Source organism: Setaria italica, chromosome II (assembly GCF_000263155.2).
Source record: "Setaria italica strain Yugu1 chromosome II, Setaria_italica_v2.0, whole genome shotgun sequence".
In the NCBI taxonomy this organism is placed as follows: Eukaryota; Viridiplantae; Streptophyta; class Magnoliopsida; order Poales; family Poaceae; genus Setaria; species Setaria italica.
Genome location: NC_028451.1, coordinates 7,136,154 through 7,198,929, shown reverse-complemented (window position 1 = coordinate 7,198,929; position 62,776 = coordinate 7,136,154). Strand labels below are relative to the sequence as shown.

The window sequence follows — 62,776 nt, the reverse complement described above, 5'->3', positions numbered from 1 at the left end:
TGAGGGAATAAACATCAATTAAAACAAGGGTTTTTTAGCAGCATTTACAATAAAAAAAACTACACAGACAGGGTCACGCGTAGCCTTCCCCCCCTCATGCAGTCGATGTCCCCTTGTTGCCACGGTGCCCTCAGCCTCCGCTCCCTCCACCTCTCCGCCCGCTCGACCTACGCCCTCCACCCTGCCGGTGCTCCCGCCGCCCGCAATCGTTGCTGCTCCTCGCCTCAGGCATGAGGTGAGGGGGCGAGCGAAGGGGGGAGGAGAGGGGAGGCTAGGGGGAAGGAGCTAAGGGAGAGGGTGGGGGAGGTGGAGGAGCAAGGTGAGCGGATGGATAAGGGTGAGGGAGGCGGAGGGAGTAGCGGAGGATTAATTATTAAGGCCAGCTAGCGCCTCGAGGGAAGGGAGGGAGCCAGTGCAAAGTACTTGCGCGCGGACGGAGCGGAGGAAACCCTTTAGTACTAATGTGCCTAAGGGGCTCTACCTGGTACTAAAGGGGGTCATAGGGGGCTCCTCGGGGACTATCCGTTAGGGCCAGTACTAATGCTCACATTAGTACCGGGCCAAAATGCAAGTGGTACTGAGTCTCGGGATGAATGCTCATTTTTCTAGTAGTATCAGATGCACAAGCACCGGGACCCAAAAAGATTTTAATTGCTCTCAGCCCATGTTTGCACCCTTTTCGTGCAATCACCCAGCTTGGCCTCGCGTGTGCACCGGGCAGGGCTCTCGTTGTCACATGGCCATCCAATATTGAGTGCCCTGTGCCAGTCAGTACATTAAGAAAAGTTACAACTCACCCAAAACTGACACAAACATACTGACCTACACCGAGAACATATGTGTCACCGACTTACCTTCACTGCTGAAAAAACAATTTGTAGGGGTACTCCGTTTTTCTAAGCGCGGGCAAAATTGCCACCCGCACCTACAAAATGGGGGCGGTACTGTAGCATGCGGCCCACCCCTAGAGAACCATTTGCAGGGACGGGTGATGGCATCACCTACCCCTGCAAATGGGTGGGTGACGGCAGCAAGTACGGATGGAATGAATCCGTTCGGTGAAAGGACCAACACTCACAGCACATGGCTAGTGATCTTGATGATGTACAACCTGCCAACATGGTTGTGCCAAAAGTGAAAGTATATTTTGCTATCCATCCTTATACAAGGACCAAAGTATCCTAGCATCGATATAGATGTTTTTCTTAAGCCTTTGATGCAAGAGATGGAAACTTAATGGAAGAATGGTATCAACATCATTGACGGTTTTACATGGAGGGAATTTAATCTAAGAGCCATTATTTTCATCACCATCAATTCTTACCAAGCGTTGTTTGTCTTGTCAGGACAGGTGAAAGGTAAGACAAGGATGCACGGTGTGCATTGATGACACCATATGGTCTTTCCTAAAAGGTTCTAGAAAGGTAGTTTACCTTGGGTACATACACTTCTTGGTGGAAGGACACATGTACCAAAGTAAGAAGTTCTATAATTTTTTTGGTGGCTAGCTTGACCTAGAATCTGCTCCAGAAAATTGAGATGGGCACTATGTTTTCAACATGGTCAAGACCATCTAGGTTCCTTATGGGAAGATGACAAAAGATGGGAAGAAGAGAAATAGAGATAAGCCACCCATCGATGGCGTGCCATTCAAGAAATTGTCGATCTTCTACAAGTACTTGCCATATTGGCCGGACCTTGAGGTCCGCCATGCCATCAATGGTATGCACCTGAAGAAGAATGTGTTTGGTAATACAATTGGTCTCTTCTTGGAGACATGACAAAGGATACCCTGAAGTCACGACAAGACTTGGTAGCCATGAAGATAAGAAAAGACCTTCACCCTATCGATAAGAGGAATGGAAGATATGAATTACCCCCGACTAGCTACAACTTGACACTAGATGAGAAGAAGGCAGTGTGCCAATCGTTACGGGGGATTAGAATACCAAGTCAATTCTCATCCAACATCAGGAAACTAGTCTCGATGAAAGATCTCTCGCTATCCGGCTACAGCTGTCATGCGATGCTGAAGTTGTTCCTTCCAATTGCAATTAGAGCGATCAAGCTTGTATATGTGAAGATGGCTATCACTTAGTTGTGTTACTTCTTCAACAAAATTTCTCAAAAGGTTATTAATGAAGATGAATTGAAACATCTCCAAGAATTTATTGGGGAGACTATGGTGCAGTTGGAGATGTGCTTCCCTCCGGGATTTTTCGAGGACCCTCCCGCTCTTTGTCCAGGACTTCACTTCCCTAATGACGCTATTGACTTGCCAACAGGCGATCGAATGAACGGATCAATTCCCAACATAGTAATATTGTTTCCTTCTTTGAATTAATTTTTTTACTACACATGAATAAATTCTAAATTTATGTAGCTTATAAACCCTATTAGATGGCTCAAAGATGTTGTTAAAGCTATAGGTGGTACTTGTCCTTCAGTGCAAACCGAGGTTGTTAATGAACCTCATTTTAAAAGAGTACATATCTCTTTTCAAGTACCTGTTCGAGAAACAAATTTCACCTCGATGACACCAGGAGAGGCCATCCCGATGGTTTCAATTGTCGCATGGGGTCAAATAGCACCAAATAGGGTAACTTTTGATATGACTGCCGTGGAGGCCTGCCTAGACAGCTTAAGGATCATGGGTACTTTGTGCCAGACTTGTCATATTTTTGAATAAAGCAGCTCGAGGAGGGAGAAAGCAATGTGATTGTGACTACTGAGAGGCTTTGTCAACTCAATGAACATGACATGGTATTGAACATCCTTTTATCATTCTTAACTTTAGTTATGTTACATCTTTTAACTTTCATCATATTATTATCATCTTTTAGGATCTCTTTGGTACTACCAATGCGGCAACGAATTTTCATGCGATTCTGGATCAAGTCTTGGATGTGTTTGATTTGACTTACATGGGTGGAAACCCAATATTCATCAGAGATTGGAAGTTCCATGCTCATCTCACTTACTATAGGCCATATCAGTTAACCTCTCCATTGTTCGATATTTATAGTAGTGTATGTGACCTGAAGCAAAAGAGAGTGCACCCATCCGTGCTCTAACTTATTTTGATGAAGTTCTAACTGGACAATTGGAGACCTTAACTATGCTCCATATCCAAGGAAGCGAGCCGCATTAGAATAAGATAAGTAACATGGATGTACCCCTACTCTTTTCTTATGGATTTAAAATTATTCTCTCTAAGATCTTAAGTATTGATGTACCAACTTGCACTATTGTTGAAACAGTTGGTTATATTATATTGTGGTATGGATGTACCCCTACTCTTTCCTTATTGATGTAGGAATTGGTTATATAACTTTATTGCATATCCAGTGTTCTTTGAGTGTTGGATTTGAATGGGTTGATTGAGAGCCACATTTTAAAAATTTGGCACGAAAATGGTACAAAATTTTGGCGGGAACGATATTTCCAGGGGCGGGTGATGGCGTCACCCTCCCTAGAAAGGGCTTTACAGGGGCAGGCATGTTACCCGCTCTTGCAAACAGCTATTTATAGCAGCGAAAGTTAGGAGCGGGTAGCGCGCCCGCTCCTGAAAATGTTATTTCAACCGCCCCTATAAACCGTTTTTTTTACCGTGATTTTGGCCAGAAATTACCGGAAAACAACCTCGATTAACATGCAAGTCGCCTCCATCTGGGTCTCATCTTCTCGCTGATCCAGTTAATAAAATTATTTATTTTTATCTCTCCATTTTATTTATATTCTAGCACAATACTTGTATAGATACTTTTCTTACTCGGTTGTGATAGATACCTTTTCATCTATATTCATATTTGCCGCGGCCCCTTGCAATGCACTTCCATGTGTACTGATGCGTGTTTAGCTGAAGCCTTAGTTTGAGCCATTTGTTTCATTTGAAAATAGATATGAGTATCACTTCATGCATATATGTATACAGGGAGTGAATTGTGGCGCGCATCATGAATGTATACCTTGAGTTGTCTTTTCAATGTCAACAATGACAAAATTTGGTAATTTAACATAAGGTGGTTACTTTAGGTGTTGAGTTACTTTAGATTATTTTAACATAGATGTTGACTTACTTTAGGTTATTTTTAATAAGAGAGGATGTGCATAATTCAAATTCAACATTATAGTGGTGGATAGGAGTAGTTAAGGTACAAATTAATATGGTTATCTAGATTTATTTTCATGATAACACAGGTGAATATAATTTAGATGAAGATTAGAAAGTTACTTTAGACTCTTTTTCTAATGACAGGAGGCTAGTAGTTGTACGGCTGTTCATAAACCAGGATCGGTGTTGCATACAAGGACTGGTATGTATAGGCAAGGATACAAATACAGGAATCCGTGTTCTTCAAATTTACACGTTATCAGTAATAGGTAAATCTTAATATAAACCCAAATTTCCTCAACTTTACTTTGTATCATTGGTTATTCCTATAGCTTGATTGTGTAGAAAGAATCTTTTTCTTTTTTGCCTGGATCTCTCAAATTTTTGTGTACACAGAGATCGAACTATGGAAACGTGCGTATATATGTAGGCTTCGTACCTAATTTGTTAGTCTCTAGCTACAAGAAATTAAAATAAAGAACTAAAAAAATCCTTTAATATCGTGCCCAGTATAGCCCTGTGCCTGCCACCACCGAGCCGTTCACAGTCTGCGTCGCACTTATTTGGAGATTCAATTTAAATCGAGCAGCTAGTGCACACGCTCTTAAGGCACACCATAGGTGCGCACCACAATTCACCAAGGCAGTATATGGTGGACACTGTATATATTTGTTTCTCCCCAATACCCCACTTATAAACTAACTACATTATCTGGTCTGCAATTGCTCATATGTTTTCTGCTATATTAGAACTTCCACTTGTGCACTTATTTGGAGCTCCAAGCCAGATAAAGCAGCTACTCCTCATACTCTTAGGACACATCGATCAGTGGAGGGCACCTCGACTCACCAAGGAAGTATACAATTGACATCATGCATGTGCTCTATATATTGCAACATCCACTTGTATTTCTATGCGCTTCACTTCTCAGATTGTATTCATCAGTGACTTGACATGGTCAGCAACGGTCATCATCTCCCCTATAAAAAGTCCTGGAGACATCTAGATGTGAGATTAGGCATGAGAAAAACCCTCAATCTCTCCACTATGTGTCAAGTGTCCTTGTTTTGATGAACTGCGATGTGGTGTTAAGTTGCTGGATCTCGCATATGCATTGCCAAATGCATTGCATTTTTATAGTGTTGTCAGCTACCTCATCTGTCGGATATTCAGATGCACAAGCACCAGGGCCCCAAACAGATGACACATATGTGGTGCTCTCCAGCTCTTAAGTGGGTGTTCATCTTATTTATTTCTCAAAAATATATAATCCATTAATTTTCAACCACTGTGAAAAGTAGTAAAAGGCTTATTGGTTTGTGCCCAGATGTGTACTGCCAAATTTTGGCCACATGCAGATGACTGCTAATCTGTGAGCTAGCGTATCCTGGCAAGGTTGGTTTGGGCACAAATCAGACAAGCCTTTTGACTTTGCTCACCAAGAATGTGATAAATTTGCTGCTTCAGTTATGTTAGTTTTATCTATTGTTCACTCTAATTTAAGGTGCACTTAGTTTTTCAGATGTATAATCGAGCAAGTTATGTTGTATGCTTATGTTATTCAACTTTGCTCTTCGCTTAACATTCAGATGGAGTACATATCCCCTGAGAGAAATCTGGAGGGGACTTGTGGAGGTCCTGGGCCGTTATTTGGAGACCAAGATGGCAAGATGGTAGCCTGTTGGACCACTTGGATTATCAGGGAGGAATGCCACAGCATGAGTCTCCAACACTGGATGATGGACTTTTAGTTGATCCAGCATATTTATTTGGAGATTCTCTACCCTTCATGAATGATCAAATCACATGATCAAAGAGACTTGTTGTTTTAAGCTATTTAGATATAATTTATTGCTACGGAGATGGATTGTATTTAGATATAACCAGTGGCATCAGCTTAGCACATGTGGCATCAGCCGCGGCTTCTGTACTTGTCATCATGGCCAGCTGCAGCGGCTCCTGTGGCATGCAGCTCCTGTGTGGATGTGGGCCTGCGGGGCTGCGGCTCATGTGGCATGCAGATGCGGTTTAACCAATTTTGATGGGATGGGATGATTAATTCATTTTTTAGGTGGAGGTGGGATGGGTGATTAACCTTAGCTGCTGCGGGTAGTGGCGGGTGAGGGACAGGTACACCCCGTTAGCAGGCCTACGGGGCCTCGACCTTCAAGATGATACGGCGGCAGCCTCCGGCAGCGCTTGATGCATCGGTGCGTAGAAAGTGTGGCTCGTGGATCTACGTTGAGGCCAGCGGGTTGCACACAATGGATTTCTCACCATATGTACTTATCGATTATATATGGTATGATCACGTAGGCTTTGAGTGAATTGGTCAATTTTGGACAATGGTTGCTGAGATTGACTGTGCTGCACTTTATGGTCATGTAGCTACTACGATGTATACAGATGTCAGTTGAGTGAAATTTTGACATGACTTCAAGATAGGGAAGATTATGTAGCTACTCCCTCAATTTTAAAATATATGACGTCAAAAAATGACTATTTTTTGCTATTAATGATAGGGAAGATTGTGTTGGGTACTAAACAATTGTTTTTGCTACTAAGCCTTATGATCATACATATATAGTCACAGGAACAGGATGGCAGAGGGTAAGGTAGCAGGCCTCCAGCTGTGGTACTGGGCGGGAATTTTAACATACCTAAGCATTTATCTTCATGGAGACATTAACAAATTAGTAAGATGCTCTTGCTGTTTATGCACATTTTCATTGTTCAGCCTCTATGTACTCCAAAAGTTTGAGAGATTCAGGCTTGACAGAATGGAAAAGAACCCAAAAAAAGTTCTTTCTGCACAACGAAGCATAGGAATGACCAATCATAAGAAGTAAATTTGAAGAAATTTGTGTTTATACTAACATTTTACCCATAGATATTATGATCTAACTATCACGGGATGCCTGGTGCACACGCTGGGCCATAGGAGTAGGCAAAGGGTAGAATAATATATATGGGCTGATATCAAGCAAAATATATTTGGGCCGCCCTTGTGCATCTGAATATCTGATGAGAATCGAAGTTTACAACAACATTATGCATTTGGTCATATATGCACATTAATATGAAGAAAATGAAATGGTTCATCCAGAATGCTAACCACAAAGCATGAACAGCACAATGGCATGAACGGCACACTAATCAGATGACCTGGTGCTAGCTAATGTGGACAGGTCTAGTAACTGAGAAGTGTACCGCCTATAAACACAAGTGCAAGTTTTGAGCACATTATATTATTACAGATCCCGGCTTGAGCAGAAGAAACCAAAGCTTGTCTAGATGGGATGCTGGGGGAAACCAAATGGAGAGCGTGCATCATATGTTACCTTACGAGTTGAGACAGCCTCCACTAACACACCCTCGACATTCCTCGTTGATCCCCTTCGTTCATGCATAATGTTTAGAGGAACTGCCCAAATCAACTTTCACACCTGTTCCACGTGCGCGACGAAGGTGCTCTGGTCAATGGACAAGCTGGAATTGGCCTTCGGTTCCGGTGTGGCAAGGCCGATGCTGGATGCTCACCATCGCAAAATTGTGCCCTTATCGTAATGGCCAAGCGTAGGAGCAGAAGCATGTCTTCGCTCTCCCTCAAAGCCATCGCATGCCGGCCATTTTTTTAATAAATACGTAAGAAGAAAAATTAATGGATTATATATTTTTGAGAAATGAATAAGATGAACACCCACTTAAGAGCTGGAGAGCACCGCATAAGTGTCATCTGCTTGGGGCCCTGGTGCTTTTGTGCATCTGAATATCCGACAGATGAGGTAGCTGACAACAGTACACTATTAAAATGCAATGCATCTGGTAATGGGTATGATGAAAATGAAGAAGTCGTTCATCAAGATGCTGAAAACAAGCATGAACAGGAAAATTGGCATGGACAGGACAGCGCACCAGCCTCACTGCCTCATGACACATATATGATGTCAGCCAACGAGCCCCACGGCGCAGCGAGGCGCACGCTAATCCGCCACCCACGGCCAGACGGCCCCGCCGCATTGCTGCGCGCCGCCGTCCCTCCTGGCGCGAGAGGAGAGAAGACTCGAACCAGCGGGGGGCCTGCTCGGGGGCAGCCTGAGCCCCGCCGCGGCGGGATCGGAGGAGGAAGAAGGGGAGGCGGGCATGTGCGATCTGGTGGCCCGCACGGGCCGGCACCTGCAGCGCTACGAGGACGGCCGTCGCCTTGTGGCCGGGTGCGTCCGCAGGGGGAGCCCCCCTCCGCCTCCCCCTCCCCCACCCACTACCCACTCTCCTACCTCTACCTTCTGGCATCCCCACCACCAAAGAAGTGAATCATTTCTCTGCCTTCGATTCGATTCGATTCGATCTGATTGGGTTGGTTCACAATCTGTACTTGCTTGGTTGGGCAGCTATAAGGCTAGCTATGCTTGGATGGGTTCTTGGTTAGAGTAGATTGGATTGGATGCATGTGGTCTTGTTGGGCTGCGATTACCCATTGTTGTATTGCTGCTACTGTTGGGGAGTAGGGTCGGCCTCTCTGGTTGATTAATAATACTAGGTTTTCCTTAATCAATGAACAGTAGGTCTTGTGCGTGTCATCGCATTACTTTCTTGGCACCTGGCGTTGTCGACCCATTTACTGCCCGCTTACCGTTTTGCTCTTCTCCGGTTGTGATCTCATCACAAGGTAGTGTGAGTGTAGTTGACAGGGGAAGCGGGTTGGTGTATCTCTGTTTGGTTCAAAATTATGCCCGTCAAGAAAGGAATCTGCCATGAATTTTGGTTTGGTACTAGATCAACAAAGATTGTGGGCCAATTATGGGTTGTGGAGAAGAGGCTGGTGTGTTCATTGGCTTAGCATAAGCAGATGTTCCGACTTGGGGATGCTTGTTCAAGGTTCGGTCAGTTGAGCTTTAAGCTATGGCATAAGCTCATTCTTATATGTTAGAGGCCTGCTTGGTGGGCTTTGTTAGAGGTCTGTGCAGAATCGATCTCTTTCTGCTGTAAATTTTGCGAAGGAAGTTCACGCTTTTTCAGAAATAGTAGCAAAAGATATAGGTACGTTTTCTGGATTATAAGGCATAGATAGGTGTGCAAGGTGAGACCATAGAAAAGGTCCCTGTAACGTGCAGGTTATTCTTGATCCTGTGAGTACAATTACTTATATCAACAACAGAATACACAAGAAACTAGTAGAATAGCTGATATTTCTTCTTGTTGCTTCACTGCTTGTTGGCCATCTGTGGTGTGGTAAAAATGTCACTGGTGTTTACTACATAAGTGCTTCCTGTTGGTGATATGGACATTCATCGTTTCATACTTTTATGTCTTTCAAATGGCTTAAATTTAGAGTGTAAATCATTTGCAGCATTAGTTCGATGTCAACAACCTAACTGGAAAAACATCAGTTAGTTAATTCTGCTTGTACTAAATTTTTTTCTCATTTTACTCTTTGATACAAAAATATGCAGTCTACTGAGCATGTAAACAGATGTCTTAACTTTCTAGTTTCTCCTGCTATTAAGTAATCAATGGCAGCATCTCTACAGCATATAGAAAGCATCTACCAATGATTACACTGCACCAAGAATACACCTCAGGGATTTTATCCATATTTTAAAGTTTATTATATTTGCGTCTCTCTGTAATCTCAAGTCTTGTGGTTGTAGGCCCAGTTACTTTTAAGAGTGTGAATGTGGCAATGTGTTTTATTTGGCTCATACTTCTTCCTTGTATATGTAGGTGCATACCATTCAGATATAGAGACATTAAAGATGAACAAAAGAAACTTGTTGAAGTTCTCATGATCAACTCCCAGAGTGGACCAGGTCTTCTATTTCCAAAGGTACTGTGAAATATAAACTTCGCAGAGGTTCACATAATTGTCATTGTATGATGTATGGAAATATGAGTATTTTTTCTGTGATTAGTTTACGAAAATAAATCTGTTTTTTTTTCTCGTGTCATGTCCACATCGATGTATTAACTGCTACTAAGTCCATTGTGTGCTATGGCTTGTATAAGGTAGATATTAATGTGATTAACTGGATACTAAGAAAACAGGGGCCAAGGAGCAGTCACTTAGATTTACTTATTTGTCACATATATTATATAAAGCAAAGAGTTCTCCGATGCATTATCATTATAGTGCCTTTTTGGTGGTATATTTTATTGCTGCAGGGAGGATGGGAGAATGATGAAACTGTGGAAGAGGCAGCTGCACGAGAAGCTATCGAAGAAGCTGGAGTTCGAGGAGATTTAGTGGTGAGATATAGTCTTATCATAAACTTTCGTGCTAAACATGAAATATTAATTGTATCCTGGAAAAATTCCCGTCCTCTTCTAAGGCATAAATGGCAAACTGTGTTTTTTATGATATATGGCATATTCTGTTTTATGGCAATACATGCACGAGACACTTTTTGGAGTTACCAGATTTGTAGATGTCCATGTACTCTATGTCTTACCCTTATCTGGAATCTAGAACTTTGGACTTAGTCTGGAAATTTGAGATTATTCTGGTGTCTTAACTTTCAGCCTGGTGCTATGAATTCGTTGGAACTTTCTTCATAGTACAAAATTTTATTGACACTAGAGCACTAACATGCTAATTGTTAAGCGTCAATCTCTATCAAGCCTTAGGAGTTCTCTATGAATTTTTTATGGACAGCTGGAACTATTTGTCCACTTTGGTAGACTCCTCTCCCATTTGATGATGCTAGCATCCACTTGTTTTTTAGTTGGTAATTTGACACTTCATAAAACTAGGACCATTTGATGTTAAGAACTGTGCCATTTGTCTAAAAGGATAGTTTGTCCCCATCATCCATAGTTTAGCTTATTAGTGTATATACTCTTGTCTGATCCTTTGTTGTCTATGACACTAAAATAATAAAGTTATAGTGATAAATATGTACCTTTGAATGATTATATTATCATTTTGATGTGTGAAATCCGAATACTTTGATGTATAGCAGTGATAAAGGATTTAAAGTTTTGCTGCATGCATTGTAGAATGATATCTAATTTGGCTAGAGGTAGTATTGTTATTGCACTTCTGTAACCATAAATTATGGGAGTTAACTGATGGGTTAAGGTAGGATTCTTTTGTAGTTAACATAATCCAGACCTAAGCCATGCTTGCTACCATCTCCTGTGGTCTTCTACTATATCAGCATTTATTTTTCTCATAATTGCATCTGGTTACGTTACTTCCATATGTTTGGTGCTATTGATAGTTTGGTACTATAAAAGAATGCAAGTATTTATACAAGAACACACTGCATCTAATAAAACATGAATAATATCAAATAAAAGTATGTAGTGGATGCATTTATTTGGCATTTACCAACTTTTGTGCAGAAATGCAAGCAGGTTAAAGATTTAAATTTTGCAATTGTAAGGCCACCCTTGTTCATTTACATGTCTGCATCCTAGCAAATCGAGGCAAACTTTGTGTCTGCATATATATAAATGGACTTTGTTCAGTTGTTCTGTTTGACTTTTTACACTGTGCCATATTTTTATGTTCTTTCTAAACAGCTCTTATTTGCTTCCGAATGTCCTGCCAGCACATTTTCTGATCGTGCTACTTGTTCTGTGCATAAGAAACTGTTGGGCTTCTACGATTTCAAGAGCAAGCAACCTGAAGGTATGTGCAGAGCTGCTGTCTTTGCACTGCACGTGAAGGAAGAGCTGGCCTCCTGGCCTGAACAGAGTACCCGGCAGAGGAGTTGGCTCACGGTACCTGAGGCGGCAGAGCGGAGTCGTCACCCATGGATGCAAGAAGCCCTTGTGACAGGCTTCTCTGCCTGGCTTGAGAACTGGAGCAACGGTGGTGGCTGTGTGGACCGAAGCGAAAGATGACGACACCTGAAGCATCAGGAGGCATCTGCTATTTCCTTTTCCCTTTTTACCTTTGCTTGGGTTAAACTTCCATAACCTGACGTAACTGAGGGCTCCCTGATGCTCGGTAGTTTGTTGGTTCACCCACAATTTCAGGACACATTATAGTGTGTGTGTCGTCAGCCGACCCGAGGATTGTTGGAATTGTAAGTTGCTGATTCTCGCGGTCACCAGCTATTTAAGTCTTACACCAAATGTTGTGTTGCACCTTATATGGAAGCGCGTTTGTAATTGCAACATTGAAAGTCAGGAATTGTCTTGTTGATCAATCTGTTTCTTTGATCTGGGGGCATTGCTCTTCTGTACTCTCCCAGAGTGCGGATGTATTTTGCTGGAAGCGCATGCGGAATTGATTGAGCTGTAAAATTAAATCAAAAAAAGGGGATGGGTTTATTTTCAGAAGTCTCTATTAAATTTTGATTAAAAAAGATGTGTTAATTTTGTTTATGAGCTGGAAATTTTATTATTTAAAAAAAAGAAAAGAAAAATGGTGTAAGAGCTCAGTCGTCTGTACACTAATCAGACGGATATGATGGACCCAACCAATCACAGGAGCACTGAGCATGTCATCGCTCTGCAGTCTGCACTGAACTGGGTCAGTGTGTATCTTTGTGGCACTAGCCCTGTTGTTGTAGCATTCAAAATAGCAGATTTGTTGTATCAAAAGTTCATGTTTTTTTGTGGATAATTCAGAAGGTTTGGGATCACAAGATGAAATTAAGATGTTAGAGCAATGCAAAACTTTGATTGTGACCCATCGGTTTTGGGCAACACGGAAACTCATCTCTGGAAATTTTGACCCAAGAAGAAGAATAAAAAAGAAGAGCTCAGATTTGAGCAAATAAGGAAGAGAACGCTGTGAATTGTGCTAGTAAAGCTGCTAGTAAATTTCGACCCAAGAAAAAAAAATTTAGAAAAAAGAAGAGCTCAGATGTGCGTCTTGTCGTCTGTGAGATCAGACGGCTGTGATGGACCCAACCAATCACGGGAGCACAGAATTCTGTCATCGCTCTGGGGTGAGAGAGGCTCGAACTCTCGACCTCAGGATCACTCGCTTTCAGCTATGAGACCTACGCGCTAGCCAACTGCGCCACCACCCCGTTGTTGTCCGAAACTGCACGGTCTTCTATTACTTACAGCAAGACTTACAGGAAAGCATCATTATCATGCATGTCGTATATATTCTCTCTTTCATTGCACAAAACAAAAAAAAAAATGTTTCTCGTGTTTATGTAGCGTCTTTGCCTCTTTGGCGACGTGCCAGGAGGACCTGCTAGCGTATATATATCCACAAAACTTGTCTTTTGATACTGCCTGCTTCCTCCTACACGGTGGCGCTGGCCGGCACAATCCCGACGGCGCCGAGGATCTTGTCGTCGAGGTCGAAGGCCATGTCCTTGTCGCCGCGGCCGCTGGCGGCGTACTCGGCGTACCGCTCCTTGAGGTCCTCCGGCAGGTTCGTCGTGCTCGCCCACCCCAGCGCCTCCTTCGCCGCCCGGGGCTCCGCGTAGAAATGCTGCCAATTTGGAATTCAAACGACGCCATGAGCATTTTTTGTCTCCCAATGGTAAAAGGAAAAATCCTTCGGATTCACAGCTCCCCTATATATACCATGTTGCGGAAGGGGAAGGCCTTCTTGGCGTCGACGCCGACGGCGGCGGGGTCGTAGTGCACGATCTCCACGGCGGCGCCGGCCGCGGCCGCGCACAGCCTCGCCATGCCGTCGAGCGTGACGGCGCGGTCGGAGACGCAGTTGAAGATCTTGCCGGCCGCCGCGCCGGGGTTCTCGACGGCGAGCGCCAGCATGCTGGAGAGGTCCCGGACGTGCGCAATGTTGGTCAGCTGCATCCCGTTGCCCGGGATCGGCACCGGCCGGCCCCGCACGATCCCTGCATCACATCATATGCCGGTGCTGAGGATGGAGGTCACCGTCGACTCGTCGTCGCCGGAGAAGAGAACAGAAGAGGCAAATGCGCCAGTTCTTACTGTCGAAGAACCACTCCTCGCAGTCCTTGTTGTTGCCGGAGCCGATCATGTACTGCGGCCGGAACGACGCCCAGCTGCTGAACTGCTCCGCGATGTACTTCTCCACGCCCACGTGCCCCGCGCTCTCCTTCACCGCGTCCTGCGCGCGTCGCCATTGATTGTTGCCAGTCAACCACAAGAAGAAGATGTGACATCGACTCTGCTCATGTGTCACGAGGGACACAAAGCATTACCCCTTCGACGTGCGGCGGCTCGTCGGTCGGCTTGTAGATGCCGGCGCTGCTGATGAACAGGAACTGCCCCACGCCGGACGCCTTCGCCCAGTCCGCCACCGGCCTGCGCCCATCACCGGTCACCACCATTGAGATGTGTCACTGCCATGCCTGCATCGTGAACACCGGAGCGGAAAAGAAGACGAGCGAGACGTATCGTACTTGACGGCGTCGAGGTCCTTGCCGTTGTTGTCGAGCACGACGTCGAACGACGCGCCGCTGACGGCCGCGCCGACGTCCGCCGGGTCACCCCACACCGTCTTCCCGCCAGCTCCCGTCAGTTCCTGCCCATCAAAAGCTCGATTACCAAGAAATCAAGTACAAAATTAACCCCCAAATCATCAGCGCCCAATGCAGCAGGGCATACCGAGAAGCGGGAGAAGGGCGGCTTCTTCATCTTGTCGGAGCCCTCGTCCCCGACGGTGAGCACAGTGACGGCGTGCCCGGCGGCGAGCAGCTCCTTGGCGAAGTAGAAACCGATCACGGCGTGCCCGCCGCTGTTGGTGTTCACGATCAGCACGCTCTTCTTGGCCTCCGCGCGCACGGAGACCGCCGCACGGGCCGCCGGCGCCGCGCGCCGCCTCGCGGCGACCGCACACGGGAACGCGCCGGCGAGGAAGGACGGCAGCGACGCCGACGCGGAGGGGCACGGGGAGGAGACCGAGAGGCGCCGACCCGACGCGAACGCGGTCGCCGTGGTGGCCCCGGCGGCGGCGGAGAGGGCCATTGGTGGCCGGGAGGAGGAGAGATGAGAGAGCGGAGTGATGAGTGGTGGACGCAGGATTAGGGGGATTTAAAGTTTCACAAAAAGGTTTAAAGTTCGGAGCTGCTAGCGCTACATTAATTATTAGCCACCCCGTCTGCACGCGCGAACCATCCCGACGTCGCGAGGTCCCGCGTATATTCGGATTAAATAAGTATCGAATCGAATTTGAATAGCACTATATACCATATTTTAATTTGAATTCGGATACGAATACGAATCATATTCGATATGAATACAAAAATGAATAGTTCGAATTCGGATTTGCATTCGGATACTTACTTGACTTGAAACATAGCGTATAGCGTCATATCGAGTATCAATTTGTTTTATCGATAGTTTTATAGTAGATAAAAAATCATGCTATAACTAGGGAGTAAATTATGAGGATAGCACATACTCCCTCTATCCTGAAAAGGATGCAACTATGGTATGCGTGCCAGTTAAAGTGCTACCCACCGGCCCAGCCCGCTACCCACCGGCCCACCTTCCGAACTCCTCCCTACCACGGCCACTTCCAGTCGGGCCCCGCCCGTCAACGACTCGAGGACCTATTCCCCTTTCTTCCTCCGCCGGCCTCACGTGCGCGGCACGCCGCGATAGCGACGTGTGCCGCGAGCACGATCATCGGGCCTCGGCGACGCTTTTGCGCTAGCGCACGCCGATGGCCGCCACGCCGCTCTCCCCGCATCACTGCCGTCCACCCGCGCGCGCAAACCCTAGCCGCCGCCTACTAATACCCCCGCGTCGGCCGCTCCCTACCCTAGCCGCCCTTGGGGATTTCCCCTGTCCGCCGTCAGTTCGAGAGGAGGAGGAGGTGTCGGGGGAGAAGAAGAAGGACCAGGGAAGGAAGGCCGCCCGCTGGAGCCGCCCATGCACCCAGAACTCCGCCAAGCCAGGGCCCGTACCACGACTCCACTAGCGCCCCGCTCTCTCTACACGACCTCAACCCGCCACCGCGTCACCTCACCACCGCACCACCGCCGTCGCCTTCAAGCCACCAGGTGAACGCCGTGACCCTGTGCCCGAGCGTTGCCCACGCATGCGCCGCCGTGCTGCCATTGTCCACGCTCTGTCCGGCCATCGTGCTATGAGCTCTTTTGCAAGTGCTACACCGCGTCGTCGCTCGGCTGCGACGCCGTGCACCACGGGCTGGCCTGCCGGCACACCCGTGAGTCGCGTCGCCACGCCGCAGCCGGGGCTAGACCTCGAGCCCACGTGCGTGCGCAAGCCTAAGCCATAACCGCTAGCCCGGTGACCCTTGCGAGTGCGCTCCGCGCGCCACCGCCGCTCCATTGCTGTCGCTCACTACGGCCAAGGCCCAACCTTGACCCGCGAGCACGCCCTGCCGCCGCACCGAGCCAAAGGCTGAGCCTTTTTACCTCCTAGAACCGCCACCATGTTACCAAGGACCACACCACCGTCAAACGCCGCCGGTCGCCCGCTAACCCGCCACTACAAAATACCCTCGAGGCATTTCACCGAACACTCTGTGCGCGCGCCCAAAACCCCAACCGGAGGCAGCCACACCGTGGGCCACACATTGACGTGGCCACAAGGGCCGCAAAGGATCCACCGTGCCAACCGACCGGAAGGCAGCTACGTCAGCGCAACGCAAGCAGCCACGTAGACTTAAGCACCAGCCTATAGCCACCTTAGAGCCAGCCTAAAGAACGCACGTGGCAGTTGAGTCAGCCGCCACGTAGCTAACACGTAGGCGCCACCTAATGTTAACAGCTAGCCTATAGCCAACCTAAAGCTAACTTGTAGATAACCTATAGCTAGCGGGGTGCCATGTCAGCACGTGGGATCCACTGACCCGTGGACTCGTTGACCGGTCAACCTTTGATCGTTGACTGTTGATCGAGTCAACGCTGACATCATCCGAGTCCACTGATGATGTCAGTAAGACACGTGCTCTAGTGCTGCCACGTGTCACACCTGTGATTTTTCTTATTTCCGCAAATTACTTGAAAATCCAAAAATTGATTTCAACTTCAAAAATTCATAACTAATTCATCTTAACTTCAAAAATTATGAAACCAGTTTCATAATTTTTCTAAAACCATGAAGCATGTGATAGACTAGCCCTTGTTCTTGTTTGGGTCTTCTACGAATCTCTTTTAGATTTTTCTTTGCAAGTAGACCCCCGGTAATTATGATAATTGCGTAATTAGGAGTTGTCGAAGACTCGGAGCTGATCCCGGAGCTGGAGCCGTTCGAGGACCACTACGAGGAGGAAGACTACTTAGGTTCACGCCCATTCGATTTGAATACCCATTAGGCATTGCTAACTAGTATGCTAGCACTTTATTTCTTCGCATGATGATGATAAACCATGCATAGCCTACTTTATGCCTTGAATCCTTGTTCGACCTACTACAATGCTACTTTTATATTCTATGTGCAATGCTTGCATGTGTATGGAATATTGTGATTAGGATTCTTGGCGTGCGTGGGATTAAAACCGGCAAGAGAAGGTTTGGGATACTTGACGGGGGTGAGCTTTACACAACCCAATCTTTTGATTGGGGGCTTGGGATCCATTCTCGGACGTTCCCTGTTTGGTACTTGTTGCGAGTACATGGTTGAGGAGCATAGGATTTGGGGGTTATACCTGTTATGGGTGCCGTTACGGACCACGCTGTGGAGTCGCTTTTGGGAGTTAGGAGCTCGCCCCGTCTGAAACCTAGTGGGTCGCCATGCTTCACGGGAATATATTAAATGTGCATGCCACTCTCCGAATTATGGGTCTAGGCCCAGGTCAAGACTGGCAAGTGTGGTACCATACCTACCGTAGGATGGAGTATCAGTGCAGGGGGAGTGGTGCTGACCTTTTGCCCCCAATTGGCCCCGGTGGGAGTGCTTCACAGTTCCAGGGTGGTCCACTGCGGGGGATCGCATTCGAGCCCAGTTGTAGGATGGTATCATAACTCCCAGGTTCTTCGCTCGGTAGGGTGACGTTCCTTCGGTCGACGGACCGTTTGGGCTCACTCCAAGATGGGTCCAGGTGTACACACTCTAAGAGTTAAAACTATACGTATAGCCACGTCCTCGGTCATGGACAACCTTGTGTCATGACATCTCTCCATTATTTTGGAATATCTCTACCTGCCCCTTAGAGCTACTTGTGAGTCGTGAGCCGCAATTGCAGTCGGGAAGAGGGAAGTTGCTCCCTTTCCCTTTAGGATCCGGCTGTAGTTGTTGAGAGGCGAAGAGAGGGAGTCTTTGCCTCAATCCTAGTATGAAGTTAGGACGTTGGTGATAGGGACCCTGCCGAGGCAGGCGTGCCCGATGTGATGAGAGATTGGGATGATGGATATGGAGATTTATGTCTTTATACTTGCTGATGCTTAGGAAACCCGAGCCAAATCCTTGCCTATTTTTCGACCCCTAGTATATATTAGGCCACTTAAAGCTTGCATACGGATGGTGACGTGAACCTGTCCCAATCCTTGGGGGCAGCTCGTGAGTTTGCAGGATACGAGTCCGACTTCGACAACAACTACGATGGTTGGTACAACTAAGGGTTGATTGATACGCTCAAGAATGCCTGTGGAGATAATCATGAAGATGGAGGCGCTTCCAGAAGCCAGCTACCACCGTATTGGTTTTATTCGTATCGTTTAGCCCAAGGGGCATGTACCAGATCGTACTCTCATATTTTGGGATGTAACAAAAATTTTGTACTGTTATCATTGTATGGATGTAATATTATGCTGAAATGAGTTCTATACGTGATAGCTACTGATCCAGGAATTATCATGAGGATACAGGGAGTCGGATTCTCCTCACGGAAATCCGGTTTGTTTCCGAAGGACAGGGAAGCAAGGGTGGGAGGAGGGGAATGGATAAGCATATGTTATTTTATCCTTGCTTGTCCGATTTGTTACTGCTGCTGATAGATGTGGATCGGATTAGGTGCAGTCAAGTAGTGTCTGATTTTATTAATACATCGGACGCCTAAAGCATAGCATTACTGTTTCATAAAAATGACGTTAAGGGCACCTGTTCCATTTTAGCTCAAATTGTGAGAGTATATGAAAGGTTCACGTGCATGTCAGGTATAATTATCACTTCTATTTAAACATATCATGGAAGCAAATTCTAATTCTAATAATATCTAAATATGATTAAAAAATTCTATAAACCTGTCATTTTATTAGTGCACCACTTTGACATTAAAAATTCAATATATTTTAAAAATTGGAGTATACATTATTCGCAGATGTATACTTTACTTATAGCGTTATATATAACTCAAGTCGAACTTTTAGGTTGTAGTAACTTACCAAAAAATTATCATATATATCCTAATATAATCTAATATAATTTTTACATGGATAAGACGACTTATATATTCTTGTGTAGGAGTTTCAAAAGATCTTGAAATAAAGTACCTGTATTTAAAAATTTTGAAACCAAAAGGAGAAAATGTAAATAAAATTGTGCTTGCGGGCTTTGACGATAACCTGCCAGCACAGAAGCTCTCCACCCCCGATACAAATCAGTGAAAAGTTTCGCGGTGGGTTCCACAGACTGAAAATTAGCACCAGGAAGCGCGCGGAATTGGAAAAAAAAAATGAGGCGTGCATACGCAACAGCCAACACCAGGTCCGGCGCTCACTGTTAATCTACTTCCTGTCTCTATCTCATCCTCCTCACATCTCTCTCGTCGTTTCCTCTCCCTCCCCCTTATCTGGGTCTGTTCGCTTCAGCTTATAAGCCGGCTGAAAAGTTGAAACGGCTGATTTGTTGTGAGAGGAAAACACTGTTTGTTGGCTGATAAGCCGGCTGAATAAGCTGAAGCGAATTGGCTCTCTGTTTCTCTCTTTGCACATATCTCCTCCCACACCTGACGACACTTCTTTTTATTACTACTATGCAAAAATTAGTGGTGGCGGGTGATACGAGGAGGCGCCAACGCAATTCCAGCACAAATTTGCCATGTGCGCCGGCACAAGTATGCTGACGGGTGTCCAAATTTCTCAGTACAAATAATGTTTCGACCGCCGTTGCAATTGTTTTGGGCGTAGTGTGCCCTGCCTCGCGCAGTCGCCACGGTTGAGAGCGTATGTTCCGTCACGGGACTACTACCTATCCTGATCTAGAAACTTTGGAAGAGCAGGAACACACCATGATCTTGGATGGCGATGCTTGTCTCACCCCCTTCACGCCGTGACGGTGGATCTTTAACTTTAAGCTCACCGCACAATTCTCTCCTCTCTTCTTTTCCATACTTAGGGGATGTTTGGAAACACCGTGCTAAACTTTAGCATCTGTCACATCAGATATTTGGATACTAATTAGAAGTATTAAACATAGTCTAATTATAAAACTAATTGCACAGATGGAGTCTAATTCGCGAGACGAATCTATTAAGCCTAATTAGTCCATGATTTGACAATGTGGTGCTACAGTACTATTTGCTAATGATGGATTATCCACCGTCACGGCGTGAAGCGCGAATTAGACTCCATCTGTGCAATTAGTTTTGTAATTAGCTCATATTTAGTCCTTCTAATTAGCATCCGAATATCCGATATGACCCTGCTAAAGTTTAGCATCTCGTATCCAAACACCCCCTCAGTTTTCACGACCACGAGTCGCTGGGCCCCGAACGCACGAGTCAGTGTGGACAAGTTGCTTCCGTCCGAAGAAACAAAGGAAACGACCCCTTTTCTTTTCTGGTAGGTTCCACAATGCTCTGGTCCGGTGCAGTGACATCCTCTGCTGGCACTTGTCTCGAAGCAGAGGCATGATCCACTTTGGTTTGGCTGCATCATTTGCTTGGGTCCATTAATTGTTGCAAAGCTTGATCGTTCCGTAGGACTGGAACTGTGAAAGGTTGCGCAGCCGACAATGGCCTCGTTTCCTCGTCTGTCCTCTCTGCGAGGATCATGGGCAACACAGCGACCGACACCACATTGGTTAAACACACAGTGGGACGTGAGAAAGTAACATCGAACGCATAGCGATCGGAGAAAGCTATATTACACTCCAGTGGTTTTTCCTAGGCTCTCACACTTGAAGTTTTTTTTGGCGAAACGACAAACACCACGTCTATTTTCTTCTTCCCCTCCGGCAATAGCACCGATAAGCCTTTAGGGTTAGGTCTCGAGGTTTGGAGGTTGGGATTGCCTGTAGCCTCTGGACCTAGAAGGAGGTTCGGGATGGCTCACTGGCCATTGGTGGTGGGTGGCGGTTGAGACGGCGGTGGTGGAGGCGGTGAGGTGCTGCTGGAGCTTGGTGGCGGGGGATCCTCGGTTGGGCGGTGGAGGCAACAGGAGCGTGGAGCTTCAATATATTTGCGTTGGCAGTGGAATCGAGCGGGCAGCCCGATCGTAGCGCGGGAGAGACTCAAAAAAGAAGACACGAGAAGGGGAGCAATGCTGAAAGTGGGCGCGGTGGTGGAAAGTGGTGTCTGCGGTGCCGGGTGCCACTGGTGTCGAGCGGGAAGACGAGGGCGGCGGAGTCGAGGACCTTGGTGTCGGGGCTGGTGGACATCGAGTGGATCTGACGGGGAAGAAGATAACCATCGGGAGAAGATGATAAGGAAAGAGAGGAAGATTCCATAAGAAATGTTCAAATTCGATCGACGGCTAGGAATTTCGAGCGTGGAGAGACCCTCCAACACCATCCTTTTTTCATTAATGGAAAGGAAAATCCTGTTTGGTAGAGTTACATCTAATTCAGATTCTCTATGGGAGCTGATTCTATGAGAGAAGTGATTCTGTGGCTGAAAGTGATTTTCTAGCACAAACTCTTAAAATTAGGATGGAAAATCATTTCATAGAATAAGGAGAAACTACTTTTTTAGCTTTTCAGCTCCCAGCCGTTTAGTTCATTTAAGAGAATCAATCGACAGAATCAATAGAAAATCACTTTTCTTTAAAAAAATATTGTTTGGCAGAGCTTCCGCTGAATTCGAACCTAGGATCATCTCTAGGAGTTTGTGCTATGAAGCCGCGCCCTGCTACAGGAAGACAGTCTGATGCACCCGAGCTCGACGACACCTTTGGCGCGTGTGAGCGCGTTCCGAAGATCTCAGCGAGTGGTCAGGGCCAAGGACGATTGCCGCCGTGGACCTCCACGAAGCTGATCCGGCGACGGCGACACGGCCGCGAGGCAGGGGAGAGTCCTTTTCCTTTTGGCGCACCCCCGCTTTATTCCAAAGCAGAAAAGCATCCACCCGTCGACTCCCAAAAAAGCCCCCCGTCGAATCGAAACCATATTCTCTCGCCCATCACCCGCACGACCTCGCCACGACGACGCCGCCGCAAACCCCCCGCACCAAGCAAACCCAAACCACACACGCACAGCGGAAGCCGAGCGAGCCACCACACCACTGCGCGCCAAGCGGCGATCGGAGGCGATGGGGTGCGGCCCGTCCAAGGAGGACGCGGAGGGCGGCGCGGCGTCGCGGTGCCGGGAGCGGAAGCACCTGCTGCGGGCGGCCGTGCAGGCGCGCCACGCGCTGGCGGGGGCGCACGCGGGCCACGCCGCCGCGCTCCGGAACGTCGGCGCCGCGCTCTCCGACTACGCCGCGGGGGAGGCCGACCGCCACGACGCCGCCGTCGTGCCGCGCTCCGCCTCCGCCGCCGCCGCGCTGGGAGCCGCCGCCCACCCGGGGGCCGCCGCCGCCCCGGCGGCGCTCAAGGCGCTCCCACCGCCCCCGCTCGACGCCGTGCTCCCGCCGCCGCCGCCGCCGCTGCCCCCGGGCGCCGAGGACGCCGCGGCGCCGCTGCAGCGGTCCATGAGCGCGCCCGACATCCCGCTCCAGCCGAACATCCGGAAGGCCCGCTCCGGGGAGGCGCCCATCATGGAGGAGGAGGAAGGCGAGGGCGAGGGCGGGGACGACGACGCGCCGCGCCGCCGCCGGGGGGAGGACGACCCGCAGCTCCAGCCCCCGCCTCCCCCGCCGCCCGCGAACGCGCCCCCGCCCTCGCGCTCCCCGCCTCCCGTGCCCGACCGCAAGCCCGCGCCGCAGGAGGGGGATTCGTTCACCCAGTACATCTTCGGCCCCAGCGACGCCGTGCCCGTGCCGCGGCCCACGCTGGACCCCGGCGCCGAGACGTCGTGGGCGGCGGAGCGGAGGGACCCCGCGCCGCCTCCGCCTCCGCCCGAGACCGACGAACAGCCTCCGCTGCCACCGGAGACGGTGGCCGAGGGCAAGAAGCTGGCGGTGGAGCCCGTGGCGCGCCGGGCGGCGAAGGCGTCGAGGAAGGCGGAGGGCAAGAAGGCCAGGATCGCCATGGTGGCGCCGCAGCCGGTGAGGCTGGGCGATGTCCTGCGCAAGCTCGACGAGCACTTCCTCAAGGCGTCCGAGGGCGCGCACGAGGTGTCCAAGATGCTCGAGGCCGCACGGATGCACTACCATTCCAACTTCGCGGACACGCGAGGTACCTTCCATGCCTGCTCTGCTCCCAATCCCATCCTCTGAGCTAGAGTTCGATTCTAATCCGTATCGATTATATCAAAGAGAATCTTTTTTTATTCTTTCATGGATGAAAATGCTTACGGAACATTGCATCACACTCGTACATAAATAAACTTCAGAGCGCCATAGACAAGATTGTAGGGAGACGTGCAAGATAGATAGCCAATGTTTTGCTTGACACTTATGGGAGAGGTTGAACACTTGAACTGTTCCACATGATAGACTAAGACTTTGAGGGCCTTACTTGATTGCACTGTTAACTGCTGAAATGGGTTGGTTGCTTTGCTAATTATTGTAAAGGGATGATATTCTAGCTCTATTATGTGTTTGTTGAGGGGGGATGCTGTGTTTTTAAGGGAATGTGGCTCAGAGAGGCACAGGGGAATGTTTATTTATTTGTAATTCTTTTTGGGGATCGAGGTGGGGTTGGGGGATACACTACGTGGTGATTGCCTTCACTCCATGATTTATTTTAAAGTTCAGTTGAGCAGTCTCTATCTTGCTTATATTTGAGGGGTTGATTGACTGATACAACTCAAGTTGGTATATATGTGCAGTAGTCTAGGGATGGCATATCTAGTCGAGTTCCTTCGGTTGTTAACAGCAGGATCCTGTGTCTTATTAGGATTTGTGGACCATTCTGCAAGAGTGATGCAAGTCATCACTTGGAATCGCTCATTTAAAGGGATCCCTCAACCGGAAAATGTGAAGAATGAGTTGGATGATGATGAATGGGAAACACATGCTACCGTACTTGATAAGTTACTTGCATGGGAGAAAAAATTATGCCATGAAGTGAAGGTAAAATATTTCTATCTTGTTCATCACTAGTTTAAAACATAACTGTTTCAACCACTCATTCTGTTAGAAGCATAGCATTTTTCAATGTGTTCTCTGCCGCAACAAAAAAAAAGGATGATTCAAATTGCTGTTTATTTGTTTATCGTAAACTGTCTCTTCAGTTTTATTTGCATCAATAGCCAGAACCATGCATACTTGTCATTTAATTGTTGCAAAAATTACTCCAGATGTCACTAATCTCTCAGTTATTTTACCTCAGATAATTTTTTCCCACCTTCTCACTATTATCTCCTCAACTGGTCCACGAACATTGTAGCCATATTATTGTTAGGTTAGGGACCTTTGTACAACTGGCATTATCATTTCCTGCCCATATGATGGACCCCAGAATGTGAAACCATCCTTGTTCTTCATTGTTTTATTAACCTGTTTTGTTCTTACATCTGAGGGTGCATATTTTCTATTGGTACAGGAGTTCGAGGTTATTAAAGTGACATATCAACGGAAGCTAGCTGTTCTGAACAGAAAGAAGCAACGTGGTGTCAGTTCTTCATCAATCGAGAAGACCAAGTCCATTGTTAGTCACTTGCACACAAAATATATTGTTGACTCACAAACAATAGAGTCAACAGTCGCAGAAATTAACCGCCTAAGAGATCAGCAGCTTTACCCAAAACTCCTTGAACTAGTGAAGGGGTAAGCTCTTTTAATTTTTAAGTACCAACCACCAACCTCTATTGTTCCATTTATTATACGGTTTGCCTGTGGCTAGCATCTCATTATTTTAGTTCTTGACATGTAGGACCTTAAGTTCTTTTTTTTTGGTCGATTGTGGCAAGTCATTCCCTATTATGGAAAGATGTTCCTTTACATAAATAACTATCAGAAGAAATATTATATAGCCTTCATAGTGTACCATCCACACATTTTCTCAGCCAGATGAATAAGTGAATGTTGAACTTCTGCATACTGCAAGTAACGAATTAAGTTTTCACACTGACAGGTTGTCGCACATGTGGGATATTATGTACGCTCACCACAAAGCACAGCTTAGGATCATCACAGAGCTCAAATCATCTGATATCATGGTTGCTGCACGGGAAACAAGTGAGCAACACCATGAGCGGACTGTGCAGTTGTGGAGCATTGTTCAGGAGTGGCACGCGCAGTTTGACAAGTTCATGACATACCAGAAGGAGTACGTAGGAAGCCTCTACAGCTGGATCAAGCTAAATGTAATTCCCATCGATGCGGACCTGAAGCCAAACTCCTCGCAGCCACATGAGACTACACCTCCAATCAAGAGGCTGCTGCATGCTTGGCATGATATCCTTGAGAAGCTCCCAGATAATGATGCAAAGAAGGCCATACACACGTTTGCGGAGGTGGTGCACACGATCCTAGTTCAGCAGGAGGATGAGCTGAAGCTGAGGATAAAAATCGAAGAGACCAGGAGGGACCTTGAGAAGAAGAGAAGGCAATTCGATGACTGGGCGCAGAAAAATTGGGACAGAGGAGCAAGTATTCCTGATGGCAACAATCCTGGGCGTGCTGACCCAGCTGGGGAACGGAAAGCCGTGGTGGATAGGGTGGAGAATGCACTGAAGGACCTGGAAGATCAGTACAAGACCCAATGCAAGGTGGTCAGGGATAAGTCCCTCAATCTCCTGCGGTCGAACCTGCCAGAGCTGTTCCGCGCTGTGTCGGATTTCTCCCTCCAGTCAGCTGGGTATTTCAAGGGCTTGTGGTCGATCGCGCAAACGAATGACCAGCTGGATGACTAAGTTGCGGGTGCGTGTATATTTCGCTGTGGTGACTTATGTATGTATGTGTTGAGTGTTGATAGCTTGATCTGTTTTTATATGTCTGTCAGTTTTGAGTTGCAGTTTTTTTTTTATGGAGTCAATTTTGAGTTGCAGTTGTGCATAAAGGTGAAAGGGTGACTGGCTCTGGTTCTTTTGGAGCTATGGCTCTTGTATTGCACAATGTAGGTATAGAGCTCTGTATAATGTTGGAAAAAGCGATTACAATTTTGCTTTTTGAATATCACGGTTTAAATCCTGATATTTTGCAGCAATAGAAGCATCACGGTTGTTTTTTTTTTGTTTTTATAATCCTTATTGTTTATTCCGAGTTTGAATATTCGATGACACTACTAGTATGCTGCCCGGTTTGGTGTTTTTGATGACTTGGTCATTTTACTCACACGAGGGCAAAGTGCACATCTTGCATTACAGGTTAACCTGAAGCAAGAACACCCTTTATATATCTGGCCACTTGTTGGAGGTTTTTTTTGGGTTGTCGAAATATAGTATAAATATAAAATCAACATTCATATGAATTTGCGAATGTGGTGTGGACCAGGCTTAACTTACTATGCTATAATCTTAACTTACCGTGCAGTGCAAAAAAATCATCAGTGCCGATGGATTAGCACAAACAAATTTACCCGCGTCGATTGTCATCCCATTACTTTGTGTAGCACGATCCCGGAGGGCCTCACCTCATTCTTGGTTGACACTTGTGACTTGACCAATGCAGCCATCACATGGGGAGCCAAAGTCCATCATGTGACTGCCTGCCCAAATAAAGAATGTAAGGAGATGTTTAGGACAAATTTTGATCAAGAATTATTCTATTAATATTTATTTTTATATGATTCAAAAGTACTTTTGAATATGGATCTAATGACGAAAGGCAATTATTTTTTCCGTATGCACCAGAGTACCAGACTAATTCTAAAAATCATTTGAGCATGCCAGGATTACCAACCGCGCAGGACAAATGCCAACACAACGACCAGCAAGCACCAAATTAGTGCCAAAATCGCCAATCATGCAGCCGAGTAAACGTCACCTCAGACCTTACGCGGCCAATTTTCTTTATCGAATTTCTTTTGATTTAATTCCAATTCATTTCCACCCCCTCGTCGTCGCCTCCTCGTTCTCCAGGCTTTTGCCAGCTCGATCCACCAAGCCCAACAAACAAGTCGCGGACTCGCAGCCGCCAACCACCCGATGCCCACGCCGTGAGGCGCGCCGCCGCAGCCGCCGTTACTATGACCTCGCCGCCGGCCTCCACCTCCTGGTTCTCCGGCCTCGCGCGCGCCTCCTCCTCCGCCTCCTCCATGGCCGGCGGCGTCGCCTCCGCCCCGGCCTCCTCCGCCTCCCTCCCCGACGCGCCCGCCGCCGCCTCCAGGTCCGTGGTCGCCGCCGGCGTCGGCGCGGGCGCCGGAGTGGTCAAGCGGAAGCAGCTCCGTGGGGCGCTGTTCAAGTACGGGCCCAAGTCCGCGCAGGTAAACGGGCACTCCCCTCCTCCCCGCGATCTGGAGGTCGTTGGTTCGTTCGCCGCTGGGATTCTAGAAAGTTCTGGAAGTGGAGTTTTTTTTTTTCACCTGGCGAAGTTCTGGAATCCTGGATGCGCCTCGTGGCAGCATTCCGCCATTGCTTTCGCCGAGTGTTGTAGGAGCTGCTAGACGGGAGTCGTGCGGGGAAATCCCGTGGCTGGGATTGTTCTCGAAGCTTCCAGAAGGCCACCGCGCGACGCCACGGCCTTTGGAAGGGGGCTAGTCTTTTGCGACACTCGAGATGCGGGATCTCCCTTTTTAGTGGCAGGGTTCTGCTTTTTTAGCGAGTGGGACTCTACTCTACGTTTTCTCACGCATGTTTAAAATGTGATGGCTGCTTAGATTCCTGTAGAATAAAAGAAACTTCTATGATGTGCAACAACTCGCAAATGGTGGCGAATTTGCTTTTACTCAGCTGGCTAGGCAATTTGTTGTTTGGATTTGGGGGTAATTCTCCTTTGCTGATGTTACACGGTTATGCCCTTTTGGTTGCTTGTCATGTAGTTACTGTACCATTTCGTGTGGAGGAAAGGCTACTTAATATACAATGCTGACCCTTTTGGCATGTGGTCCTTGCGTGTAGGTGTTTTTGTGGTTTGCTTACCCCATATCTTAAGACCTTTTGCTTGTTAGCCTGAAAATTTTGTAGCTGGGCTTAGTTTCCAGTAGATTATGTTATGTTATAGGCTTTCTTGGTACTTCTATTTCTGGTACAAGACTGTATTTCAATTCTTTATTTATTACAGTGAGGGTTTAAATGGGGGTGATCTATCAAATGTTACTGGGTTGGGCAGCTTATTCTGCAGGGAAACATGTTCCTTTTTTTTTATTTGAAGATGTCCATTTGCAGTTTTTGAAAGTTGCGCTACAGATGCCTATGTTTAGTTCTTTTGGGTGCTCTTTAGTTTCTTTGAAATCTGTTGGTTTTTTTAAATGTTTGTATCTGAGCAAACCCCCTGCTATACACAAATTAACTTCTTTTGGATATACTTTTTCTAGCGCTGTGTTATTTAATGTTTTTTTTGGGTGTTATATAATGGCTTTGTAAGCTTTACTCTTCCTCTTTCAGGTAGCATTCAGAACTGGTGATTTTAACCATCAGGTGATCTTCATTGGTGGCCTCACAGATGGACTTTTAGCTACTGAGTAAGTTAAAAAAAAAATCTTTTTTGCCCCTTTGATAGTTGTGTTTTCACTAAATATTGGGCACAATATTTTGACTTAACATCCATACATGGAATTACTGTTGTGATCTGACATTTTTTTGTGCCATGGTTAATTGGGTCCATAAATTAAGACACATGGGAAATTGGTAAAAAAATTGCTCTTGATTGAGAAGTGAAGCATTATATCATGTAAACATATTCTGATTCCTGCATCCCTTCAACCAGTTCTTCGTTTTTATAACAAAATACCAAGTCAACTTGAAATACTGTGGGATTTGGGCTAGTAGCCTTTACACCATTCAAAATAAGTAACAACTTCGCTCATCCAAGTGATGTCACTATCTTATAATTGAAAGTGTGATCATTGTGGTGTTTCACATTTCTTGTGTTCCATCATGATCACCTCTGTTTAGAGTTCAATAGCGATTGATATTATGTTTTTGTAACTACAAATTCTAAGTGCTGTCTATAACTGCCAGGCTTAATTTGTGCCGGTAATGAAGATTTACTGTTAAGTGAATCTGTGTACCTTTTGGATCTTTTTAAGGCCAGGATGCTTGGTCACTCACCTTGCAAAACTGGGCCCATATGAATTATGCCTTGTAAAACCCAAATAAGTTGACTGCGTGAAAACTTAACATTGAATATTCTGGATGCAACATACAGTCGAAGTATTACAGTTTTCTAGCATCACTCAGAACATGTCTCATTAAGCTAATTAAATGGACCTACTAAAAAGCAATAAAAGATTGTGGAAAAAATAATTAGAATCTATAAATGTGAGAGAACCTAAAACCCGATAAATCTTATCACACTTCTATAAATATATATTTTTCTGATGCACACCTTATTTATTTTTGCATTGCAGATTAATATTTAATTTCATTTCACTAGTGCTAACTGATTTTTAAAAACCCTACAGCTACTTGGAACCATTGTCACTTGCATTGGAGGTTGAGAAATGGTCCTTGGTCCAGCCATTGCTTTCTTCATCATACACTGGATATGGAATTTCCAGCTTAGAGCAAGTATGAGCTTTAGTCTGGAAATTAAATAAGCCTTTTACTTTGTATAGATAAGAAGAGGGATTGTAGAATACAAGCATGCACTAATATCTTTGGGGTTGCTATGTTATGTAGCATGATGAAAGAGGATTTGCCATGTTTATGAAATGATTATTTCTATTGAAATTTACTCCATAAATGTATATGGTATTCTACATTTTTCCATAGAGAGCCATGCCCGAATTTCGTTACTGATTATGCGACTCAAAGTTAGCCGACCATGATGTTCTCAATTTTTTTAACCGAAGTCAGCAGGGGAAGCCCCTACCTATTTTTTTATAATTTTTTTTATTCCAGACCCGTTTAATTCGCTCCCACGGGGAGTCGAACCCAAGCCTGCTGGTGCTACTCAGGTGCTTTAACCACTAGGCTAGAGGCCCTTTTGCATGTTCTCAATTTTTTAACATCCTTATTAAACATTTCTTTTTGGCTATAGAAAGCTCTAGGTTTATCTTTATCTCACATCCAGTTACCTTAACTATTGAGCCTTAAGGTCACTTCAATACTGTGTGGAATTAGTTTTAGATATCAAAACTGAAGGTATTTCTTGAAAGGAAATTGCAGTAATCTGTGACTGTTTAAGCGACTGGCTACAGCATAATATTTGAGGTCCATAGGTCTCTTCGAGTTCAAGCAGTTCTGACATGCATTGATTTTGAAACGCTAAGTAATTAGAACATATTCATAAGTTCTCTAGGGCACAGTCTTAATCTAAATCTTGCATGTATGTTGCTTCAACATTCTTACCAGACCAACAGGGTTCTCTTATAAACCTTTATTTTGTAGATCGAGAAAGAATTTACTTTTGGTGCCCTTCCTTTCTTTTGATTAGATAAATCCCAGGATTCCATGGTTGATCTTATTATCTTGACATTCCCTTTCCATGCTATGGAAGCTTTCTTTTGACCTTGTTATTGTTTCCTTTGTAAATTCAGCTTTATATGCTAGCTAGTGTGATTTTCATGAAGTTTTTAAATATACACCTTTTGCTTTACTTAGTGCTTTGGGGTATAATGATATTAATTGATGAAACTTTTTGTCAATAATTATCACCAATGCCCTAAAAAAATATTTGTTTCCTTCGTCTTCTTCTGTTTTCCCCAAGTTCTACTGAATTTTCCGTTTTATTCTGTTTTCCTTTGTCTTCTGCTTTGTTAACTTATTTTATATTTTTCTGGTCTATGCATTGCTCATATATGTTTTCTTACTGAAGGACGCATTGGAACTAGATCAGCTCATCAGTTACTTAATAAATAAAGAAAATTCTGAAGGAGTAATATTGCTTGGTCACAGTACGGGTTGCCAGGTATGCTATTTCTAATATCCTCTACTACTTTACAGCTGTGAAATAAGATAACACTGACTCTTCTACGGTTGCCAGGATATTGTGCATTATATGCGTACAAACTTTGCCTGTTCGAAAGCAGTTTCTGGGGTCATTTTACAGGTATCTCCCTATCTATCTCATGTTCTGAGTGCATGATTAGAGGGGTAAAAAAATATTTAAATTCGTTGTGTGCGAAATTTCTTTGTTGATAAGAACTGTTTATACTTGTTTGAACTAATTTAATATTTTAATGATATCTTTGTGTAACTTCTATGCTAATCTATTCTTCAGGCACCAGTAAGTGACAGGGAGTATAGAGCAACTCTTCCAGAAACAGCTGAAATGATAGACCTGGCAGCCAAAATGATTAGCGAGGGTCGTGGTATGGATTTGATGCCTAGAGAAGCAAACCCAGATGCTCCCATTACTGCCTACAGGTATAGTTTTATGATTGAGTATTTGAGTTACAGGATATAGAGATTTGTAATAAGTCTGTTGGCATTGTTGGTGGTTTCACAAAAGCACTCAATTGTTTCTAATTGTGGTGCCAGTTGTTTGTTGGACACATATTTAGGATTGATAATAGCAAAATCCCACTTGAACTGGCAAAGATTCCCCTAACCAACAAGATTCGACAGTGTATCAACCTTAAACAGACTCTAATGCTATAAGCAGTTTGTTTATCCCTTTTTGTAAAACAAGTTTGTAAAAGAGATGCTGCTTATTAGTCATCTGTGTCCATTAGTGGCAGCAGCACCATATATGCCACTGCAATACCGATAGGTGTTGGTGGTTGGTAGCGGGGCTGCGTCCCCTCTTTAGGTAAATGGGAAGCCCTGGTGATTATCGAAAGCAATACAACTTCCAACTATATTCACTGCGCCCTTCCCCCGATTCTGTGATGGTCTAGTACAGTTAGAGCCCACAAAGCCCCACAAAGCATAATCTGCTACCAGGGACGAAGCCAGGAATTTTACTTGAGGGGTGCCAAAGAGCTTACGTAAATAACAAATGGTGCTAAGTAATGTTTTTTTTTATCTTTTTTACTTGTAAACCTAAAGAGCTATTAGAAGAAATGCACTGGCATGGGTGGAGCCATGGGACCCCTTGGTCCCCCCATTGCCTCCATCCCTGTCTGCTACTCCCTCTGTTTTTTAATATATGACGTTTAGAACAAGCTAATTAGTGTGAACTAATTAACTTGTCCTAAACAATTTATTTAAAAATGCAGTAATATATTTAAAGGAATTGTGTAGACCCGTGGTTCTTAACAACAATATCTTTCAGCTTGGTGTCGAAGTGAAACTATTTGTTGACTCTTTTTTCTGCAATAGGGTCAAAATTTGTCAGCATGTCTCCTAAGATTTGTTTGAAGAAGTTATGATTGCAAAATTAGCAATAAGGAACTAAAAATGTTTTCTCATCTCTGGTATTCTAATGCATACAAGTATATATGTAGGTACCACTCCCTTTGTTCATATATGGGTGACGATGACATGTTCAGTTCAGATCTAAGTGAAGATCAGCTGAGGCAGAGACTTGGTCACATGTCAACCACACAGTGTCAGGTATGTTGTTCTGCTTCAGTTTGTTGGCTTTGTCTCCTAAAACCATCTTGTTGTCCAGGAATGGTTGCAAATAAGAGGCAAATCGTGTTCAGAATTTGCATTTTCATGTTGTCATTTTATAGTTCTGTAGTTCTTTATCAACCTTTAGTTAGGATGGTTGATGTTGATGGCAGTAATCCCTGTCCATGTGTTTAGTTAGTTAGGGTCATTTTCTTTCAGTAGTGTTGTTCACTTTGATTCAGTTAGAGTTAGCCGTTCAGGTGTTTTGGTCAGAGTCAGTTAGAGTCAGTTAGGAAGTCCTAGTCTTCAGGATCAGGGTGCTCTCATCCACAGGACGTGCTCCTGTTTGTTAGGGGCCACTATGGCCAGTAGTAGCCGGCTGTTAAGTCGTGTATTTCCTTCTATAAATAAGAGAGCAATGCAATCAGAAAAGCTGCCTTTGCAACACAAAATTCATGCGTGTGTGTGTTCTGAGTTCCAGTGAGTTGAGAGCTTACAGATGTTAACCAACAGCTTTTGCCATTCATAGTGGCACAAGAAGAAAAACAATGATTGAAAGAACTGTTTATATGCTACTTCCTCCAGTCACAATTAAGTGACACTTCTGACATCGGCAGTCTCCAAAACATAACATATTGACCGCTATAGCAGAAGTATATTATTATAGACTACTCTTGTTACAAATGTACCCTTATCCAAATTCAACAAATGAATAGTAATTTGTAAATTAACCATAATTTGGAACGATTGATTGACTTCTGATGACCCCAAAAAAGTCACTTATTTGTGTCTGGAGGGAGTACACAATTACAAGCTATCTGGCAGCAAAACTAACATTTGGTTAGTATTTGAGATGGTTAAGCTTGCAGTTGGTCGATCGTGCAAATCAAGTGCGGGTATTATTTCTGAACCACATCTTCAATTCTGGAGAATCTGGAAAAAATCTCTAATAATTACTAATAATTGGTCATCTTGAAGAAACTATTTATATTGTAGTAAGAAAAAAATGACTGTTACTCTTTGATTTACACTGTAAATCTTCTGACAAGTTTAGTTTTGGATGTGCTGATCTTCTTGTGCTGTATTTTTTTTTTGTATTTTTAGTATGTCTTTGGTGCATGTAATGACCGCATTACCCGGAAAAAAAAACATATTTGACCTTCCAATTTCATGCGTCATGTTGCATGCTAGGCTACCGCCTAAATTTCCTGTCCAATAGCATCGAAGATCTTTATTGCTTATTGGACATATAGCAATCTCTGCCATCAGTTTTTGCAATAGCAGCTTCGTCCATTCCGATGGACTAGTAACATAAGCTTCTGTGGTACCATGACCAAGGATTTTATCTAGTTTGATTTCTAATTCTCCAACTTCATGTTACTAGTCTCTTGGGACTTTGTTTTGAAGTTTGCCAGCTTGTCAAAGATGGCCATCAAATTGATAAGCTTCAGAAACATTAGTAATGCAAAGAGACTTCCGACAGGTAGTAGTCGAATTAGAAATCATACTAGACCCTTGGTTGTGATGCCTACGATGCTTGCACAGCTGTCCATTGAAGCTGAGACCAGTAGAGCAACATTGAAGTTGTGGATTGCTATGTGTCGACTAATAAATGGAGATCTGCGGGGCTACTGGAACTTATGTTAATTCCACTGTTTCAAAATCCTTACATAGAAGCCACGGAAGTTCAAATTTGATAGAACAAGTATTCTCATGGGGTGCAATTGGTCAAATTGTTTAAACAGTGAAAATCCCTTAAAAAGAATATGTAGAAGTGCTGAAAATTCTGAAAAAAATATCAGCTATAGGTGATATTATGTTCCAGATCCATGCAAAATTTCATGATCAAATTCAGTCTTATTTGTGATTGTAAAAAAGTGCTGAACCTCAGGCGTAATAGTGTGTTTTTTGGTCCCTTTTGTGTTATTGCAACTTAAATTTGTATCTTTTGTTTCTCACAAACCAAATTGAGTTTGCGCATGAGTTTTGCATGGATGTAGAACATATATTTTATGGGTGTATTATGATGGAAGTAATTCGTTGAAATTTGAGCAAGCATGCACTACTAACATTTACATTAAAACATTTCCTGAATGGTCAAATTGCACATTCTAGATTGAAAAGAAGTTTCTTAAAACTGTCTGGTTCAACATACGGCATATATATAGTTGTGTGCTGAATAATTAAATGGAAACTTCATTTTCCTTGGTATAATTTGAGGTGGCAATACAAATTCAATTCTGAATTATGCTTTGGCTCTTGCATTTAATAGCTTTAAGTGTTCTGCAGGTTATTTTTTCAATGGGGGACGAATATGTCCCTGAATATGTTGATAAGGAGGCTCTAGTAGACAGGTAAAAAAACAGAACCTAAATTAATGAATACTAAGGTGATTGACATTGTACTCATGTTATTGCTTCACTGCAGGTTGTGCAGAGCGCTGGGAGGTGCAGAGAAGGTTGAAATAGAGTGGGGAAACCATGCTCTGTCCAATAGAGTCCAAGAGGCAGTTCGGGCCATTGTAGATTTTGTTAAGAGGGAGGGGCCCAAAGGTTGGGATGATCCATGGAGCTAGATATAGCAGTCTTATCTCATTTGTAACTAGTCTATGATTTTCTCCTTATTTTTTTTCTCCAATTGTAACATTTTTCTTTTGCGTTATTGCTGGTCCAATTTTTATTGTAGTGATATGCTGGCTTATTTCTCAGTATACACCGTGTTCAGATATGGTGTATCTGTTTTGTAAATTGCAATGAGTTCCAAATCTTTTTGGTTGCCAAATCAGTATTTGGTGATTACAAGTTCTGTGATATTTCAACATGGAACCGTTGTTTTGATTACAAGTTCTGTGGTCATGCCTACGTTGTTTTGATGCACTTTATAATTCACAAACCAATTTCATTGTTTTGGATTACAAACGTTGTGCAAACTTCATCAGTTATGAAATGCATGTGCCCACTAATTAAAGACTTGTTGAATGGCTGCCTGCTTCAACGAGCTACATATCACCAGTTACCAGGGTTATTTTAGCTGTTTGTTTGATACTCTGTAATGTGATGATAGTTTCACTAACTCGTATCTTCATGCACGTTTTTGGGAGTTCTGTAATGTGATCATGCAGGGTGAGGTATTGGAAGCTTTGCACTGGTCGCATATACACTTGATGCCAGAGCATGAACCGTCTTTATTCCTGGACAAAACAGGTTGGTCAACTGTTCTATGTTCTTTCTTGTATCTTTCTTAAGCTTTTGTGATTTGTGCCATATTGTTTTACTTGACAGTCCATCATTGTCTCTTTATTTGAGGTTCTGTTTAGTCTCTTCATCCTAGATATTCCATCCGGAAAGGCCAAAAAAGTACTATAATTTGGATCTTTGCTCATGCTCTTTTAATGCTACGAAAAAGGTTTATTTGTCCTATTGGGCATAATGGTTTTCCATTAATTATAATGATCAACTTGCATACTTTTGTCCAGGTGCGCCGAAAGTCATGTTCTTTCTTAAACTTTCCGCCGGCAATTACGGTTAAGCATACAATGAATACATTTGCCAGATCTAAAATTCTAACTACAAAGGCTTATTTGTAGTGTGACTCTGTGAGAATAATCTGTCAGGTTGTGGTTCAATTCCGTTGGCCGGTTTATCGTGTTCCAAAGAGGCTATAATCCACATCAAAAGGTGCACATTCATAGGTGTGTAGATGAATATCAGGTGCCGAGATTACTTGAGGGGAGTGTATGACTATGAAGTCAGAAAATAGCGTCTCACATATATTAGATCAACCTAGGAGGAGCTAGGCGATTTTTCATTAAGAAGAATAAATAGTCATCCAAATTTGAACTAGAGGGGACTCCAACCTAGATGGTTAGAGTGCACGACCACACCTCCCATCCTAACCAGTTGAGCTAGGCTCACTTCCTAGAAAATAGCATCTCACACAGATTGATAGAATAAAATCAGGTGTCAACAAAGACTATTCTTGAAAAGTTGAGATTTGAGAAGTACATGGCGATGCAAATATTGTTCCATTATTCTGTATTCAAGGGTGGGAGAATTGTCGTTCTTGATGGACAGAGTGCATCCCACAACTAATAACCTGAGCTACCTAGCTTGCTAGGCTTCAAAATGCTATGGCTCTTGCGCCTAATGCGTGATTAGAGAATCGTAATCACGAGCTACTACAAAAAAGCAGTGCATTTGTGCAAGTTGGTTGACCATGGTGCATGGAGCACATAATCAGGTGGCCGAAATAGGGCACAACATATAACCGAAAAAGAAAGAAACCGTGAGAAAGAAAGGAATGACCACATGATGAGAATATTGCAAGATTAGAGTTAGTTGGAAGAAGAGGAAGTGCAAGAGATAGTGGCAAATACATGCGCCGTTATTCAGACAGTCCTTGCTCACAAATCAAAATTTTAAATTCTCCCACTTGCTCTTTTCCCATTACCTGCTGTTTGAGTAATGGGAATATTGCTTTAGGAATTTCAGGAGTTCTAACTAAGTTGTAGAATTTGAACAGAGGATGTAGATGTAGTTCGCGGTAAGGTTTTGGTGGTTAGGTCATATGTCCATGCTGCCACTCCTAAAATATTTCAGTCATATTCCTGTACTCTTATTTTGTTCCGCTTCTCACTTTTATTACTCAAAATTAAATCAAGAACATTTTTTCTGATACTAAATTTGCTATGAAACACCAAAACAAAATTTGCGTGAAACATAATTTCATGAAAATTCCAAAATGAACTCATAAGTTCAAAATAAACTGTTGTGCCTTAAATTTAATACTGTAATTCTTTCACAAACTGGTTACTTTATAGCTCAACCTTGAGGAGCCAATTTGCTGACATCTGTATGATTACTGACACAGAAAAACTAAAAGCAAAATTATATTGTATATAGCAAGCTGGTTCTTGTTGCGACTGTTTTTGTGATGATTGCTAAGTAATGCTTCACAATCATATAACTTTTAAGATACAAGGCAGTGAGGCACTGGCACTTGAAAGATTCCATGCATGCAGCACTATGCAGTCACTTGACGGATGAAAGTGATGTTGTGAACAGTCAACTAAGGCATACCAAATAAATTGGTCTAAAACTTTTGGAGCACCAGCATAGCTACTACTTGTTAAACAAGCTAATGCAAAAAGGAAATCACTACCAGCGGTCCTTGATGTAACATGTCCCTGGATCGGACTTGCCCACTACCAAGAACAATATCGTTCCCAAGATCTTTTGAAAACTCCCAGATTCAACCGGCAACGTGCAAGGGCTTCATGGTAGCTCTCTGCTGGTTCGTTGAGCTTTTATCTTATATTTCTTAAAAAGTTTTTTTGGGCACTCTCTAATTCTTCACTGTTTTTTGTATCTAATTCATGAATACTTATATTTTCACAAAAATTCGGGCATTTTGCTTCCAAAAAATACCATTCCTGGTGATGACTGTCATTTCGATTGGATCATCACCCCCTGCCCAAAACAAGATCATATACCCTGCTTGCAATTGGTTTCTTGTGCCAAAAGCAGATGTTTTTCAGGAGCATCGTGAAATCATGTAAACATCTCTTACACCTTTTTAAAACCTGGCCACCTGGGTGCGAGTGTCTTTGGGTGGCTTTGTAAGGGTTCTTTACCCCTTTTATCTTCTTAATATAATGATATGAAGTCCTCGTTTGAGAAAATAAAATCTTTTACACATATTTCTGAAATGTATTGTTAAAATGAACACAATTACCAAATGCCATGGATCGGGATGCCCTATATGCAAAAGTTAGTCAACATTTCTACACCATGATGTTGTATTTGGAAGAAGTGATTGTTGCTGTACGAGCCCAGTCTTCTATATTTGTAACCAATTAAAATGACTGTCCTCCACATATCATGCTTGCGAAAAGGGGGAACATTGGATTGTGGAGGTGAGTGGTGGGTGCTTCTAGTCACATGATGAGCCACTGATTTTTGTTTTTGTTTGAATTCCAACTTATTATAGCACTGTTGATGGAACCATCCATTACAGTATTGCGGTACCGGTCTAAGGATTCCTCAGCGATATGTGGATACATGATACACACTTGTCCTGTTCCTTGTTCTCTTCTCTTATAATATTGAGTCAATGTATTTGAAGCATAAATAAAAAACATAAAGTAAAACTTGTTGCTAGCTATTTCAAACGGTCAAAGAGTTAACTATGAGTTCCTGTCGATTTCAAATACATCCTCTGTGTGTGGTCAGTTTGGTAATACGATAAGCTATTGGCTGTTTATTTTTTGAAAGCTTAGTATCAAAGGAGGCAACTTTGTAAAGGAGACAGCATGCACATGAAGATGATAAGATAATATAGCTAGGCAGCCGGTTAAATAAGTCCCAGGATAAAACCTGTGGCCACAACAGGATAACATCGAACATTAGTCATAACCCAAAGTTGCGCCTTTCATCCCATCATCTTGTGCAGTAAAAATTGTGCTGATACTATTTGACACTAGGATCGTTGGTGATTAATTACACAGGCTGCTATGTCGGTACATACTTAATGGCTAAGTATTTTGATTTATTTTTTCTTTTAGTTTCTTAGATGGCAGTATGAAAAATAATGCGTCGGGAAAAGTTATATGCACTACTTTAACCATCTAGTTAACGTGGCATGTTCTATACTGTTACATGAAACTGAAAATATCGCTATTCACTGTTGTTCCATAACTGAAACATGAATTAGATTTTAAGGCAATGAAGTCAAAGTTGTTAAACTTGGGTGTCATACTCATACATAGATGGCCACAAACAAAGACTTACCAATCATGAACCACTATATCATTGTAATATGAAAAAGATGGCTGCTGTGCCTTTCCTCACTACTGATGATGAACATAAGATGGTTTGACATTGATGTGATGCTCACAATTGAAATGGAGTTTTGCAGGACTAGCTAGAAGCAACAGAAAAAGGCTGCGCTTTTCTTTACACTCCCAACTCTAGTTTCAGTGCTCCTACCTTTTAAATAATTTAATGGGTCGACCTGCAGCACTCATATCCTTTTTTCCTCTTCTATATATTTTTATAAAAAGTCGTTGTGTTATGTAAAGTGATCGATAAAGGGAAGCAGAACCATGAATCCTTTAATTCTTCTTATATGAGTCATTTGTTTTCACCAATGTGACACATGATTGAACTGTCTTTCAAAAATGTATACTTCCAGAGAGAAAAGATAAAATGTGATATATGCAATCAGACTTCATTAAAAATTATCAATACTTTTTGAATAGTATCAGATAATATGTAAAGACTGAAACTATCGCTTCAACTGTATTATAATTTTATTTGAGCTTAATTTGTGGTCTTACTGACTGTTTGTAACTGGTGCCGTCATGTACACTTCAGTATAATCAAATGGCCCAATCGTTTGGAATTCTGGATGAGGAATTAGCTAAGTAGATTTCATTTCTTATTACTACACGAGTGACCAAAAAATAATAACAATTTATTTTTTCTACAGCATTGCTATTGTCATGTTGCAATGTAAATAATGATCAGTTCTATATTTTGAAGATTCTGTCAATTATCTTTATGACATTCTTACTTGACGAGATGAAGTACATCAATTTTTTATGATTTTAATTTGGTTAAATAAAAATGGAATTTGATGAATCTGGACAGTAATAGTAAGAAATTTTAATTTTTGCATTGTATTTCAAGAGACATAAATATATAAGATGTTTCGGTAATGCTATAGTCCGAGCGTCCGGACTCGTGTTGCTTCTCCGGACGGTTACCGTGTTATGTAGCACAAGCATGTCCAAGCATTTTTCCTCTTCCGTCAGCGCAACTGTTATTCCTCTCCATTGTTCTGACTCTCCTCTCGATTGTTTTGACTCCAGCCACTTTTCTCTCTAGCGCACCATAGCAGGTACTAGCTAGGTACGCGCACAACCATGGAGATAGCGGCGGGGCGAGACCGCGCAGAAGGCTCTGGCCAGGTGGTTGTGGAGGCCGGAGAGCACGGGGTGGATGTACACCACCCTCTGGTGAGCGCTTCTCTTTGGAGGCGATGGGCCTTGCCTAGTAGCAAGAGTCGAAGGTGACTGGAGGAGCAAGTTGGCGACGCAGCCTAGCATGGTGTGTGGAGATATATGACCTGCCACCGAATCCCGCCGCCGCTGCCCGATTCATGGGCTCCAATGCATAACCCCAGCGGGCTAGCATCAAGGCGAGCGGAGGAGGCGCACGGGGGTGGCGGCTCTTCTTCCCGGCGGCGGGCGATGAAGGCACAACGGCCACCACCGCCCCCTGCGCCAGCCGCCGGAGGAGCTGCTCTGCCGGCAATGGGCTTGACCGCCTAAGGAGCTCCATGGGGAAGGGTGCCGAGCACCGCTCCCCTGCGGCTAGGGGTGAGCCGTGCCGGCCGCCGCCATCCTCCTCCTCCACCGTTTCCTAGCGTCGGATCTCGCTGTGCAGTGCTCCTCCTACCAAGTTTTGCTGCATGTTGCAAGCGTATGTTTCAAGTGTTTCAGATGTTCCAGAAGAATAGTGCAAGTGTTTCATGTGGATGTTGCAAAGTAGATCTAGATGTTGAGACGAGCTAATATTTTTATTACATGAAAGGCAAAACGGGGGCAAGCTTGGAAAGGGCCTCCTGCCCAGGATGTCCAAGGCAGCGATGCCAATGTGTGGAGGTGGAGCCAGCAGTAAGGGCAGCAGCAGGGAGGTGCAGAGGGTAAAGCGGTCCAGAACTATTGCACCTGATGATCACGTTCCAAGACTTGAGATCATTCACACACATGTTGCAAGTGTTTTATCTGGATGTTGTATTTTCAATGAGAGATTTGAATGTTCCATGCAACACGAAATAGATGTTGCGGCAGGTTTTTTTCCTCATCATCAACATATGGCTAATAAATTTTTTTCAACATGTTTTTTGATGTTGCAAACGGTGATTTTCTATGTTGCAAATATTTACTTTCTATGTTGCAGACGTTATTTTTTGATGTTGCGATGGACCAACGGAGCGTCCGATGGGAAGTTTTCCCATCGGACATCCGGGCGCTAGCAATGCCCAAGATGTTTTTAATTAATACGGCTATTCAACAGTGATCAACATTCGCTGTCTGTTGAGGATATATGGAAATGACAATACATATTTACAAGATGGAACTTGGCATTTTTAGGCCCATCGGGTGCTGACTGGGCAAGATGTGCCACGTCGGATGGGTGACGTGGCCCAAAACCAGGGTGGAATTGGCGTGGGGGTAATGTGCCCGGTTTTGACAGTTGAATGGTGTGATCTGTCTGATTTTGGAGTTGGAGTGCTAAAATCGGACGACCGTGACAGTTGAAGGTTGAAAAATGGATTTTTCTCTCTAAACTACTATGAGCTACAACCTTCTTCCTCCAAGTTGCCGTTAATGATCAGATATCAGTAATTTAGATCAACTCCTTTTTTCCTTGATATATTGAAGGGTGATTTTGAGCATAGATCAAGAACAATGTGGTCTCACCTCGCCCGCATTCTTTCCCTTCCACAGGTTGGAAGGAGTTTTAGCTGCTTTAACTTCCTTACCTAAGTATATATCATTTCCTTTTTATCATGATGTGCACCCACCTATTGTGATCACTTTAAAGCGGCATATATTTTCCCCCATGAAGCAATGCACTGATCATACACATACATGTTAGCGACAGCCTTCTTCCAAGTTGCACGTTAAGAATCATATCTCAAGGTTTAGAATGTCTGAAAGGGACAACTGCAAAATAAGATCTAAACAATTGAATAACATTAGCTATCTACCTTTATGTAGAATCAAATATTCAATCCTAAGAGCACAAGATTATGCTCTCTACCACAGTCCACAGTTATATCTTACTTAGTAGCTACCTTTGTATGAACATAAATAGCCGAAGCATATATGTAAAGTTTCTAAAAGTAATGGCTCACATTTCATTAGAAACTTAAGTGAGACTGAAATCCTGCATTATCTTTGTGGACCTTTATGGCTTGCTAAAATTTGCAGGAAATATAAAACCTTAGATATACATTGAAATACCAAGGACCACAAATTTCTGCAAATGATCTTGAACATTCCTTTGTATTTGATCTATGATAATGGGCGTATTGAGTAGTATTGTACATAGTACCATGATATTAATATGTGCACAACTGCAGATGACATGAATAAATACTCAAGACATATATCCAGGGGCAGATCTAGGGCCCGAGCTGCAGCCCGGGGCGAGATCATGGAGTCCCTTTAACATATGTGGTGTTTAGCCTAACAAAATGAGGTTTAGGAGACAAGATTAGACTGTTTTGGGCGTGATTCAACAGCTCAGCCCGGGGCGCAGCCCCGTTCTGGATCCACCCCTGCATATATCTTCATAAAGTTCTTCCCATGCGTGCGAACTAGCTGAGTATTTGATAGCAGCTTTAGATGACATGGATTAACGAGATAGTCACGCGTGCACACGCACATATGCATGCGCACACCATTTTTATCCACCTAATATGCTATTTGTTGATCATCAACAAGTGGTCACCAAAGATAATGGCAGTTACACGAAAGGCTAGCTAGAGAGCATGAACATACAATCATCCTCTTATACAATACTCAACTTGATCATTTTGTAACATCTTTTTGCCTTTTCTTGCCCCTTATCTTAAGAAATGCACCCCTTTTTACCTTTATTGTAATGAAGCACATAAAATTAAATTTGAAAGAACCAAACTTAAGCTTATGTAATCCCAAAAAAAACTAAAATAGACAAACCAAATGCGACGGTTCTAGTATTGTATCACATCGCCGGATGTATTTGCACCATTAATGTACTCACGCATGCAATCATCCAAACAAATGATGTCATGCTGCTTGTATTAATCTAGTTCAAGTTCCCGGTTTGGCTTTGTATACTGTTGGCAATGATCTTATGAAGAGGATGAGAAGAAACATCAGAGATGCTCTAGAGACAAGAGGTGTTGGCATTGCTTTGGAAATAGATTAGGTTTAGTGCATCTGTGGGGCATACACCTCGTCCTTCCATCCCTTTCATGACCACCTTTCCTCTTCTAGCACAAGTACAAGCACAATGATGCATGTCAGTTAAAGAACGGCTACCAACTTGGAAATATATATGATTTGGCAAGTGCACGCTTGACTAACTACCCTATTTTCCTTTAAGGCTGGCAGCAAGAATGCTTGAACCCACAAAGATGTCCATATAAAACTTGTATAAAATCATATCTGAAAAGGTGGTACCCAATCTAACGATCATCACTAATCCCAGCTTAGCTATGCCTATGAAATAAACAAATCTAAAAGAAGGGACAAGCGATGGTGTTACCTTCATTAACAAATATTAACAATGATAAGTAAGGAAATTCCTTGACCCTTGCTTTGAGCTAAGGTTATGCTTGCATGGGACACTATTCTCACTCTAAGAAGTGAATGAATTCGAAACTACCGTTAAAGACATACCATGCAACTGTTTATAGTGGATATATATCCGTCAGTAGTGTTTGTCCTAAACTACGAAAACAAGTAGTTTGTCAAATTTGAAACTTTATCTTCTCTTCAGTATCTTTGTCTATAATAATTGGATTGTTATGTAACTACCGAAAACCAACTCATTGTAGATTGTAATTTGGCGAGCATTGTTAGATGACTGTGATGGCTAGTAAATTCTACTCACTCTGATACAAGAAGTAAGTCACTTCGAACACTGACACAGTTTTTAATATAATATGACACTTTGACTTGTAATTTTTGGAGAAGTGTACTATTTTAAAAGGGAGTTATTATATAATACCAAAGTATTTTCCATGATAATAAATCTAGTAGCATCAACCATGCTTGTCAATCTATATAAGTTTTAATGTGTCGATGGGCTGATTTAAAGAAGCTTGACCAACTAGAATCCTAAAACGAAATATATCTTGGGATAGGAGAGAGTAATAATCCAATCACACAGAAATAGCGTCCACACTAGCCACAATTTTTTTAGTTTGTTGCGGCATCCATATTTATCACCCGGATACGTTAAGCTCGTCCTTAAAAGGAATCCCTCCATATTTCAACAGATTAATCTTAATCTGTGAGTCTACTTAGGATACCTATAGGAAAAAAAAGGTTTGTTAATTTAAATTTTTTCAAAGTGCAGATAAATGTGTCTAGTACGTACTATAAATAGGACTAGTATAGCACAGAAGCATTTATTTTCAATTTGATGCCCTAAAACTGAGAACAAAAAGTAATTTAAAAACAGATGAAAATGAACAAAATGCTATCTATATGAATAAAATATTTGAAAAATATTGTAAGTAAATTTATGTATTTTCTACAATATACTAATCAAAGGGGACTATTTCAGTTGATTGGTCCTTCCTTTTCAATTTTTATAAAATAATTCGTAACAAAAGAACACACCCTAGCTTTGTATTTTACAGAAATAAGCTGTAGCTGTGTTATAGAGTGCCACTTCTTGTTTGTGGTATATATATTTAATTTATTACTGAAGGCAAATAAGTATCAAAAGACTATAAAGAATAACTAACTGTTAAACTCATATCTTAGTTATAGCTTTGGGAAAGCAGTTTAGCACAACAAAAGCTAGTGTACCATACTACAAATAAGTACTTTAAGTTCCGTACAAATTTTAGTGCTTCATAAATAAATTGGGACATCATTTCTGAAAAGCATAGAAAGATTTGGACGAATGGGACAAATGAATTGGAAGTTTTATATCGACTTTACTTTTCAAAGCAACTTTCTCACTAAAATGTCAATGCGTTAGTCCTCAGTGCTTAATTCTCGCTTTCTGTTCATGCTCAACAGGGATGTTCTTATTCCGTTCCTGGAGTGGTCAAATTAAGAAGCTAAAAGTTATGCTGCATACTACGAATTAAAGATTTTCTTTTTGAGAGAAAATGCTCGACTAATAATAGCTAGGACTAGATCTTGTCTAACACAAGACCATGTTAATCTATCCATCTATGCTTTCTTATCTACTTGAGAGTAATAAGTCGATGGAAGGGTAAAGAAAATATATTTAGAATCTTGTATTTTTTTTTCAAATAGTTAACTATTGATTGCGGCTAACTATACTTATGCTGTTTGTCAGGCCTATTGGGAGTTATATTCGTAGCAACTCCAAGAGTATCCTAAAAAATTCTTCCCCAAAACTATATATTGGGGGTTCTTCCAAAAAAATTTTCCCCCAAAAACATATCAGTCCACAGCAGATCGCTAATAAATAGCCCCCAATATTTCAAACACATGTCATGTCATCGTATTGGGCCCATCGAAAGGGACACGCGGGCGTGCGGTAATCAGGATTGGGGGAGGAATGCCAACGCTAAAATATACGCGGTGGCAGGCTATTTTTTAGCGTCGCTAAAAAATTGGGGAAGGTTTAGGTGGATTGTTGGAGTTCATTTTTTCTCTCTTTTTCCTAAAAAAGGTATTGGGGTAAGATTAGCAGCCTCTTGGAGTTGATGTGAAGCATTTTTTGGTTTCACATTGTCCAGAAGAAATTAACCGTTGGCTTGTAATCTGAAGATTTGGAAGACAATGCAGTTGGATACTATTGTGGTACCCGACGAAGGGTGAGAGCCAGGAAAGGGATATGAAGAGAGGTCTAACATGCTACATTTATCTTTAGTTTAGAAAATACGGAGCAAGAAAAATTGAATATACACTATTAGTTACACAAGTGAACACTATTTGTGCTTAATTTAGACCTGTCCGGAGTTTTCTCTACGAAATATTCGATAAAGGATTGCAGTATGATTTTGATTATTTTCTCTCTCTAATATTTATGTTAGAAAAACATCTTAATTTCATACAACAAATCTTCCATTTCTATTTGAGTGCAAGGCACGCCAGAAAAACAGATAAAAAAAGATCTGTCCTTCCTTAAGCATGCCCATATATTCCCAACCATAGAGCTTGGAAGAAGGAACATATCAAACTCCAAATATACATGTAGCTAGGATTTTTTTCATAGCTGTCTGTACTCGTGTCTGTAGTCCACTAACACTACAGGAGTCAATAAGGATGATCGAATTATCATCACATTACTAGTATGTAATAATACATATTTAAGTACAGATAAATATATAAATAATGTGACATTGCTCATCTCTCTCATCAGACGGACATATTTAAGCACACGCTCGATTGCACACCAGGTATGCACGTTGTATCGACAAGCGAAAAAAAAAAGGAGAGAAGACTACAGGTTCTACCTCTGCAATGATGGAATATGCAACACAATTTATCTGACTACTCTTCTGTCTTGGAGATGGAGCGTCGTTTTTCGTTGGAATTTCAAACTTATAATTCTCGCAATAATTACACTAACCTCTATAGTTTTTACTGTGAAATTCCAACGTTTTTCCAACATAATTTAAGCTCCCCTGTCTCACTTTCCTTTCCTGATGATCTCGGGCTCTCGGCCAATGCCGTCGTCGCACCAAGCAATGGTGGTGGGTGGCTACTCCGCGCTTACAGCCACGCCTTCTCGTGAAAGCAACTGCCAACGGCGAGGCGCCGCTTGTGGCTACACTGCGACGGCGGCCGCCGGCGTGGGAGCGAACACGGGCACTTCAAGGGCCAGATCATCAGCCATGGCGGCGGCATCGTTGTGCAGGAAGGAGCGCACCACGTCGATGCATGGCGCGGCGACGAGCCGCTGCCACGCCTCGTCGGCGTCGTCGCCGCGCCGCCGGAAGACCTCCGTGGCGTCCACGCGGCGGACGCGCCACAGCTTCGATAGCCGCTGGATCTTGGCGCGCTGCCGGCACGCAAGCCGGCAGGTGTTGGACTTGATGTCCTGGACGGCGGCGGCCAGCAGCCGGTCACGCTCGCCCTCGTCGTCGCCGGACCACCGCAGGTACGCGTCGAGCTCGGGGGCGCCAATGGCGCGCCAGATGCCGCGGGAGTAGTCGGCGCGGCGCCGGTCGAAGGCGGCGGCGATCTCGCTGACGAGGCCGCGGGCGCACATGTCGTCGACGCGGCGGGCCACGTAGCCGCGCAGCACGGGGAGCTGCACGTCCACCCAGAGGAAGCAGCAGTCGAACCGCTCCCGGAACGCGCGGCGGTCGCCGTCGACGAGCTCCTCGACGTACGAGTTGGACCCGCCGGCGATGATCGCGAGGCGGCCGCGCGCGGCGATCGCGCCGGCGGCGCGGGACGCCTCGCGCCGGAAGTCCGCGGCCGTGAAGTCGTCGTCGGGGTGCGCCACCCCGAGCAGGTGGTGTGGCACGCCGGCGCGCTCCTCCTCTGTCACCTTGTTCGTGGCAACGTCCAGGCCGGCGTGTACCTGGATCTTGTCGGAGTTGATCACCTCGCCGCCGAATTGGAGGGCGAGGTCCACGGCGAGGCGAGACTTGCCTGTTCCCGTCGCGCCCATCACCACCACGGCCTTGTGCTTTGCTCCCACGTACCTATTGACGTTTACGAGCGGTGGTGGCGGCGGCGCCGGTGGCATGGGAAGCGCCATGCCCCGTTCCAGCCGCTTCACGTCGATGGGAGGTTCTACTAGCCTTGGGAGGGCGGCGGCAGCGGCGGCGATGGCGGCCGTGGGCGCCAAGTAGAGTGACATGGGTTTTGTCGGGATTATGTTGCTAGCTTAGTTAACACTGCTAGGTGGTCAAGAAGTCCTTGAGATCTTCTGGTAGTTAGTTTGTGAGTTGGCTATGGATGTGTTGGGTGGGTATTTATAATGTGATGGCTAAACAAGTGGACAAAAGGATTCTCATTGCAATACAAAATGCGGAGCAGATTCATACGGGGTTTTTATATGATTGAAAACAAATGCATGACATAGGGATTTCAATCACAATAATGCCCTCGATCTAAGCAAAAAGAGACAAGCTGCATAATGTTGCCAATGATGAATCAGAAATGAAATGCCCGGAATTTGATAAATTTGACCAAATTACCGATATGGTGGACACCTTATGTAGATTCAAACATGCCTATTTGTAGTTTTGATTTTAGCAGTTTGTTTTTCTGATAGCATTGAGGGAATGCATGCATAGTGTGCATTTGGCTTCCACTACAAATGTTCATGATGCAAGTGGGCCATGATCTGTTTACAAAGTGGGGCTGTGGAATGAATTAGTTTTGATGAACTGGCGCTTCTTTAATTGTTATATATGCAGCGAATAGTGTGGGTCTAATGAAAGGATCGGTACATTTTGGAGAAAAGATAAAAGGAAATCTAACCAGAAGAGATTGTTTGAGGATTCATTTTCTATACACTTTAATCTGTCTTCATGTTTCAAATTTCAACCGACTAGCGGTTACTAACAAACCTAAAATTTGAATTAAGCATAGTGATAAGATCTGTGGGACTCAACACATAGTATGAAGTACTCTTAAGATGGTGACCTTAGCTTTGATTCCTGGGTTAGCAACATAAGTCACCTCCTCCACAATTTAAGTGAAGAATGTTTGTCCAAATAATAATATACAAATTAGGGTAATATCTTATCCAAATCCTTCTATTTTCTAGAACACGCAGAAGAGCTACGTGTGGTTGCGCTATGTGACTATGTCTCGAATTTCCAGACTTGACCCAGCCTTGCGGGATCAGCGTGATCTCGAAAACCATTATGAGCAGAAAGATTCAACAATAGATTTTGTGTTCCAAAAATAAATTGGATGCAGGTCAACAGAAAGGACCGATTGAGCTGAGCTGTATGTAACAACAAAATTCGCCTTTACAATATTACCTTCATATCTCTGAAATTATTGTCCAAATCATGAGTAGACGCAGATTTTCCGCGTATCTTTCACAGATACAAATGGCACAAAAAGGGGTGGGCGGTGAGGAGGAATAAAAAGTAGTACAGTTGCACTTAGATAGGCAGGTCGTGGAGCGCACGAAGCCATGCGCAGTTGCAACGAGTAAGCATGTATTAGATTTAATGCAAACGTGCTGCTGATTGCAGATCTGTGGACCTCACATGTCATGCAAGATTATTTGCCTTGAGATCCTGTGATCCAAACATATACGCGGATCAAACACGGAATAAATGGTCGACTTGTTCTCAGTCGACACCAATCAAAATTGTATCTTTTTTCTTCTGTTCGAGTGTATGGATAGTCGGCCACAGAGCACTCGTAAGTTGCTTATGGACAAAGTTATTATAGGATATTTTTCCTCCTATAAAAACAAGTTTGTGTAAGACATACACAGATATATATAAAAATGGGGGATTTGAGGATTTTCAATCCTTGATTTCACATCCTTGCCAGTCTTATTGTATGGGCCTTTGTGTATGGCATGTGGGCCAGGAGGTGAATTATGAGCTGCCAATAACAGGGGTGGGTATAATTTAGAGACCGAGAACCAAACCGAAATAACTGGGACCAAAATATCGTTTAATTTCACTTTGAGCTAATTGAATTTTAGTCGGTTAATTGGTTCGAACCCTCGTTGAACCCAAAAAACCAAGAGATGTCAAAGAGGCTCGTGAACAAATACTACTCCAAGCCCATAGAACCCCTAACCATTCCACGTATATAAGCAAGCACTCGGCTCCAGCCACTCTCCCCGGTCGCCCCTAACCCTAGTCACAATGGCGGCCCTCCCCGGGGGGAGGGGGTCTCCATCTGGTGGTTGGCGGCTGCTCCCTTGTATATGTGGTTCTAGAGCCGGAGGTGATGCCTTCTTCGATATCTGGTACCACCCCTTTGCCATGGCAGCCGCTTCTTCGATCCCTTATCTGGCCCTTCATTGATGTTGGCACCCATTGTCTTCCTCGGCATGCAGTCCTGCTCGCCCATGACCGAAGATGATGAGCGTAGAACCACCTTGGAGGTAAATAGTGAGTTGCCAATTAGGCAATTACATGGACATAAATAGTAATATTAGGTTTTGTTTTATGGGTCATGGTTGAATATGTAACCACTTAAATCTTCTCTATCACTTACTTTAAATATATTCTTAAAATCGTAGCACTCAGACGCTAGGGAGCCTATGAGTTGTCAGCTACCAAAGACAAGGTTGTCCTTCTTCATCCCTACATGGATCTATGTGTTTGTTGCTGCAGATACTAAATCAATTTTTTATATTTATACTTTCTTGATGCTGGGATACCTTTTACTACAGTAGATCTAATTGTTGCAGTGGATGAACTTTTAGATTTTTCTAGATGTTTCGGCAGTGGATATTTAATTTATATATTTTTTAATGTTGCAGTAGAACTATGTTTTTATCGATGATGCAGTAGAAAAGGTTTTAGCTAGGGCCTTGTTTACTTCCAAAGTTGGGAGTTGCAAAATTGGCATTTTGCCATAAATGCGACACTGTAGCGTTTCGTTTGTATTTGTGAATTATTGTCCAAATATTGACTAATTAGGCTCAAAAGATTCGTCTCGCAAAGTACAACAAAACTGTGCAATTAGTTTTTGATTTCATCTACATTTAGTACTCCATACATGTACCGTAAGTTTGATGTGATGGGGAATCTTCTTTTTCCATAGTGTCAAAGTTGGGAGTTTGGAGGGAAGTAAACAAGGGCTAGGATAAAAGCCTAGCCTGGTAGCTTTGGCAGATGACACTTACAGATTTTATCAGGAGGACGGCCATGGATGGAGCACAAATCGCTCTGCAGCAATTGACGGCTAGAGATTTGCCTAGAATATCGCAAGTTTTTTGTGGTAATATCTGTAGTATTCTTGTAGAACTTTTTACTATGAACAATTATAAAATTCCTGTGCTTGAAAGATTATTGCATCTCTAATTTTCTGAATTTATAACCACATAGGGGCCACTTGTGGGATATCTATCGACCAGCGCCAAAACCTCTTGAAATATTCTTCATGGATATCATTTGTGCAGTTGTGCCAAGCATGACCATCCAAGTACCTTATCAGTTAGGACTTGGGACAAAGACGCACAGGTGGTTAGCGGCCGCACCAGGAGCAAAAAGGTATGTACCCCACGAGCCACTGACCTCTTGATCTAGTCTATACTTTAACAAACTGGTGGCAATGGGATACGAACAGCTATACAACGGGAGTTCTGTCGAAAACTAATCATTCATCCTCAGCCTTAGTACCAGTTGATTTTCAACCCGGTACTAATATGAGCATCAGTACTGGGTCTAACAACTAGTCGACAAGGAGCCTCCCGTGACCCCCTTTAGTACTAGGTGTACCGGTTGGAGCCTCCAACCAGTACTAATGTGCCTGAGGGCCTTTAGTACCGAGGGAGGCCTCCACCCGGTACTAAAACCTCTCTCCGACTCCTCTTTCCCTCCCTTATCTCCCCACCCACTCGGCCTTATCTCCCCACTAGCCACTCCTCCCTCCACACAGCCTCCTATCTCCTCCCTCTCCTCTCTCACTACCGCAAGCGTAGGGGGCCTCCCCGGCCACCGCCGGCACGTGGGCCGCCGGCCACCGCCGGCACGTGGGCCGCCGGCCACCGAGGGTGCAGAGCCCCCCAGCCACCGTGGGTGCACGGGCTGCCGGCCATTGCGGGAGCAGGGGGGCCTCCCTAGCTGGCCCCCGGGGCCGCTAGCCGCTACCGGCGCGCGGGCCGCTGGTCCCCGCGGGCGCCCAGGCTCAGCCGCTTCCGGCACGACCTATTCTCTGGCTACTGCCAGTGCGCCGGCCACTGCTGTGGTGAGCGGGTGAGGAGGCCCGGCGGTGTTTGCTGGCAAGTGGGTGAGGAGGCACAGTGGGAGGCCTGACGGCGTAGGTGAAGCTCTCGTGTGAACTCTGTGATTTTAATTCTTTATATGATTCTTGTGAAATGTGTGGTAGTGATTCTTGTGAAATATATTCTTGTGATTTGTGATGTGATTCTTGTGAAATCTATGATTGTGATTCTTACTGTGAGCGATTGTGAATTTTTTTGATTCTTGTGAAATCCGTGTGCGCATAAGGAATTTGTGATTGTGATTCTTGGAGAAGCATGCGCTTTTGGAAGCTAGAGCAGTGGTATAAGCAACCGGTACTAAACCCCTTTAGTACCGGTTATTTGACCCGGTACTAAAGAGACCCTCTTTAGTACCGAAATAGCAATACCGGTTGCACAACCAGTACTAAAGGGGGGTTTACTGAAGGTGCATTCCCCAGCAGTGTGTGGTTGGCGCCAACAGATACATGCTTAGTGATGATTTAAAATACACAGTGCTAAGCAAAAGCTCAGTCATAGAAGCATCATCACATAAGGCTAGGTCAGAGGGGGACGTGCAGATGCTTTTGCTTCTTTGTGTGTCCGTGCCATGTTGCTATCCAGTTGCACTATGTGTTTGGGAAGATGCGTTGGTCTAATTAGAAATTTTCAAGGATAATTTGGCAAAAGGTTTGTGAGAGACATAGATGCTCCATGAAGTAAACAATGGGCTGGTAGCTACAATTTAAAGACCATTAGCTCTGATACTCATCATTGTGTCTCATAGTACTAGATCGCGGTTGCAGATTACTTATAATGTAAGGGGGAGGTCTGAATGCGAAAGATTGAAAGGAAGTATTGGCGAAAAAGTTGGTCGAGGCAACAAGTCCAATGAGAGCTCTCGAGAGGTAGGGCTCAAGCTTGAAGATAAAGGTAGTACCAGAGCAAGGAATAGGCCTGTTTGGAAATCGGAATTTTTTTTGGATCCTCTCTCTCTTTCTCGAAGAGTTGGTGACGTGCAGTCTACAGAAATGCCCTTGGAGAGTGAGAAAATTTTACAAGCCACCCCAGCCTATCTTAATTGTAGCCCAGGGGCGACAACGTACATTCACATTGACGGGCCCTCTATCAACCTGAGCTTAGTCAGCGGCACTACCGCTAAGGCCCATATACTGTAGCAATTGTTAGGGAGTGGCGCTCTTCCCCGCTACCGCACAACATCTCATCCGTGCCGGCGCGAAAACCTCATTCGCACCGGTGGAAGGACCGGCACCCCTAAGCCGATACGAATGCGGACGGTTATTTGTGCCAACGTTGAAGCCAGTACGAATAACAGCCGACGTTGAAGCTGGTACGAATAACAGATTATACGTGTTGGTGGGATATCATGCAGGATAGTAAAAATAGGAATTTATAATGCAAATAGCAAGTCACAAGTCACACGTATTTCGCGTGAAATACGCATGCGTGCGGTGTCCAGCATTCAAACTCATGACCTACCCCCTCACACAGTACTTCCTTGCCATCTCACCTATGGCACGTACCGGCACACAAAGGGAAGCTCTATTCCTTTTGACCTTTGCTGTCTCATATTTGGATTCATATTTGGATATCTAAATGACTTCAAATAAAAAACTGTCAACTACAAAGTTGTAGATTTCATGGAAATAAAGAAGAAATAGACCTGAAATTATATACATCATCTGACATATGAACAATTGTAAATTGAAAAACTTTCCACTACAAAGTTGCAGACCAAGTTGAAATCTAGAGCTTTCGTATAAAGTTTGTCTTGATGCGAGTCCGTATCACATAGTTACAAAATTATAAATAAAATATGAAATTCAAATTATAAGGGAGCACACAAAAAGTATACTAAAGTTATAATTTTGGACATCTAAACTATTTCAAATTGAAAACTGTCAACTACAAAGTTTTAGATCTCATTGAAACGTACAATTTTCATATAAAAATTGTGTCCATCAAGTTCATATGTAAAAGTTACGAATTTTTCGAGTCCATGCATGAGAAGGCGCGAGTAATCCTTATTCGTGCTGGCTCTATTTAGGACCGGCATGAATAATCCTTATTCGTGCCTGCTTTATTTAGAGTCAACACGGATAGTGGATTATATGTGCCATCTCTATTATGTACCAGCATGAATGACTTATTCGTGCTAGCTCAATATGACCAGAACAAATGAGCAGATACGAATGAATGCCTTTTGCCCCAGCATCACTAGCCGAAGTCATGCAAAGGACTAGAAGGGCCATGGCCATTTCTCCTTCATGCATGGAAAGTAGCCGGAGGAAGCTACTGCCTCATGTAGAGCAGCAACCCCGAAGCCCCTACCATCTTCGTCGTGCCAATTTCCAAAGGGAAGAGCTCAACCCATTCCCTAGATGGGAAGGGCCTGCACAACATAGCCCTAGTCTTTGGTCATGCTAGCCATTGATGGCACTATACTTCAGGGCTCTACCATTTTGTACGATGGTTGCAAAGATTGTCTGTATGGTCCTTGTGTGGTGCTAGAAGAAAGGGCCCATGTGATCCAATCCCCAAATAGTATATATCCCCCTACATCAAAATTTTCTTATGGCCCAGCTCCCACGTGAAAAGAGCCCACGTACGAATAGCACCTCTCATCTGGAGGTATTCAGGGTCTTAGGTGATGTGGGCAAATACTTTTCCACTAGATGCATATGCACGCGTGTGTATACTCCAAATTGGGTGGACACCAATATCGAGTCTAGAACTTAACTTTTTATGGCCTCACTATACAAAACATTATTAGGTCCTCGTCCTCGATAATGGAGGAAAGGGTAGTGATCTTCTTGACAAATTAGGATAACCAAGAGGAATGAAGTAGTAGGATGCAGGTAGCACTGTTTCGGGATGAGATGATGAGAACAATGAGTACTATATATGGAGGCCAAATGAATTGAAGAGGAAAGTCGGTATATGGCTTCCAGGGATATGTGCTTGATTACTAGCTTGAAAATTGGGATATTAGGATTAAAGTAACAAGTGCTAGCCCAAAGATATGATATACAAAAGGATAATTGTAATGAGTCGGTGGCCCTTGACATTTGGGGGCTAAGGGCGGTCATCCTGGCTGCCCTACCACATAGCCACTCTTGGCTCCAACACCTCACATGTGGGCCTATTGTACTAAGTATGCAAAGCAAGTAACATCAATTTTAGAGTTGATCATGAACCACCAGCTCATCCAGCCCTTGTGCAGGCCTGATCATCGATCGCTCAAACCAATGAACCCAAACAATCCCAACCCAACTAGGTCAAGTCATGTTTTTTGGCCCACGGAAAATTTTTCATCAGGTGCGTGCTCAAAGTTTAGCCCACAACCTAGCCTGATGACCCTATAAATAAACCTACATACCCTTGTTGGTACTCCCATCCAACCTTCATCGAGTGTGGCCTTGTGCCCCAGTGGCTCAGCTTCCCAACATGGAGGCGAATAAATGTGGTAAGATGCCCATCTCCTAACCTAATTCATTCCACTCCTCATCTACCCCACCCCCCATGCTGTAGCATAGGTGATACCACAGTGGCTAAGTTACTAATTGGTGGTCCTCCAGCGATAGGTGCCGTGGATGCTCCTCAGTGGCTCGGTCTTCTGCTAGATATTGCGACATCATTACCTAGCTTCCTTATCCTTAAGGTATTGCTTGTCCTTGCATCTCATTCCATCCTTAATGTATTACCCTAGACGCCAGCCCGGTAAAGCTCCACCCATCCGCGTTGGCTTCATTGTGCCAGCACAACAATCAGCATGGGTTTTTGAGCCAACACGGATGAGGCATTTTTAAGTAGTCATTGCACTGCTTGGTTGACTTGTCACCATGTGTGTTGATCACTAGTCTTGGATGATCCGACTTTTCACATTATTGATGGAGTACTTTGGAGTTTTCTTCTTGATGGAAATGTGAGATACTTAGTAGGAAGTCTTCGTTGGTAATCACCAAACATTCTAGTAGGAGTCCATCTAGTTATGATTTGTTCTAGTTCATTATCCTCTGTCTTATGGTACATGGCTCTTCACCAGTAGATGAAAACATCTATGATCATGCATCTAAATAGTTCACACTAGTTTCTACAATGCAAATGTTTCCTACAAATGGGGAATGATCGTTGGTTTGGGAGGGGAGTGAATCCATGTAGAGTGGTAGTGAGTGTGCAAGACATTTTTCATTTAATAGGAGTGTGTGGGACACTACTAGCAAGTCACGTGATCCATATCATCCCTCAAAAAGGGAGGTCAAGCTTCTGGAGTTTCCCATCACTCTACATTATTTTACCTGAGTGTTATTCCTATGTATTCTACTGTAGCATTTGTGGAGGGAAAGGAGAAAGGGATCCATGGGCTTCGCTAGGGAAATGTCAATCTTGGATCACGAAAGTTCATGCCTTCTGATGTTAAGCTTTTGGGCAGTGCAGTGATGGGGAAGCGGTTAGTAGAAGCAAGGACCACCAAGCTAGTTTATTTCATTCTCAACTAGAGCCAGGGAAACATGAGGGCTACAATGGTAGTTGTGGTGAATATGGGGATGATGTGGCTAGCTTGGATGATACTACTATTCACATTGATGTTGTACACATTAGAGTTTTCTTGTTGATGGAAATGTCAAATAGGTAGTAGGATGTCTTGGTGATTAATCACCAAATGTTCTAGTAGAGTCCATCTAGTTTTGGGTTGTTTTAGTTCATTTTCTTGTGTCTTATGGTACATGGATTTCACCATATAAGATCAAAACCTCTTTGATCATATATCAAAATAAGTTCACACTAGTGTCTACATGAGTTTCCTACACATGGAATGATCATTGGTTTGGGTGGGGAGTGAAGCCATATAGAGTGGTAGAGTGGTAGTGAGTGTATGGCAGAATTTTCATTTTATAGCAGTGTGTGAGACACTAATAATAGCAAGTCACGTAACCTCCAAAGGGAGGTCAACCTTTGGAGTTTCCCATCGCTCTACATTATTTCATCTACACTATACTGAGTATTCTCCCTCTGTATACCATTGTAGCATTTGTGTAGGGAAAGGAGAAATGGATCTATGGGCTTAGCATAGGAAAAGTCAATTTTGGATCATGAAACTTCTTGCCTTCTGATGTTATGCTTTGGGCAGTGCGGTGTGATGGCGATGCGGTTAGTGGAAGCAAATACGTACCACCAGGCTTGTTTATTTTCTTCTCAACAAGAGCTAGGGAAACATCAGGGCTACCGTGCTGTTAGTCACTAGTAGAACTTCCCTGTTTCCCTAGAGCTTAGATTCCTAGGGTAAGGGAGGAAAACATTCCTAGGGTAAGGGACGAAAACATTAGGGAAATAGTCCCTACAGAATTTTCGTAGGGCACAATTCCTAGGGATGACCAAATCACCAGGGAAAGGGGGATGTGCCATACGGTAGAAATGGAAAACCGTTGGGAAAATTGACTTGTAGGGGAAGTTGGTGACATGGGGGGTGTTTGGGAGAGAGGTGCTAAACTTTAGCACCCCCACTTTAGTCCATTTTAGTCACCAAGCTTCCCAAACACCCCAGCTAAATCTTGTGGGCTAAACTTTAGCCCCCCCTCTAATCCTTTAGCCAGTGGAGGGTAGCTAAAATGGACTAAAACACATCCCGCACCCCGTTTTCCTCAGATACCCCTCCCCCCCACCCCCCGCGTCCCCCCGCACACATGCCGCCATTTCCTCCTTCCCCTTCCTCAACCGCACCGCCCCAGATCCGGAGCAAGCCGCTCCCGCGCCACCACTTCCTCCCCGCACTCCTCCACCGCGACTCCCTCCACAAACTCCTTGCCGCCACCGTCCATCTCCCTCCCTCGCTACCCGAGATCCGGAGGAAACTGCACCCGCGCCGCCACCTTCTCCCGCACATCTTCACCCTAGCCGCCCAAGTTCCGCGAGTCCCTCCGCATACTCCAGCCGCTGTCCAACTCCCACCTTAGCCGCCCAAGATCCGCATAATCCGGTCCGCTCCTCTTCGAGATCATGGACGCCCACGGCAACGACCACTTATCCTAGCCGGAGGAGGTGCTTGCCGGCAACGCCATCGACTTCTTCTCCCAGGCGGAGTCCTGCCAAGGTCCTCCAGCCGGCCTCCAGGCATTGGATCTCAACTCGCAGACGGAGGAGTACGCAGACATCACCTCGTACTCCAAAATCCTCCGTGGAGTTGCTCCAGGCCGCACCGGCCGTTCTCTTGGCCTGCGCATGGCCCGCAATGGCGCAGGAGGAAGCATAGGCGGTGGTGGATCCAGGGCGGCCAGAGGTTCCGGCGGCAGTGGAAGCAGAGGTGGAGGCGCGGGGGGGGGGGAGCAGAAGTGGTGGCGGTCCTGGTAGCAGGGGGGCGGCGTTGGTGGGAGCAGAGGTGGCGGTGCTGGTGGGAGCAGAGGTGGCGACGCTGGTGGGAGCAGAGGTGGCGGTCGTGGTGTAAGCAGAGGTGGCGGCGCGGTGGGTAGGAAAGCGGGCGGTGCAATTCGTGGTGGCGGGGGCAGTGGTGGATCCGGCAGGGGTAGCGGCTGCCGTGGACCAACAAGGTCTTTGTTCACTGCACCTCCCTGTGCTGGTGCATCTGGAAGTCGTCGTCGAGGAAGATGGCCAGCAAACGAAGAAGGTTTCTATGAATTTGAGGGTGCAAATGATGGAGAGGTTGCTGAAGGCATTGAAATTATTTTTCCAGGCAGCAAGGTAACAATTCCTAAATCCATATGACTCAATTGTGTTGCTAGAACCGGTTTTGTGCAGTGTTGGATTGGCAGTAGGGATGTTTCTATAGGATTTGAATTGATTGGACTATGTAGGGATGTTTCTGTAGGGAGATGGCTTCAAATGCAGCCATTCATTCTTGTGTGTCATGTGACTGAATTGTAGAATTGCATCCATGAATGTATAACACTCTAAATTGTAGAATTGCAGCCATGAATGCATATGACTGAATTTTGTTGCTTCAATTGGTTATGTTTCAGTACTATGTTTGATTGTCATGATTGTAGATATTGTAGGATGTTTATATTTTCAAATGTGTTGTCCTGATTGTCCAAAATCTTGGCATTTTTGTACATGAACTAGATAAAAGGTGACAAGGTTTTTTGGTCAGAAGCCAATACACATCTGTTGTGTGATCTGTGTGTTGAGCAAGTTAGAGCAGGAAATTATCATAAGGGCATCATGTCAGCTAGAGGATACAAGATAATTGAAGAAAAATATTATCTACAGACTGGGTTGAAGCATGAAAGGAGGCAATTAAGGAATAGGATTGGAGGGTTGAAAACACTGTATGTTTTTTGGAAGGCTTTGTGGACAAACAGTGGGTTGGGCAGGGATTCAGATGGAAATGTGGTAGCATCAGAAGAATGGTGGGAAGCCAACACCAAGGTAAGTTCATACTTGTGAGTTTCTGTTCTTGAACTGGTGGGAAGAAAACACACAGGTAGGTAATATTAACTTGATTTGCAGGGAAAAAAATGGGAATGTAAAAAACTGAAATATGGTGCACCAGAGTACATTGACCAGCTTGAGGAGATCTTCCATGAGAGTGCTGTAGATGGTTCTACTTCATTCAATCCTCTAGAAGACCAAGAAGAAGAAGAAGAAGAAGAAGAAGAAGAAGAAGAAGAAGAAGAAGAAGAAGAAGAAGAAGAAGAAGAAGAAGAACAAGAAAAAGAACCAACACCTGCTTATGTTGACAGCCCTGTTAGCATCAGTACAAGGAAGAGGCTGAGCAGTACTAGCTCAAAATCAACAGCAACTAGCCCAGGAAAAAAAATCTAAAAGTCCAATTGTTCAAGCACTTGACAGTTTTGTCTCCAAATGGTCACAGTCTGATCAAAACCAACAGAAGTTGTTGAAGAGACAAGTTGACAAAGAGTTTAAGGAAAGAGAAGAGATCAAGAAGTGTCAATAGCTAGCTTTACAATGTGGAGTATCTCCAAGCAGCATAGAGTTCTTTGCTTCCCTGTCCTGTTTTGAAGTTGGTACAAGAAGAGAGTTCTTCATGAACATTCCAACAGATGAAGCAAAATTCATATTCGTGCAGAGATGGTGTGAGCAACAGATGAAATGAGGGTTGTCTATGTTAGGATGGTAGTGTAGTGCATGTCTTATGTTGAATTGAGTACTGTCTTGTTTGAATTGAGTAATGTCTTGTTTGAATTGGAAGTAAATAATTAAAATTCAGTGTGATGTTGGCTAATTAGTTCTGTTAAATTGAAATTCAGTGTGATGGTGGTTGATTGGTTAAGTTAAATTGAAATTCAGTGTGAACAGTGGTTGATTGGTTCAGTTAATTTGAAATTCAGTGTGATGGTGGTTGATTGGTTCTGTTAAATTGAAATTCAGTGTGATGGTGGCTAATTCATAGTGCATAAAGACTAACAATGATATTTTTTCATTATTTAGGATGCTAGTTCCTCCACTGAGTACTCAAGTGATGATGAAGACAACTACAGAATGGAAGATTGTGGTATTCAAGATGAAACTACTGAGTTGATAATGAATACTCGTAAGAGGAACCGCGAAGTCGCCTTTTTCCTGTTTACAATTGGTATGTACGCTGAAACTTACCTAAATAGAGGTCCAAGAAGGGTTCCAACAGTGCTGGGGGTTGAGTGGGTCAATGAGACACTTTCAAATGTGACATCGTGCTATAACATGTTTAGGATGAGTGCTCACTTGTTTCATCAACTACATGATATACTGGTAGACAGTTATGGGTTGATGGGAAGTAGAGATATGTCAACATTGGAGGCTGTAGGAATGTTTCTATGGATTATCGGTGCACCACAATCACTTAGGCAAGTTGAGAACCGGTTTGTTAGGTCATTGGAAACGATAAGCCGTACGTTCGATAGAGTTTTGTGCAGTGTTCTCAAACTAGCAAAAGCTAATATTAAGCCAGTGGACCCAGAATTTAAGTCTGTGCACCAAAGATTACAACAACATCGGTTTGCTCCATACTTCAACAATTGTATTGGAGCTTTAGATGGGACACATATACCTGTTGTGGTTCAAAGTGATAAGGTGGTTCAACATACAGGAAGACATGGATATACATCTCAAAATGTCCTAGTTATTTGTGACTTCGACATGAGGTTTACTTTTGTCATTACCGGATGGCCTGGATCGGTCCATGATATGAGAGTGTTAAGTGATGCCTGGGAAAAATACAAAGATACCTTTCCTCATCCTCCGGCAGGTAAAGTAGTGTATGTACGATACTCTCTAAATTAAAATATAGTTCTTTAAGCTAACAATTTGGTATTCAAATTGTAGGCAAGTTTAACCTGGTAGACTCGGGGTATCCAAACCGTCCCGGATACTTAGCTCCATATAGGGGTACAAAGTACCACTTACCGGAGTTTCGTAACGGACCAATGCCCAAAGGTATGAAGGAGACATTTAATTATGCACATTCGTCTCTTAGAAACGTTATCGAGAGATCCTTTGGAGTATTGAAAATGAAGTGGCGGATATTGTTGGGTATACCTAGTTTTCCAATGCAGAAGCAAAGCAAAATTATTGTTGCTTGCATGGCTATTCACAACTTCATTAGGGAGAATGATATTGGTGATAGGGAATTTGAATTGTGTGATCGTGATGAAAATTTTATTCCAACAACCGGAGGTTCAAACTATGAAGGGGATGCGGCGAACACACAAGGAGACGAAGACATAAACATGAATGTTTTTCGTGATCAATTGGCAAATGCATTGTACAATAGGTCATAAATTATTTCTCTCGGGGTTGTATAGATAATATACTTTTTATGTATTTTTATGGTGATTTAACTTTGTAATAAATATGGATTTTGCTTCTCTATTTGAACCACAGTTGAAAAAAAAATCAAGCAAACCAAAGCAATGCATGCAAACCACACACACGCGCATGCAAACTGGCCCAAGCAGCGCATGCAAACTACACACACGCGCATGCAAACAGTGGGCCAAGCGCATGCAAAACTTCAGCATGCAGGCGCATGCACTAGCAGCAGCTCCGAGACAAATCGGCGGGAGGGGCGGGTAACGAAGGGTAATACGATCATTTGGCAGAACATGTGCTAAATTTTAGTCCCACTTCCAAATACCCTCTTAGGTTAAAATTTAGCACTCCATTTGGGGGGGCTAAAATTTAGTCAAGACTAAATTTTAGCACCCCTCTCCCAAACAGGGCCATGGTAGACCTGTATCCTACATGTGGCAGCCACAAGGACCATGCCTCCAATTTCTCCATAGGAATCACCAATTTCCTAGGGGATGTCATTATTTCCCTACGGTTTCATTGACACGTTCTAGGGGTAAAAGCATCCCTTGGGAACTCAATTTTTTTCTAGGGAAAGATAAAAGCGGTAGGGAAACTCGTAGATTCTAGTAGTGAGTGGTAAATTCAAGGCAGGATGTGG

At 44.0% G+C, this 62,776-nt stretch overlaps 5 protein-coding genes, 1 long non-coding RNA gene and 1 other non-coding gene across 7 annotated transcripts; 3 read left to right on the top strand and 4 right to left on the bottom strand.

Annotated features, from left to right (window-relative positions):
- Nucleotides 1-8,228: 8,228 nt before the first annotated feature.
- Nucleotides 8,229-12,283, top strand: LOC101763851 (nudix hydrolase 16, mitochondrial; the record flags this gene model as incomplete). The annotated part of the gene is given in 4 exon segments (XM_004955751.3): nucleotides 8,229-8,328; nucleotides 9,839-9,941; nucleotides 10,277-10,360; nucleotides 11,705-12,283. Coding segments are annotated over 4 exon segments (516 nt in total). The 3' UTR covers nucleotides 11,963-12,283.
- Nucleotides 12,284-13,013: 730 nt separating this feature from the next.
- On the bottom strand, nucleotides 13,014-13,101 carry TRNAM-CAU. The gene is given in 2 exon segments: nucleotides 13,014-13,049; nucleotides 13,064-13,101. It is a non-coding gene; the product is annotated as a tRNA-Met (tRNA).
- A 4-nt stretch (nucleotides 13,102-13,105) lies between these two features.
- LOC101763444 (chloroplast stem-loop binding protein of 41 kDa a, chloroplastic) lies at nucleotides 13,106-15,055 on the bottom strand. The gene is made up of 6 exons (XM_004955750.4): nucleotides 14,627-15,055; nucleotides 14,422-14,543; nucleotides 14,221-14,323; nucleotides 13,988-14,126; nucleotides 13,613-13,890; nucleotides 13,106-13,517 (listed from the first exon to the last, which is right to left on the bottom strand). The coding sequence occupies exons 1-6, from the start codon at nucleotides 14,984-14,986 to the stop codon at nucleotides 13,326-13,328; spliced, it is 1,194 nt and encodes a 397-aa protein (XP_004955807.1). The 5' UTR covers nucleotides 14,987-15,055; the 3' UTR covers nucleotides 13,106-13,325.
- A 7,157-nt stretch (nucleotides 15,056-22,212) lies between these two features.
- On the top strand, nucleotides 22,213-26,329 carry LOC101763037 (nitrate regulatory gene2 protein). The gene is made up of 4 exons (XM_004955749.3): nucleotides 22,213-23,424; nucleotides 24,088-24,263; nucleotides 24,736-24,959; nucleotides 25,267-26,329. The coding sequence occupies exons 1-4, from the start codon at nucleotides 22,398-22,400 to the stop codon at nucleotides 26,045-26,047; spliced, it is 2,208 nt and encodes a 735-aa protein (XP_004955806.3). The 5' UTR covers nucleotides 22,213-22,397; the 3' UTR covers nucleotides 26,048-26,329.
- LOC111256296 lies at nucleotides 26,127-28,661 on the bottom strand. Its single transcript, XR_002676333.1, has 2 exons — nucleotides 27,658-28,661; nucleotides 26,127-26,841 (listed from the first exon to the last, which is right to left on the bottom strand). It is a non-coding gene; the product is annotated as an uncharacterized LOC111256296 (long non-coding RNA).
- On the top strand, nucleotides 27,193-35,588 carry LOC101762627 (UPF0613 protein PB24D3.06c). Its single transcript, XM_004955748.4, has 9 exons — nucleotides 27,193-27,558; nucleotides 28,679-28,755; nucleotides 29,698-29,803; nucleotides 31,053-31,145; nucleotides 31,221-31,286; nucleotides 31,458-31,603; nucleotides 32,626-32,734; nucleotides 35,024-35,088; nucleotides 35,162-35,588. The coding sequence occupies exons 1-9, from the start codon at nucleotides 27,322-27,324 to the stop codon at nucleotides 35,307-35,309; spliced, it is 1,047 nt and encodes a 348-aa protein (XP_004955805.1). The 5' UTR covers nucleotides 27,193-27,321; the 3' UTR covers nucleotides 35,310-35,588.
- An 11,260-nt stretch (nucleotides 35,589-46,848) lies between these two features.
- Nucleotides 46,849-48,383, bottom strand: LOC101762229 (adenylate isopentenyltransferase 3, chloroplastic). The gene has a single exon (XM_004955747.3). It carries the CDS (start codon nucleotides 48,316-48,318, stop codon nucleotides 47,275-47,277), a length of 1,044 nt encoding a protein of 347 aa, XP_004955804.1. The 5' UTR covers nucleotides 48,319-48,383; the 3' UTR covers nucleotides 46,849-47,274.
- Between the last annotated feature and the right edge of the window lie 14,393 nt (nucleotides 48,384-62,776).

Bases quoted from the DNA above. Each gene is read 5' to 3' on its own strand.
- LOC101763444 (XM_004955750.4), bottom strand. From the start codon at position 14,986: ATGGCCCTCTCCGCCGCCGCCGGGGCCACCACGGCGACCGCGTTCGCG. The intron at 14,544-14,626 runs GTATGCCCTGCT...TTTGATGGGCAG, and splicing joins CGCCCTTCTCCCGCTTCTCG to GAACTGACGGGAGCTGGCGG. The intron at 13,518-13,612 runs GTATATATAGGG...CCAAATTGGCAG, and splicing joins CCTTCCCCTTCCGCAACATG to CATTTCTACGCGGAGCCCCG.
- LOC101763037 (XM_004955749.3), top strand. From the start codon at position 22,398: ATGGGGTGCGGCCCGTCCAAGGAGGACGCGGAGGGCGGCGCGGCGTCG. The intron at 24,264-24,735 runs GTAAAATATTTC...CTATTGGTACAG, and splicing joins AATTATGCCATGAAGTGAAG to GAGTTCGAGGTTATTAAAGT. The intron at 24,960-25,266 runs GTAAGCTCTTTT...TCACACTGACAG, and splicing joins CTCCTTGAACTAGTGAAGGG to GTTGTCGCACATGTGGGATA.
- LOC101762627 (XM_004955748.4), top strand. From the start codon at position 27,322: ATGACCTCGCCGCCGGCCTCCACCTCCTGGTTCTCCGGCCTCGCGCGC. The intron at 28,756-29,697 runs GTAAGTTAAAAA...AAAACCCTACAG, and splicing joins GATGGACTTTTAGCTACTGA to CTACTTGGAACCATTGTCAC. The intron at 32,735-35,023 runs GTATGTTGTTCT...AGTGTTCTGCAG, and splicing joins TGTCAACCACACAGTGTCAG to GTTATTTTTTCAATGGGGGA.
- LOC101762229 (XM_004955747.3), bottom strand. From the start codon at position 48,318: ATGTCACTCTACTTGGCGCCCACGGCCGCCATCGCCGCCGCTGCCGCC.